The sequence below is a fragment of the Chenopodium album genome, chromosome 5 (assembly GCF_948465745.1).
Source record: "Chenopodium album chromosome 5, dcCheAlbu1.1, whole genome shotgun sequence".
NCBI classification, from domain to species: Eukaryota; Viridiplantae; Streptophyta; class Magnoliopsida; order Caryophyllales; family Amaranthaceae; genus Chenopodium; species Chenopodium album.
In genome coordinates, this window is record NC_137838.1 from 316251 (window position 1) to 388339 (window position 72089).

Here is a 72089-nt window from a genome sequence, read left to right on the forward strand (position 1 = left end):
TGACTAAGTAGTTAGTCAAGAGTAAACAGAGCACGGGATTATACACATATGTATGTATATGCTCAATCAACCAAAAAAAAAAAAATTCTTTTCACATGAATTTTTTCGGCCTCTTTTTTATTTTCCAACATAATTATAAATAAATTAATTATGTGTACAAATTTAAGACACATATTAAAAATTTGAAAAAAGAAAAAAAGTAAGAAGAAGAAGAAGAAGAAGCATACTGTTTCTTAGACTTGTCCTCTTCATGATGATCATGAGCATCGTCGGCAGTCTTACTCTGGTGTTGAGGCAGGTCATCGTTGACAGCATCCGACGACGACGAAGAGATGGAAAGAGAATTAGGGGTGGCGGGGGTATTGGCAGCCTCAGATGATTCCCCGGGTACGACCACTGTTGAACAACCGCTTAAACACGGATCTACTACTTGAGTCGTCTTCACAGCCAGCTGCGGCTGCTGCTGATGCTGCTGCACTATCACTTGAGGTGATGATTGTGCCGTTGTCGTTGCTGTTGATGGTAGTGTTGTAGCAATATTGGTGGGTGGGAGCAGATCGAATAAGGAAGTTGGGCCGCCGCCCAAATAATCTTGGAATCCAAGCATATCCATAAACCCCAAATAATTGTTGTTGTTGTTGTTATTATTACTACCTTTGTCAAAACTACTCATCATCAACATATCCAATGGGGTAGCGGCCGCAACGTCGAATAAGCTGTTGTTGTTGTATCCGAACATCATCTGATCGGAGAATATAGAGAGATTACTAGTACTAGTATTAGTACTACTAATACTATGACTAAGGTGGTTGTTGTTCGTACTACTGTTGTTGGTGATATCTATCATTTTCGGACCGCCTATTTCTTCAACACTAATTATCTTATGCTTATTATCATCCATCAAATTTTCAAAGAGAAACAATCCTCTCCTCCTTCATTTGAGGTTATAGAGGAGAGAGAAAATATGAAGAGAGAATGAAGGGGGGGAAGGGAGAAGGGACTGTTTGGTTTAAAAAATAGGAGAGAGAGAGAGAGAAAGAGAAATGAAGGGGAAATATAAGTGTGGGAAACAGGTACAAGTGATGGAGACCGGGAAATGCCGGTGAAAATGAGGAGAAGAGGGTTGGCTTGCAAAGTACGGGTCTAGTGAATAAATTGGACGGTTTTTTAATTTTCTGCCGCATTTAATGCATTTTGGACCGCCTTCTCATTGGCTCTATTTTATTATTGTTTTCATAAAATAAAATATATAATTTCATAGGGAGCTTATTGTCGACGTTTTCATACTGTACAAGATTGTATTATGTGGAGAACGGCTAAAGGAGTAGTACAAGTACAACTTACAAAAATAACGCGGGATTTTAACCGGATTCGTGTAAACGGGATCCTCATTCCTCATCTACACGTGGCTCGTCAAAAGGCAGATCCTTTTTATGCTATTTCCCACCCCCACTTTTTTTTTTTTTTTTTTTTTTTTTTTTTTTAGGATTAAAATTAATGGATTATAGATTAGTATTATTATTACTAAACTTTTCTGCAACTTTTTATTTTAATTATGTAACATAAGACTTCGTCAATTTAAGAAATTGATGATAAGGTCATTGGAAAATTACTGATAGGATAGTGATATTACTTGATTGAAGATTTGTGTGAGTAACTTAATCCATTTTATTAACGAGTAAAACTCTCGTACTTTTGAGTGTATTTTGAATATTGTGATTGTGTTACTTTGTGATAATTGAATTCTTTATGTCATAAAATGCTTAATTCAAGTTATATTGGATTTGAATGGTGACTTTCGTAGGCTTGATATTATTTCTAATTTTGAAGACGACAAAGCTATATATTACACTTGGTAAAACTTGTTCAATTGGATCATTTTTGCTTTGGGTTTTAATAAGAATGTATATTCATTATATTCTATATAATGTGAGTATTTGCTTTTTATTGACAGTAATTAATTTGAAAAAACTAATTAAAAAAAAAAATCTTTGTGTTACACGTTTGATGCGAAAATATATTACGGAGTAATATGTAATATGAGAAAATTATGACAAGTGATAATAAAAAATGAGAAAATTTAAGTCTATGAGAAATGCAAAGTTATTGCCTTTTGTCTTGAGAAGGAGGGCTACAAAATTGTAAATTAAAATAGTGAATGAGCTTTATAATAATTCCATTCTTCCTTCATTTTTATTTTTTCTTATTTTTATTTATAAGTTCGCTGCTGTTTTATACTTTTGCACTTTTGATAATTGATAAATACTTTTGAATCATTTATTTAAAAAAGGAGAATTTGATTCCATTATAGCTAAAAAAAATATGTTTTATTTATATATTCCTCCTAATAAGATACATGAAAAATGTTGTTAATTATTTCAAATTATAAACGGCCTCTCCAATCCCTATCATAATAATAATTTGCTTCTAACTTGTCAACTAAAAGAGCTAAAATGTTTTGTCTATTAGTCTATTACTAATGTAGCTGTGAATAAAGTTTTTAAATGAGTTGATTAGGTGTCAAACTTATTTTATTTAAAATAACGCATAATTAAACATATTAAAATTTAAACATATGCATAAAAAAATCAAAGGAAAAAAAACACAAATTTGACAAACTAAAAGGAATAGATAAGATGGTGTGTATTGCATGAATTTAAATTATATACAAAGTAAGTTATGTTTTTGCAAATGTAAAAATAAATTAAAATAAGAAAACTAAATTCATATATGTATAAATTATAATGTAAGTATGTGCTTCCTTCAAAAATAGGTGCCGACTAACATAAATTAATATGTAGTATAAAATTTAGTAATTCACCATTTACCCCAATTACCCTCTAATGTAAAAACAACAAGTTCATTCAAAAAACGTTCATTAGGCAAGATGTAGGTCGATAAAGACAAAATAGAAGCTTAACCTTTTTTGTCTTTTCACCTTTTCCTTTATCCTTATTCAAAAAAATAATAATAAATAAAACGTATAAAATTGTTTCATGGTAATATGTAAACTATCGAAACGTGGCGCTTTTGAGATAATATGCTAGATGCAACTTCCTCGTGGCTTAGTAAGATAGTATCGCATATTAAGTATCCCTCATAATTTCATTTCTTCGTAATTGAGATGACTTAATACGGATTATAATGTTAATGATGCTGATAGGCATATTTAACTGTTTGAATTATCTTTATTCTGCTTAAAATGTTAGAGTATTGTTATTATTTTATGTTTGTAAAGTTGAAACTAGGAGATTTTCTTATCTTCCTCCTTTACTATGAAAGGCGAAGTAGTACAATAGCTGGATTAACAGACGTATAAATGTATAATTGTACATATGTACTGCGTTACGATCCTAAAAAACGCGTGGGAAGAAATTGGGATCCGCCAGGACATCCGGCATAATTCTGATTTCTGACATAAAAATGGAGTCACCGTCATTTTTATTTTAGATCCAGCTTTATTTTATCTACAATCCATGTTCATTTTCCACTTACATTATTATTTTTTTTAGTCAATCTTAATCATAATTATATCCCTCTTATCAATTCAATTCACTGCCGTCGTAATCACATGTATCATAGAATTAGCTTTTTTTTTCATTTTAGAATTATATGGGTGGGTTAGCTCAATTGTGGGTCCATTTCATCTTTGCTTGATTGTGATATCTTGTACAAGTTTCATGCACCCAAATTATCAAATTATTAAAGTTTTGTGATGCGTACATAAATTATTCTAGCAATCAAAGTACAAAGTATTAGTCCACTATAACCTTTATGTTTATAATTCCTACTCTTATATCTCATGATCACGATGCTAATTGTTGCCAAACATTTCCCTATGATTCATTTAAATTCATTTTTTTTTATTAGGTTTCATAAATATGTTTCATAACATTTTAATCCTACCTAGTAAATACTATACAATCGTGGATATCTTTAATATTTAATTTGTAACAAATGGGTATTTTTATATAAAACATAAAATTATTTGTTGTAAATAAAAAGAAACAAAATTACATAATACTTATTTTTCATTATATATATTATCGTGCATGCTTGGTGATAAATAAAAAGGGGCGTTGACTAGCTGTGATTTGCTTCGTGAAGAAGTATGGGAGTAGAGGATAATCAGACAAAATGTTGTGTGTAATTTGGGAAGAGTAGGTGTTTATTCTCTTCACCCAAAGCTCTCTTTACCGCATCCTTTTACCAGTTCACACATTCTCCAATTAACCAAGACTCCAAGAGTACTTTTTTTTTTTTTATTATTAGTACCACTACTTTAATTTAATTTTTGAATAGTGTTACCTAATACTAAGTCAACATGTATAAATTATACTCTACTAATTTATGTGTACGTAGGTAGTCCTTTTGGATTGATAACTAAATTATCCGTCACATATTATATACTTGTACTAAGTGAGTACTTAATTGTTTTTATTATAGAGTTTATGTACTCTCTTTATTTTTATTTTTGTATTTATCTTGTATGTTCGTAATATAATATAACTTGAAGAAAGAGAAAAATTATGATTAAGATAGATTATTCATCATCATCGATGTATATATATCAAATGAGACAAACACTATTAAGACCAAAGTGAAGGGAGTATTATTATGCTTTTTTTAAATTCATCATCAAACAAGGTTTATGAAGATGTATATGTTCAACAGATTAGGTGGCTTCTCTAATCCTAAACATAATTCTCGATAATATAAACTGATTTGTTCTCATTTGATACCACAAGTAGTAGAGTTCAAGTTTTTGTTGAAAATTATTAAGCTTTATATAAATTAATGTGATAGTTTACAATACATCCATGACTTAAATTAGTCATACCTTAATCATATAAATTTTGACAATTGACAACATAAAATTTTTATACCAATTATCATATTTCATCTCTTTGTGATTAAATTTATGCATAAAATCTTAGATAATAGTTAAGATTATTCTTAATAGTTAATAGCATTTGAAAACTTTAATTATATGAGTTTTTTTTGTACTTAACATAAAAAAATTAAAAAAAAAAAAAAAAAAAAGAGGCTAAATTAGAGTTTTTCCTATATTTTTTTTCGAGTTTTCCATAATATTATAAAAAACTTAGTATTTTTTTATAAAATTCTAAAATCGGTGCAACGCGGTCCGGTCTGGGTTGTAGACCGATTATTTCGATCCGATTTTCGGTTCTTAAAATTTAAATTTTTTGTTTGATCCGATCTTGGACCGATATGATGAACAACTAACCCTAATCACTATATGGGGTTTGGGGGTGGTTGACAAGAGGTAGTGATTTATCCTTAGATTTAAGATTGCCTTTTAAAGGGCTTTCTTTATTTTTGAGCATCCACTTGCGAAAGGGCCTTTTTAAGGGCTAACTTTGGTAATTATATGGTCAATAAACATTGCTAAAAAATAAAAAGTTAGTCAATAACATTTTCTACTTTTGGTGGTTAGGAAAAGGGGGACCTTAGTCACATTTGAGGTGACAGTTTTAAACCAAAAAATTAATTGTAATTTTGGACTATTACATCCAAAATACTATCTAAGCCAACCACAAAAATTTTAATTTTTCATAAATACTATCAATTACGTCACTCTTTATACCGTAATAGATTAATAGATAGAAACTATGCCAAATAACATCATCAATAACGATCTTCAATATTTCAGGCTATAATTCATTTGAAGTAGTATTTCTTAAAATAAGATCTAGGACCAAATTAGCTTGTTTAATTATGATCTTAAAAATAATGATATTATAACTTTCTACTTTTAGGTGCCTCAAAATCATTACACCTTTTACAAATTACATCTATGTTCACACTATTTTTGTAATTCATAAAAATATGTGTAAGTTGAATTATGAAACTAATATAAGGTCCAAGGGAAAGACAAGATGTAGCATTATTATTAATTGGGTACCACATACTTTGTTGAAACCAGACAATTTGTGAACTGCCCTAATTTAGCCTGCCAGTTGACTGTAGTCGCATTCACATATAAACTGAGGCCAATAAAAACCCAAAAAATATAAAGATTGTCATTTTATAAAATTAGTAAGCGGCCTTATTATTTGATAAGGTAAGACTATCAAGGCAATAGTCAAACTTGTAATGTTGTCTGTTCAACAACATACAATTTAAGTAGATACTTGATAGTGAAGGCCAGTGAGATGCTTATAAATTGCCGCTTTGATTATGTTAGGGGTGGATCCAATGTGTCTCATGTTGATGCCTCCTACGTTGCACATATTTAGTACTATTTTAGGTATTTTGTCATTGTACAAATACCTCACCTTTAATTCCCTATTATTACGCTTTATTCACCTAGTTTTTACTTACTACATGAATTTATATCTTTACTCGTTCAATTTAGATTTATTTTAGTTGTAAATTAAACTTGAGTAACTCTAATATCAAGGCGCTTTTGATCTTTTTTGGTATATATCTTATTGACTTCACACATTTATCTATAACTTTGATTGTTAACCCCCTTTATTATTAGCTAGGTAAAAGTAATAATATAAAGTTGGCATTATAAAATATATGCATTGAAATAAATTTTATAAGTTTACATATAACTATGTTTTTTCAGATGTTCAAAATTATTAACGAAGATGTTCAAAATGGATTGGATATATTGAATAGTACAAATAGACTCCTTGTGATTTATCTCATCTTTGCACATACATATTTTCCTCACCCTACTTCAATTCCCTCTCTTCATGTACAATCTCTTTCCTTATTTTGCTAAGCCTAATGCTAATATAATTCCACGTAACATGTGGTGTGATATTTATTATGCATGAGGATTTTACCATTTTACCCTATTACTTTAGAATCATTAATATGACTAAAGTGGTTAGAAGATGAATCAAGCTCTCTCAAATAATCACATGCGAATAAATGAAATGATGCAATGTTGTGTCACCAATGTAGATTCTATTTTAATTTTAATTGGTCAAAGTTTATAAGGATGATAACTATGTATTAATTTTCCGTTCATAAACACTTTTAATACCCAAAAAAATACTCGTAAATATTGTGACGAATTATACCCTAGATTATTACACGTCCGGTGTCACCGAACGCTTGATAGTAATATACGTTTTACACCGTATATTATTAGATAACAACAATTGGCAAGTCCTCCATCTCATAAAATAATTGCATCTCCTCCAATCCGTTGACCCTTTCTCTACTTCTAGATGTTTGACCCCTTGTGAGAACATCATCCGATAATTGCGGCATCTAAAGATCTCTAATCTAAGTTTAAAATTGTATTTAAATTCGCCTTATTGATGCAAATAATTTAAATAAATAATACTAGTAGCCTTTTTTATATAAATTAAATTATACTTTTTCATTAATAAAAAAATAAAGAACCCATCTTGGATCGGATGGGAGCCCACTATTGGGCCGGTTTGGACCAAGGCCTAAAAATGCCTTGTGATAAGTCAAAGTCAAGACTCAAGAGCATAAATTTGTAAACTAAAAAATGAGAAAAAAAAAAAAAAAAAAAAAAAAAAAAAATGAAATAAAGAAATAAAGTTTTAACGCGTCAACACAGGAGCAGACAAATTTGGTTGCATAAAAGTAATAAATATACTCCCATTGAGGTGAAGACAAATCGGCCTAGATTTTCGTGCACGTCACCAATGAATATTGAGTATTACTCAATATTTGTACCAATGTTTTACTATTCCACGTAATTTATCAATATGGTACACTTTGGTAAATTATGCTGCATGATGAGGCAATGTCTTATTTACGAGTGCAATCGATTTGGCTAATTACCCTATTTAATTACACAATTGAGTAAATTTGAACTACTGCAGTTGATAAGGTTCACCATATAACTTTCAGATCATTTAGTTGAAGTCTAATTAATCAAGCATACCAAGTAATGGGGACAACCCAATTCAAAAGCTGTAGGATGAGCTCCCCCACCAAACTTAGCTTGCTTGATTGTTTTAATATTCTGTGCATGCATATCTAAATGCATTAGAATTGTATTATGTCTATATTTTGTTTACTTAACGCGGTATTTAATTTATTAATGTAATGGGGACAACCCAATTCAATGGAATTACTAATCTTTCATGATGTCAGATTCGATCAATGATACTAGCTACTACGGAGTACTATTTTATTGATTCATTGTTTAATTATTGTTTTAAGCCTGTAACATAATTAAATTTTAGCGCTGCTAAATTCATTGATTGTACTTGTATCCTTAAATTTGCAAACTTTAGCGTTAACTAATAAATTACTAGGGAATAATGCAGCTTTAAAAAACAAAGGAACTATTAATATTGCATCCAAGATAAGAGCTAATCCGGCCTTGAATACTCACTTGGACCATCTATGAATTATTATATTGTTGCCATTGCTTAAAGACTAATTATATGGAGCATATTAAACATCAATAACAAAACTGTTAGACCATATATATATATATTGACTAACGTTAGTTATTACTTCTAGCCATTAAAAAAAAAGGGATAAGAGCATTCCGTACAAGACAAATTTTAACAGAAAATCTTTGTGTTAAATAGAGAGACTATTATTGTTATTATTGGCAAAACTCAAAAGGGTCAAACAGTGAGGGGGCAGTTAGTTAGAAGTGGCATTCAATGCTTGGGTTCCACTTGGAGCTCAATTATAAGATTTAGACATGAAGAATGAATTTGACTATATAAATATTTCAACTCATACAATTTATTCTATTACTATGTCTTTTGGTCCATTATTTCATTTCATTGAATTAATACTCCTATAAGGTATGTAGCACCACAATTTAGTTCTTTCAATCAAAGAAAAGGCTGCAAATTAAATGGATTTTTAACCATGTATGTGTTTTTACTTGGTATTTTTGGGTAACGGTAAGAATTATTGAAAGTTCATTCTAGATATAACACTATATATTAAAAACCAAAAAAAAAAAACAAAAAAGAAGTAAGAATTACTTTATCAAGATATAACACTAATATACTTAAGCTACAATACATTGAGGTTAACAATAATAACAGTAAGGCCACTTCATGAAATTTACGTTAAGTAGTGCTCCCATTGGCTATTGCAGCATTAAATCTGACATAGCACCTATATCTCCATTTTTGCGACAAGATAAATAAAGGGATCTTTATGAGTCATATCAAGGTTTAAATCATTTTACTTCCACCGAATTCACGTTACTCTTTTTCTAAGTTAGGTTTTATACTCTTCATCTTATTTATTTTATGTAGTAAGATTTTCGAATCTACATCGTTATGTTTTTATTTGGTCTAGTATTAAATTTTCGATTCTATCTTTGCCATCTATCTTATCTTAAGTCAAAACATAATTAAAGATTTTTTTTTTTTTTTTTGACTAGAAACATAATTAAAGATTAAAGGTACCTAATATTATTAACTTTTATAATAATAATGAAAATACATCCAAGTAGAAAAAAGAAATCAAGAAAAAATAAAAACAAATTAATTAACATAATTTTATTTTATTTTATTTTTTTGAAAGACATCAATAAAATACTAGAGAGCGATTGTGGGAAAGCCACACCCTTATGTCCTCATCAAGAATTCTATGAGAGAGCTCCTTCTAAGACATTAATTCTAATAGGTAACTTACAACAATATTGTGCCTTGACTAAAATGTTCTTAACACATATTCATGATTAGACATTCATAGTTAATTGAAATCATTAATATTCAACTAAAAAGAGGAGCTTGATTCAATTCACCAAGTCCATGAAAGAATTGTGTAAGATCCTTGTTTTAGGATGAGTGAGAAAGAGGATTGAGATTTTGGATAGTAAAGTTAAAGAATAGTAAAGTTGGCACCCAAAATTATTATGTTTTGTTGAGGATTTTGGATTTATTACCTCGTGCAAGAATGGTGCAAACATATAACTATTAAAAAAAAAAAAAAAAAAAAAACCAAAAACACGAGTTTATTTGGTAAAATAATTTGCAACTAACATAAAATATATTTTTTTATAAACAATATATACATTATTTTAATTTTCACTAGTTATCAAAGAAGATTTAACATAATCCAGTACTGAAATAAATTATATAGATCGTTGAGATGACCTAGGTATGTCAATGTCTTTAACGTTGACAAGTTCTACCCCCTTAAAATTAGAGGCACAAAAATTGCAATAATGAAATGAAATCCAAGTTGCAACTGCTCCAAAGACACAAATCTTTTAGCATAAAAGATGAAATGAAATGATAGGAAAGGTTTAGTGCTAAAAAAAATAATATAAAAAAATAATAATAAAAAGGTGAAAACCCCACCTTCTCATCATGACATCTAAAGGCTCCTCCAAATAAAACTGCCAAATTAGGTCTATCACCTACGAGTAAGTATTATGGACAACTTAATTGAGCCACAAATCGTGTTGCAAGATTCACCAATCGCATCTCACACTTTCAAAACCTCTAGTATAGTCTACTACTTTATCATGCTAGTATTAGTCTACTCAATAAATTATGTTTTTTTTTTTTTTTCTATCTTTTAAGAAAATATTTGTAATCAAACGTTGTATCTAAATCTTTGCTATTCTTTTGCATAATACTTTTAGTTGTTTATGTGGGGCAATTTTTTTTATATAGGTAAAACCAATTATATATTCCGTAATAAACATAGTCCAACCAACAAATAAAGTATTGGCTCATTTGGTATATTTTTAACTTGTATCCTTTAGGTTTAACATTCAGATTCTACGAACCGAAGATGTTTGGAGTACTCGGGTAGGGAATGTAATATAAATTTTGGGCATAGAACAAGTTAAGGTCCAAGTAGGTGCTTTGTATCCGCCATTAATTGAATAATTAGATAATTTTATTTTAATATGTGAAATATTAAATAATGTATAGAAAAATCTTGGGAATCATGGTAATTAAAATTTTATTCAAAAAACCAATCTTTTTAGTGCTGACTCAAAAATAAAATTAAGGCAATCTTAGAAAACAAAGGAGTATGATTAAGGTTAGAAAGTAGAAACTAGATGCACAAAAATGGTTCCTTGCTGATTTTCAAAACCACATGATCTCTTGTGCTTTATGGAAAAAGGATGAGGCAAGCATAGACCACCGCAAAGAAACTTGCGACTTGAAAATGCGGGTATCTGTATCTCAGTCTAAAGTTGGAAACCCAAGAAATTACAGTAAAACACATTTTTATATGACTACATGTTTGACTTTTGAACACCTGATACTTACGTTATGCTCTTCAAAATTAATTATAAATATATTCATTTTTTAAAAATATATCAATAATAATAAATAAAAAAAATAAAAATAAAAGAAAGGTGTAGCACACAAAAACAGCAACTGCATGGATCACGAAGAAGTGTGGGGTGTCAGAAACTAAGAAGGAATAAGTTGGAAACCCAAGGAAAAACAGTCCTATGCTTTGACTTTAAACATTACACGATCACCTCTTTTTGATAAATATCGTTACAAACAATTAACAAATCTCAATAATATCATGTCAAAGATTAACAATTTTACATTAAGATTAAATTTTACAAATATGGTCAGATTAGCCTAACCCCACCAGTCACGGGTCAAAAAGAAACCAAGTGGGGTTAGCAAAATAGTTTAGTTACTTTGAGATAACAACAATTAAGTATAATTCTTGTCCAAAAAACAAAAAAGTAATTATAATAATTTATAATTAAGTTCAATAATTTAACTCATATTTCATTTATGTCGTTTTAGGCACCCCCTTGAGGTGACCCTAGTATGGACTGCTTCAATATAAGAAAATGATAGTAAACACTATAAAACAATGGTTTAGAATCATTTATCTTATTTAATGTCCAAATCTCTTCTTAATTTTAACAAATCAATAGAATACCTATGATTTTTTTTTTTTATTTATTTATTTAATATAAACTTCTAATAGGACAGATAAAGTGACACTTTTTGATAAATAAGATAAAAAGCCAAGTTAATGGGCTAGACACTTTGAAAGTGGATAATGGAGAATAAATCGTCGACCATAGAGTGGCTAGTGTCCTAGGTAAAGCGACTCATCTTGTGAGGTTGTGATCACGAGACATAAGATTTACGGAGTAACACAGAACTATTTTTAAGTTAAGGACTACAAACTGCTGACATCTATCTCACGCAATTGCTTGATCAATAATTAGACAACTTTAACTTTATGACCTAAAGATGTTAAATGTTTGAACAATGACATAATATGAGTCAATATGCTCCATAAAGAATACTGCATGACCGACCCAGTCAAAGCTTTGATAAACGATAACACAAAATTTCCCAATCAAAATTCCGGCCAAAACAAAGTTTTATGATCTTAATGTCAACACCTCAAACCAATCCCTGCCAATCGAAAACTAAGGAACAAAAAAGAAGATTTGACTATTCCACAACTCAACTACCAAAGAACCAAAATCTGGTGGGAAGAATATGAAACAAGACTATTATTCAAATTATAAGATTAATACATGATTTAATTCTAGAAGGAACATACAATACATGCACCAGCCTTCTTCATATTTTGAGGTCCAAGTGAGCTCTCAGCATGAAGAGGAAGAAAAGTCACCTCCTGATACGGATTGCTGGTGACTGTTTCATGAATCTTTGTCGGTACTAGATGAGGCAACAGTTTGGCGTCTACGTTGATGAACATCCCAATTGTAAACACGGGCAATTGTAACCTGAAAATTCATTAGTTAGTAAATTACAGTGGTTAAGGTTGTTGCCTTCCGCAATAAATCAACCACCACACTAGTTTCTATAAGCAATGATTTCAGGCTTATTCAACAGTTTCTATAGTAGCCTAACAACCCTTTCAAAATTTTGAATGACATCCCAATTGCCAATGATTCATGAGAAAACTTGTAGAAGTCTCCTGCAGTCCTGCCCTCTACCTTTCATTGCCAAAAGGAAGGGAGAGGAGGGGGCGGAAGAACCAAAAGCAAATATAACACATTTTAAGGATTCACTAGCATTTGATATGCATGGACTTATTACTTATACTTTGTGATGTGATTTAAAATTAAAAAAAAATGCCACACACAAACAGGAATTCAAATCATTCAATTAATGGCACAAACCTGCGTAATTGTCACTTGATCCCTTAAAAATTGTAGATCACCAACCAGCACCTCTAAACTGGCTTTAGCATTTTCCAGATTCTTTTGTAAAAGAGTGTTGGCCTGTAGAAGAGTTGCATAATATTTTGAGACTTGCATGGGTCAATATATATTTGGTAATAAAAGTATATTGAGGATAATGGGCCACCTCTTCGCATGTATACTCCAGCATTACATTTGCCCCAAGCCATAAGCACACTGAATCTGAATCCTCAATACAAGCTCGTGAAAATATGCCTTCAGAGACCTCAAAATCAGCTAGCAGTGGCTGCATATTATTAAAATGGTTATCGTTTCTGAAAAATACTTCGGTACCAGGTGCAAAACAGTAAATGCAATGACCAAAGCAATACATTGACTTTGGATCAAATTCTACACCACTGTGCAATTCAACTTAACTCTTGAAATCAGAAATGCATTGAGGAAAAAAAAAATAGTATACACAGCCATCTAGAAACTTGAAGTTAATATTATTGTAATCAAGTTCTATAATTTGGAACTAGTCAAGTAGTCAGACCCTTTACTTATGGCATGGCATATAATCTTATACTAGTCAGTCTTAGTTGATTTCAAAACTAAAATCCAGACAACAAAGATCTAGTCAGTTTCATAAAACTACAATAGCTCATACAATAATTGACTTTAGAAGGTAAATTTTCCTCAGAGGCTAATTGGAATGATATGGCCATCTCGTTCAATCCAGGTTGCCATAAATGGAAGGAAACAACTCCTAATAGCACGTTTACACAGAAGTCAGGTCTAAATACTACGTACATTACATAAGATTCTCGAAGGAATCAGTTCTAAACACAATGCTCTACTTCTGTGCAAGTGCCAAGACTGAAATTACTCCGTCTTTTCTACTCAGGAAGCACCAAGTTAAAAAGAGTAATGATACGCGTCTCTTTTGATCTCTACTAACAATACCACTATGAGAAAATTCAAAAGGGGACTGGAAAAAGGAGGGATTGCAATCTAATGTGGACCGTACAATATCCAGTTAGCTAATTGACCAAGCCATGTGCAGTTATCCCTAACAGCAACTATCATCATATAGCGTGGATCTCTTAAAGCACGATGTAATACCAGATAAAAGTCAATTCAAACCCTAATAATTGCATCATATTGACAAGTCTAAAAGATCCAAATTTGACAAATCAAGTCCCGGTCAAGATTGAAGTCAGAAGAATCACACCAATTAATAAGCTCATCTCTGTAGACTAAAGGCACCATACAGAAAATTCTAGTAGGAAAAACAAAATAATTAATTTACTAATGGAAATAAAATAAAATGAGGATTTAGCACCGATTGTGAAATTAAAAAACCTTCCACTAAAAAAGTATAATAGATGGGAAAGCCAACTAGGCATCTTGATAGCAAACTTGTTTGCAGAGGCAGCTCACTAGTAACACATACATATAAGGTCAATGGCTTGTATCCTTGTGCACTGGAAATTGATCTAGAGCAAATTCAGCAAACCAAGCAATGGACAATAGACAGCTAGTTGACAAGGCCAAATGACTACACATCTATTAAAGCTCCAGTGATAACTTTCGATATCTTGTGTTATTATTCATAGTTAGCTCGTACAAAAACCAGGGATGTAAAGAGAAACATAGTAGTCACAATTTTCTATAATGTAGATTTCTGATTCGGACAACCAGCTAGAAAACATCTTTAATCACTAATTGTATCAAATAAGGTTAACTATTTAGAAGATTACTTTCCAGAATGAAGACAGACAAGGTGATCCAACATTTCTGTTCCATAAATCCAAGAAAGTGGCTTTGTATGATGGTTTCAGATTTCTACCTAGATGTAGGAAGCTGCAGCCTAACAAACTAACATTGGAAGATAACCTCTTGTTGTTTGAAGAGGGAGTTCAATCAATCATTATATGTCAAACCAGGTAGGCAGGTAGCTATCCCAATCTGAGTAAAATCTGAGTAACATGCACACTCTGCAAAGAATCAGATTTTTCTAGGGAAGTACCTGAAAAGCGTAAATGTTGATCAATTGGGTTTCAAGGAAGCTTTGCTTATTAGATACCTCTTTCGGAGCAACATTTTTCCACCACAAAAAGATGCCATATTTAAAATTCAGTCAAATACAGCTTATCTCTTGAGCGAAATAACGTAGGAGATCCCTATGGACCTAGCAAGTTCACCCCTAATAGGAATATGTTAGTCCAGGTTTAACAGTGTTTCTGTTAGAACAAGGCTTCTCTATTGATGCATTAATATAAACTAGCTTTAAAAACTTGCTATTCTCAATAATCATCTTTGAAGAAAGTAAAACATATAGGCTCCTTTATAAGTAATTTATGGAGTTCTTCACAATGAATTCAAAAGGCAATCTCAAAGTCAACATTGCTTTTTAGGAGAGAAAGAACGAGGACCAACCACATTAATAGCAGTTGTTACAAGCTTTTCCTCTTTTTATCCTCCAGCTCCCAAAAAAAAATCCTAGTTGGTAAAGGACAAGGAAATACCCAAGCTTTTCAACAATATAAACCATATTTGACTTTTGCAATCAAACATAGTCAAATTTTACCACCCTTAACTCAATTTAAGTCAATGCAAACAACACATAGTACTACTCCCTCCGTTTTTAAGTACTTGCTCCACTTTCCTTTTCCGACCGTTTTTAAATACTTGCTCCATTTCCTAATTTAGAAAGTTTTTACAATATAAAATTAATTTCTCTCATCTAGTGGACCCACATATATTCTCTTTCCTCAAATTCTCTCCACTACTTTTAATTTATACAATTTTTTATTCTTCTACTCACCCCACTACCTCCATATTTTATTACTTTCTCCAATTTCTCCTAAAACTCCGCGCATGGAGAAATGGAGCAAGTATTTAAAAACGGAAGGAGTATTAAAGAGTGGATAATGATTGCACTTGTATTCAAAATTCAAAAGTACTACTTCCTCCGTTTCTTTTAACTACCTCCGTTAACAGTTATCTGCAACATTTACCCAAAAAGGGTGCTAACAATTATGTGCAACAAACTTATTTCTTTCTTATTTTAGTAACTTTTTTTTGTTAAATTGACCAAAATACCCTCACTTAAAAATTATTAACACATAATACTACACATAATTACAAAACATTATAACCTTAATCTAAATTAATTATCTAACCCTTCCCACTCTAATAATCAGATTAATCAGCTCCCATTATCTTTCTCTCTCCTCTTCATCTCTCAATTCATCTTCTTCATCTCTCATCTCTCTTCAAATTCCAATCCATCCTTCTAGTGGGTTTTAGATCTAGTAAGCTGTGGGTGGTTTGCTTGATTCGTGGTTGGAATTGGTGGCTTTTGGGTGGATTTGCAGATTTGTGGAGGTGGTTCGTGGTTGTGTATTGGTTTCGTGGGTGGGTAATTGATTCGTGGTGATTTTCGGTGGTTTTTGGTGGTCGGTTTCGGGGTTTCTTGGTGGTTGGTTTCGGGGTTTCTTGGTTGTTTTGTTTTTCTTAGATTCGTGGTGGTTTCTAGTGGTTTTGGTTCGTGGTGGTTTTGGGTTTTGGTTTGTGGTGGTTATTCGTGGTGGTGGTCCGTTGTGATTTGGTTTATGGTGATTTTGGCTAGGTTAGTGGTTGGGTTTTGGTTCGTGGTGATTTTTGCTGGGTTGGTGGTTGGGTTTCGGTGGATTTGGTGGTGGTTTTCGGTTCTGAGTTTTGTTGTTTTCGGTGGGTTTGGTTGTTTCCGGTGGTTTTGGTGGTGGTTCTGGGTTTAGTGGGTTTGGGTTTCGGTGGTTCTGATTTTTGTTTAATTGTTTTTTTTTTTCAGTTAGGATTATACTTAACCACATAGCCTTATTTTTCAATAATCATGATTTAAAAGTTTTGCCTAGGAGTCCGCGTATAGCCCCCTTTGTTGCAGATAACTGTTAACGGAGGAAGTAGTTGCTACACTTTCCTATTTTGGAAATTTTTAAAAGTGTAGCAACTAAAAAAACAAAGGAAGTACTTCGTTCTGTAAAAGAATTTTAAAATAACAGGCTATAATACTTTTTAAAGAGGTAGATGGACTTTTTAAGAGAGATAATAAGGAATGCGGAATAAGAAATGTTAATAAGAAAGAAAGATAATCAAAAATAACTTGTCCTGTTATATAGAGACACAGTAGTACAGTACTATGATAGACTTTGATTTTATTAAAAATATATATATATATATATATGTATATATATATATATATATATATATATATATATATATATATATATATATATATATATATATATATATATATATATATATATATATATATATATATATATATATATATATATATATTAGAGTAAAGCTTGAGCACAAACAAACAAACAAACAAACAAAAAAGCACCACCATCTAAAGTAAAATGCAAAATAAGAGGATCATGAATACTAGAGCAACGAACCTCACCGGAACCCCTCCTCGCTTGCAATGTGGCAACAATGTCCAAGCATTTCTCTATATCAGGAATTTTTGCCTGAAAAACATGTGCAAGGAACATTAATTCAGAACAATTGAATGTAAAACTAGATGCTTAAATTTAAGCTAAGCCAGCCTACATTTCTAAGCATTGCAAATTTTCATTGAAGATAAAAGAGTATCAACAATTTGGCTGGATTTGAAAGAGCAACTACAAACAATTCTACATACTGCGAAAAATTAATTATGCCTCTCTTTCCCTCTCTTGGGCCTCTTGGCCAAGGGAATGGATCTAGGGCCTCTACCTTGATTACAAAGGATTCCTAGCACAAACACAGCTGAAAAAAATTGATTGGATAGATAATTAAGTATATCTACCTCATGCTCTAGAACAAACTAGGAAAAGTATTACAAAATATCAAGGGATATTCCACAAGGTGGCCTCGTGATATTGAAAAATCCACATTTTTCTTAATTGACCTCATGGTATTGCATAATTCATTAAGGTGCACTAATTGTTTGTTTTAAGGCCAACTCATGCTTTGGTGTCTGATGTATTAACCTTAAATTCCCCTGCTCAACTCCACCAACTGGAGCCTGGTGGCAAGGAGGGAAAAGGTTCAAGAAGGATAGCAAATCTTAAACCAAAATTGAAAAGGACTTAAAGAGACATTTAAAGGTACAGTCCATGGTATTAATCATATAACAACTAAATCAGTCTGGTGCTAGGGTGGCACCAATAAGGGACATAACAAACTACATGAACTTCCATCAATTCACAGATTACAACAAAATTAAAGTTTTTAAAAATCATACTCTACATACTGAGAAGATAACAGAATTGCAATTAAAATGCCAACTTTCATAATGTCCATCACTAACATCAATAGCTAAAAAAAAAAAGGGAATAACCATCAACATGTGATATAATACTTGATAGATGTTACATTCTAACATAGAATACTCATTTATTTTGTGAAATAGGTGAAATATTTGATGACACTTTGAATCACTTTGCCATCCAACAATGACAACTATGAGCCAATCCTTCCAGATTCCAAGGTCCAATATCTCACATTCATCTATTCCATCAAGTTAACATGCCTTTGTTACTTCCTTCAACTTGGTTGTCTTTGTAGTTAGCCTGTATGTTAAATTGTATTTCACTATGGGTTCTTTGACTGTTAAGGTCTCACTGTTAAGAAATCATGGATTCAATGGATCAAGTGTCTTTCTACATGCAAGATTGGATTTTCTCAATGCTACTCTATGTGAGCATCTAGGAAAATTGCCATCCTCTACAGCAAGCCTTAGATTAATATCTTGGACGGCTGGACCATATTCTCAATCTCCCTCAGCTATGCCCAGTAATAGTTATTCTTGAGGATAAAGCTCAATCTTCAGAAGAGGAGAAAGGTAGTAAAGTAGTAATTATGTTCAATCTAATCATACATAACCATAAGCTAATGTATGATAATCAACTTTACACACGTGCGCGCACGCACGCAACATCACACAACATCCGCTTATTATTTTTTTAATGGAGTATCAACATGCATATTTCGATTACTATTTTACCTACCAAACATTCTTTAGGTACATGTTTTTAATGAAATTTCTGATTTTCTAAGTTTTTATCTCAAGTTAAACAACTTCACATAATTTTCAACATTTTTTTGCGCATATTCACCATCTGTCATAAGGGCTCTTTGTTGCCCAAATCCCGAAGGAAAGCCAAAAGATGAATGGCTACATCTTATTGTAGAAGATGATGGTATTTGGAACTGAAATTTTCGCAAAATTCCTGCTCGATAGTAAAGTTGATGCCATCGCTAAGCTCAAGGCCCAGAAACACCTAAAATTTGGGAGGATGTCCTTTGCTTCTAATGGTTTGATAATTTGTCTTTACCTTGATTACGAAAAACATTTCAACCTTTGCTTGTTGATCTCTTATATGAAACATTTCCTGTTGTTCTTTGTTATTTGTACTTTTTGCTTGTATTTTTGTTGAAAACCTATGCAAAGCATGGACTGATTTTTTTTTTTTCTTTCTTTTTTTTTATTCTGTTTGCTTTGGTTATATACTTATAATTTATGTTGCATTTGGGGATTGCCTATGTGGTGTTGTTCTTTGTATTCTCTTTGTGATGAATTTGTATACTAATCTTTGTCTAATTCTTCTAATTTGCTAAATTCAAACTAGAGATCATGCCACTTGATTAGCTTAGGTCACTTGAAATGTTGAGGACAATACAAACTTGCACGAACATTCTCCGTATATTTCTACTTTAGGTCATCCCATCAAGATCATATACCCCTTGTAACTAAGAATTCCAAATAAGATTACATTGGAATGTGGAGAAGCAAAAATTAAAAATTGAAGTAAACTGTCTCTGATAAATGTGGCCTATATACTTATAGAGACAAAGGAGTAGATGTATAATACAAACATTGCAATTTATCAGCAAAATACATGCCACATCCCAGATGACATACAATGACCCAGTCACTCAACTCCATAGTCAATCAACTCGCAAGAAAAATGGAATAAAAGTGGTACCTGAAGATCTCTCTGCTGCGCAAGAAGTTTCATCTCTACTAGCTTGTATTGCTGAAGCCTAACAAGAATTGCCACAGATGGGTCAAGCAGCAATTAAGGTACGGTATTATACTGGTAAATATTATTCTTCTACTTTTAATTATAACCTTTTCTACAATGAATTCAGTTAATTAGGGATAAGGATAACAGAAACAAACATGCTGTTTCACAACACAAACTGTATTAAGAAACCAATGTAGTTGCCAACACAAGGTCTAAGGATGCACAAAATATCCGATTAGCTGTGACAATTTCAAGACAATTAATTCGTCTTTGGCATACAAGGTCATCCATAAATGCAAACCATGAAACCATCCATAAACACCCAATGGTTTAATATATAGATGAAGCACCTATGTTCTTATTAACTTTTTGAACCATAACCAGGAAAAAAGAAATAATTTCAGCGCGAAAATCATTGTCCCTCAGACTCAGCAACGAGTGTCATAGACTCCTCTTACGTACAATATTTGGCTACTCATGATTTGGTACAATCACACCCTAAGTGTCCAAATTAAAGTGTTGATGACCAAACTCCTACTTTGACCAAGATCGACATTGCCACGAAAAATTACCAGTAACCTAATCAAACATCCAAACACGAATCTAAAAACGAGCTAGGAAAAATAATAAGGACAATAATGCCTGAATATATTAGTCTATAAAGTCCAAACTATCAATGACAAAGATGTCCTTTCTTCCACTGTGCAAGCTGAAATCCGGCCACTAAACAAGTAATAGAATTCATCAATAACTACTGATAATATTTGAACTGAAGTTCAACGACGCAGCAACTAATAATCAACTAATGAAATTCGGACCGAAACTTGAGCAACTACTATTAATGAAATTTGGACTCGTATATTGGCCACAAAAATGGAGATGACACATAAAATTGCAAATAAAATCCTAATTAATCCAACTAAGTTCACTAATCTCATTGCAAATAGTAACTTAATTAATCCAACTTAATTGACTCATATATTTTGTCAAAAGTTGTTCATATAAAAAAAAATCAGTGCATAAAAATTTAATTAATCCTTAAATACAGTGAAATGAGCTGAAAATTAAACCTCAAAATAGATTTGAATTAAAAAAAAAAAAGGAAAAAAGAAGTAGAGGAGAGAGAAAGAGACCGTTCTTGAAAGAAAGCGAGAGCAGAGTTAACATCGAGATCAGATTGATTAAGGTAAGTCTGGACATCTTCGACGAATGCTGCCGCCGGTATTCCTCTCCTTTCTACCACCGCCGTCGACGATGATGTCTCCGCCATTACAACCACCTTAGAGAGAGAAACTTTTCTTTAGAGAGAGAAAGTCAGGGTTTTCGGGAGGTTTTTTCTACTGTGTTTGGGAAGAGGAAGACATGGTCATGGTTGGAACTTGGAAGGTAAGACGACGTCGTTTTGAAATGAGTGGGCTTGGGCTCAATAGAACGTACAATCTGGGCTCTATTCCTCTTCTTTAAATTGGGCTGGAATCAAGAGGCATTGAAAAGGTTTTTTTTTTTTTTTTTTTTTTTTTTTTGGCGGAATTTTGTTGTGGTTGTTGTTTGAAAAAACACTACTCCGTAATGTTTAGTTTGGCTTTGGCATGTGGTAACATTACTAATATTGAGAGTGAGGGATACTCAAGTGGTTAGAGCTCCTCTCCCGGTTCCAATAGATCTTGGGATCGATTCTCATCACCCGCCCTTGTGGCTCTCTAAACACCAAAAAAAAACATTACTAATATTTTCATGTACATTTATAAGAAGAAATGGAAAATGCCATAGTATGGTCCATGGCAATTGGCAATTGGCAATGCCAGTTCACTCCAAAGTGGTATCTCTTATGCTTCATAAATTTTATTTGAGAATGTGGCCCATTAATACGACGTATGATAATTTCCTTTAAAGTTATATATAAATGTATTCTCATCACCATCATTTATTACTCTTTAGCAAACGTCTAATAAAAATATAGTATTGCAAAAATACAAAAAACTCATACTATTTTATATATCGTGCTTGTTGATGGTATTGTAAATGAATATCTATCAACAAGCACATTACAAAAACATACCTAGAAAGACAAGGTAAAATTCAAGTAATAAAGTACTCTCGAACATTAATCCAATTTAAACCATATGAGCATAGATAGAGAGGGAAAACCGAAAACATGGGCCTACTTATCAGTCCCAAAAAAAATGAGATTTGAATTTTCTGTAAGCACCAATATGAAATTTGGCACTAGGTATAGAAATTCAGCACTACGTACATAATAATAAGATATAATGCAGTACGATTTTGATAATTTTGAAAGAGATATCAAGCAACCTTCGTAAAAGGGTAACTATGTTATGATCCAATAATTATAGCATTTTGTTTATATATGTAAATAATTGAAAATCTATTTTATAAAATTTCTTGTAGTGATTAATTGGGTAAGATTTTGATGATAGAAGTAATGACATAAATAAATTGGACAAAAATTTGTCTGAAATGAAGATGACAATCAACCCAAAGCTAAAGTTGGCAGTTTCTTACTTCAATTATCAAGTGGTGAAGTAGTGAACCTTCAAATACATCCTTTTCTTTTATTATTGTGTCACAATTTGTTAGCTTTTTATTAGGCCCCTATACCATGACTCTTAATGTGGCCCTAGGTTTTTAGTAAATTTTTGGTCATATTGTGCCATGCATTTTGCACACTCCTTTGTTTTCCCTTTTTATTAATTAAATTATGACTATGACTTTTTGTATTTTTGCATACAAATAGAATTTGGTTGGGTAGTAGATGCATATAATCCCAATCACTAGCAAATGAGAAGTCTTTTTCAATTTCTTTATAAGATGGATGAATAATTGAGAAAGCTCAAGTCGAGTACTGCGTAATTCAATGAAGATCTATTTGTTTCGAGGAGTAATGTACTTCATTCGTAATGTATCATTAATTAGGAAATTATCTGGATTATTAGTAATCCATATTTCTGCAAGAACAAAGTCTAGATATGTAAGCACGTTTGAATATGTAAGCATGTTTGAAATGCTTGATGTTGATAACACTCTAATATACTATGAATTAATTAACAACTTGTTTTTAAACTTATGCTACTTTCACATGTTGTAACAATTTTAATACTACATCCGTTTTATACTATTTGTGAATTTAAAAAAATTATTTAATAAATATATAGTACCCAAAAATTATAACTAATACATAATAGAGGTAATACATTAATAAGCAATAGTTTTCATATACCTCTTACAAGTTTAGAGGAGGAGCTAGAATAAAGGTAATTGGTGAAAATAACACTTGGGTGAGATATTTGTTTCTCCTAAATATCTACCTCCTATTATTCTCTCCTGTGTCAATCACCAAGCCTAGTGTTGCCCCTTTCATGTGCCTAGCCCTTCATAACCACCCCACTTGCCTTCTCGTTCCTAACCACCGTCTCCCAGAATGGTAATTCATTCGAGTCTTTGCTTAGCTTAGCTCTTTCATGTTCTTCTTTGGTGTTGTCTCCCTCATCGAGGCCGTCTTTCTTCCCTTTCTATATTTCTAACGCCCTACCACAATAAGGTATCGATCAAAGAGGGAGATAAATTTTATTGATAACTTTTATTAGTCTCATCTAATGTTTGGTTCTACCAGCTAACTCGAACTACTAATAAAAATGATGATCGATATACAAACAGTTGATCAGACTAGTTAAGTGAAATAACATATAACTCCTTGCCAAGCAAGGAATTTATGTTTGTATCACTTCTAATAATCTAATTGCACACAAGGTTGAATATTTTACACTTAAAATGCAATAGAAATAAAGTTATACCTAGGGTGAGATAAAAGGGAGTGTTTCAATTAAACATCCACATCGATGCCAAAACTAGAGTCTCCCAATATTTTGTTCTCATATTCACAATATTTCAAGGCATAATAATACTACAATTTGTCCATTAACTTTAATTAAATTAAACAAAAGCTAGAATAATTTCATTTTTCTTACGAGATAAAATGGAGCCCACAAGAAGTGTATAGGCATAGTGATGTAACGTAGATGCAACATCCTTTAACCACTAAAGGCATGCCACATGGTAGGCACCAACAATTTTGATGCTTTGTGGGACCCACCCACACTTAAGCCCTCCATCTTTTTATTTATGCGCTTAATTAAATGAAATTATATAAAGATTAATGTATGGTTTTCAATGAATTAAGAAGTGGACCATTGGCCACTTTATTTAGTTGTCAATTTCAAAAGATTATTATAATAATAAATTAAGTGGCTACCTAATCAAAGGTTTAGTCGAAAATATGCAATGCCATGTGCATTGTCACTTTCTAAATTATCACCTACCTATTCATCCTTTGTCTTCCTCTACAATATATTTAAGCATGAGGGTTTCAATTATTAATTTTAAAGTCACCAATTTGAGGTGACTTAATCTAGGAATTTTATTTATTTATTTCTCTTACAAAAATTATTATTTGGAAGAAAAGGGTAAGCCGCAACCATACTTTCTTTAAGTGGAATAAAAGCATCCACTTAAGGAATGAATGTTGAGGCTTAAAATGTGGATTTGCATTTGAATTGTTGAAGTTAAATAGCTTTAATATTGATCGAGACAATATAAAAGAATGGACGGAGATAGTATGCATATACTCAAAACAAAATAATTAATGTATCAATATTGTGTACGTAATAAAATTATGCTCTGTATTATTTTAAAAATGAATAAAGTGCAATCAATTTTGTAAGAAATTTAGTTAAACTAACAAATGAGATTTATTTCTCAATAAATATTGATCTTTTATCGATCTCTACAATCTAAACCTTTTTTTTTTTTACTTGTAATATTTTTTATATAAATTAAGCAACATAACCTATATATTGATATGCTATAAGTCATTATTATCAACTATAGAGGAACCTATATATGTGATATGCATGATTATATAAAATGAAGAGAAAATATATAACAGCACAAGGGGTTATTCTAGTAATTGTACAAATTAAAGTACAATTACCAAATCATGATATTAATGCAAGTAAAACTTGGAACCGTAGAGATAGATATGGATGTTTGTCTTGAAAGTGATAATGAAAACTTGCAACCTTACTCAAACTCTAACTTAAGTTTCATCTTTCATGATCAACTATAAGATAATGACACATGCAATGTTAATTTAATTATTATATGATGTCAATGTCATTGTACTCTTGTGATTGTCTCCAAATTATATTTGTACTATAAAATTCAGACATTTCCCATTAATTAAACTGTAAATAGTAAGGTGAAAATGGTATGAACCACCATATAATTAACAAAACCACCAAAACTGCTATGGATCATATGAGGAGTAATACAGATTTTAATTTTATATCATAATTTGATAAACTCTTAATAGAGTAATTAATAATAAATCCGAATGAGGTTTTCATCTTAACCTTCTACAGTAATACTTCGTTTTGTTTTGGATAAACTCTATATAACAACGAGAAAATGCTAATTCTTCTTGCAGACTAAGGAAGAAAAGGAAATGAAACAAGAAACTGAAAGGAGTAGCATGAAGATATAAAAGAAAGTAAAATGAGATGCATGCATGGCTATTTTTAAGTAGATTATATCTTCAATTACGGAGTGTAATTTTATGAGTATGTAAGTAATGTAAAAAGTTCGTTCCTTATCTTCGACCTATTTATTTCAAGCTTTTCATGTTTATTTGTGATCACCATAATTTAAAATATATTCTCTTTATTACCTTATTTTTAATAATTATACTCAGTGGCGGACCTACACGTGTGCACACTGGGTCACGTGACTCAGCAGTGCCAAAAAAAAAATAAAAAAAAAACAAGAAAAAACAAAAAAACAAGAAAGAACGGCTGAACGACAAACCACAAAGTCCCAAAACGCGTGAAAGAAAGAACGGAAACCTCACAGCCCTAAATCCCTCTCTCGCAATCTCGCATTCGCCGCTACTAGTTCGCCGGAGCAGCCAACCACGCCGGAGCAGCCTACCTTCAGTCTTCACACGTTCATCCGTTCGTCCCCTTCGTCGTTCAAACAACATAACGGTGGAATCGTGGTTCGTCGTTCATCCCTAAGGCCCGACTCGGCCGACTGCCCGACTGGACGGCGCCCTCACCCCTCGGAATCTCAGATCTACGCCAGTAACACCGCCGAGCACGGCGAGCAGCCGTCTGTCTAGCACGGACCACCGAATCACCGATTGAAGGATTTGAACTTTGAAGGCAGGCGCCAGCAAGCAGTGAAGCAGCAAGGTATTTACTAATTTACACCTTTTAATTTGTTTTGTTAATTATAAATTTGTATAATTTTAGTCATTTGATTGATTAAATTGAACTGAATTGTTGATTTGTTGTTCATTTTTGTGTTAATTACTTAATTAATTATAATTTCAGATTTTCAGTCATTTATAAATTATAATTTCATAGTCTTGATCTCTTGAAAATTTGAAAATTGAAATTGTCAAAATGACAAGTTGTTGGCCTTGTTGCTTGTTGTAAATCTTGTAATGTTGTTCATTGTGGATTTGTGGTGTGGATTTGTGGTGTTGAAATGCAGAATTGTTGATTAGGTGGTCATTTGATTCAGATTTGATTGATATTTGAATGTATTATGTGTATTCAAATGAATTGAAATTGTGTAATGTGTATATATGATTGTATAAATGAATTGCTGATTTTTTTTTTGTGATTGCTTATTTGCTTAAATGATTTTCAGAATGAAGCGGAAACGTACTCCAAATAAAATGCAGAATATCGCTAGTTTCTTTGCTAAATGTAATCCTCATCCTCCTAGTCAACAAAATTCTTCTCCAAATGAACAAATTTCCACTCCACATCATACTAGTGAACAACATACCTCTCCCACACACAGTTCACCTCAAATTTCCCCTCAAAGATCACCTCATAATTCCACTCACAACTCCCCTCAAAATTCCACTCACAACTCCCCTCAAAATGAAGTGGAACACTCTAGTCCTCTTAATGCTTCGGGAGATGGTGTTAGATTAAGTGAAAATGATCTTGCCAATCTTCCTCACGACCCGGGATTGAGAAGAAAGATGAGTGATTTCCATCCTGATGATAGAGACTTAGTGAGGAGAACTTACATTCAAAAAGGGCCATGCCAACCTAAAAACCATGTATTTCCTCAAAGACTCACTGCCCCTAAAAAACGTCGATTTTGTGTGAAGTGGTTTGAAACTTGGGGTTCTTGGCTTGAATATAGTGTGGAAAAGGATGCTGCCTATTGTTTCATTTGTTACTTATTCAAGGATGAAAATGCATTTGGAGGTGATGCATTTGTTACTGATGGTTTTCGATCTTGGAATAGATTAGATCGACATACTAAAAGCTCATGTTGGTAAGCACATGAGTGCTCACAACAATGCCGTGTTAGCTATAGATCTGTTCAAGAAACAAAAGTCAAGCATCACCACTGCATTTTCAAAACAAAGCAAGGAGTCTATGAGTAACTATAGGAAGCGATTGGAAGCATCAATTATTTCTGTACAATGGCTTTTAGTTGGAGCATTGCCTTTTCGAGCTCACGATGAAAAAGAAACTTCTTCAAACAGAGGTAATTTTCTCAGACTTTTGACTCTTGTTTCAAAACTACATCCTGATTATTCAAAAGTTTGTTTGAAAAATGCTCCTGGTAATTGTCAACTTACTTCTCCGGTTGTTCAAAAAGACATCATAAATGCATGTGCAAAAGAAACTACTAAGGGCCTGTTCCGATTGACTGAACTCAGCTGAACTGAATAGAACTGAACTGAACTGAACCGAGCTGAACTGAACTGAACTGAACTGAACTGAACTGAACTGAACCGAGCTGAACTGAACTGAACTGAACTGAACTTATTAATTAGTGATTTTTAACTACGGATTAGTGATCTTTGATTATTTATTGATTATTTATTGATATTTATTACTATACATATGTGTATATACAAATGTACATATTAAAATATTTACGAAAAATATACTACATAATTATAATTATAAAATGTATGGAAAATATATTATAAAATGTATGGAAAATATATTAAAAACTTGAAACCTCTAATTTTCTCAATGAGATTAACATTAGAAATATGTTTCAAAAAAATAGAACCATTTGAACAATGAATTGTATCAATATTATCATTGTTATTATTATTATTATTAATTATTGATAATTATTATTATTATTTATTGATTATTATTATTAGTATTATTATAGTATTATTATTATTATTATTATTATTATTATTATTGTTATTATTATTATTATTATTATTTATTGATGATTATTATTATTTATTGATTATTATTGTTAGTATTATTATTATTATTTCAATTATTATTGTTATTATTATTATTATTGTTAATATTATTATTATTATTATTATTATTATTATTATTTTTATATACTATTTATTATTATTATTTTTGTTGTTGTTGTCGTTGTAATAAGATCTTAAAAGAATGAAATTTGGCTTTATATCATTAGCAATATCATTAGTCATAAATTAAGAGCTGAACTGAACTGAACTGAACTGAACTGAACTGAGCTGAACTGAACTAAACTGAATTGAACTGAACTGAACTGAACTGAACTGAATTTCAACGGAACAGAACAGGCCCTAAAGCAACACTTGAAGATCTTAATGGTGGTTTTTTTGCTATTCTTGCTGATGAGTCGGCTGATATTTATGATAAGGAACAAATGGCTCTTTGTTTGAGATATGTAAATAAAAAAGGAGAAGTGTGTGAACGTTTACTTGGTATTGTGCATGTTGGGGATACAACTTCTTTAACTCTTAAGGCTGCTATTGAATCATTATTAATTCAACATTCTTTGTCTTTCTCTCAAGTAAGGGGTTAGGGTTATGATGGGGCTAGTAATATGCAAGGTTCAATTAATGGCCTTAGAACCTTAATAGAGAAAGAATGTAAACAAGCATACTTTGTTCATTGCTTTGCTCACCAACTTCAGTTGACTCAAGTTGCACTTGCTAGAAAGAATCCTAATTGTGCTTGGCTCTTTAGTGACATGCTTGCTCCTCTCTTGAATTTTGTGGGTTGCTCACCAAAGAGGAAAGAATTTCTTTGTGAAAAACAAGCTCAAGCAGTTGTTGATGCATTATCCCTAGGTGAACTTGAAACAGGTTCGGGTTTAAATCAAGAACGGGGGTTAGGAAGACCTTGTGACACCCGTTGGGGTTCCCACTTTAAAACACTTGTAAATGTTCTTGATATATTTCCTTCAATCCTTGGCTCACTTGATGACATTGCTAAAGCTGCCGAAGCAAAATCTATGGCAGATGATTTTAACAAAGCACAAAGTATTATTGGTTGGTTAATGACTTTTGATTTTGTGTTTGTGGCTCACTTAATGGTTACTATATTTGCAATTACAAATGAGTTGAATGTGGCTTTACAAAAACATGATCAAGATATTGTTAATGCAATGGCCATGGTTAACGTAACCAAGACTAATTTGCAAGAGTTGAGAGATGAAGGATGGGATTCCTTTATGGAAAAGATCTTGTCTTTCACAACCAAATATGAGATTGAGGTTCCAGATATGAATGCAACATATGTTGTTCCCGGGAGAAGGATGTTTAGAGGTAAGCGTCCGGGAGTGTCAAATCTTCATCATTTTCGAGTTGAGGTGTTTATTATTGTCATTGATCTTCAGTTACAAGAGCTTGAAAATCGATTTCCCGAGATAAGTAAAGAACTTCTTGTGTGTATGTCTTGTTTTAGTCCAGTTAATCGGTTCTCTTCTTTTAACAAAGTTAAATTGACCAAGCTAGCAACATTCTATCCAAATGAATTTTCAAGCTCAGAATTGATTTACTTTGAACACACACTTCAAAATTACTTTGTGGCCGTTAGAGATGATGAAAGGTTTTGGAATTTGAAGAGTCTTAGTGAATTGTCAAAGAAACTCGTTGAGACGGGATTGTCCGAAACTCATAGTAGAGTATACTTGCTTTTGAAGTTGGTGTTGGTTCTCCCCGTTGCAACGGCAAGTGTTGAAAGAGTGTTTTCTGGTATGACGATCGTGAAAGATAAATTGCGTAATAGCATGGGAGATCAAATGTTGAATGATTGTTTGATTACTTTTCTAGAAAGTGATTTGTTTTCGAATGTTAAAATAGATCACATTATTGATCAATATCAAAATATGAAAACTCGCCGTGAACAATTGTAATAGTTTATTGTACTATGTGATTGTAATATATTATTTGTAGTACTTTTAGTTTGTAAGATGAATTATTTAGGTACTATTTGGTTGTAGTATGGATTATTTTTGTTTGATTGAATGATTGAAATGAAGGTGGTTGTCATATATATATTTTTGTTAGTATTTTTGGATTCGAATTTTTTTTTTTTCTTTTACAGGTGATCAATTATTCAAGGTGACTCACAAGGACGGAAATCCTGGATCCGCCACTGATTATACTTAGACGATATATAAATAATTTTTTAAAATTACATCATGGAGTATCATTATATATGCACCATTTAATTTAGGGATCGATCTTCCAAAATTTTAACTTGGAACATCACTATAAAACCTAGCTACATACTTGCAATAGATTTTTTTTTTTCTTTTCTACGTACTCTATATGATTGCCACGAATTGATGAGAGGACATAACCTTATAGTAATAAATTATGATCATGTTATTAGACAGTATGTTTATGTATCACACATTATTCACACAAACTCCCAAAAACTTTGAAAACAATGTCAAATAAAAGCATGCATGCATGGGCATGGACCCCCTATCCGTTCTAGATTTCTTGCTTGCTGCATCTCAGTTGTCAAATCTGTCTTTTTAGTTAACCTTGCTTTAATTAGCATAAGCACATGTTTTGTTGAAAATCTCCAACAAACTTTGAATTAGCTAGGGTTTAATTTATGCATGCATGTTAATTATATTTAATTTTGTTACTCACTATAAAATGACATATATAGTGATGTTAGTTAGGTAATCATGCGTATATATGGAGGATCTTAATGCTAAACGTCAACTATATCTGTTGTGAGTTTATTGCTTCATTAGTTGGTCAGCCAAAATTGGGTTAATTTTTTCGATTCAAACTTGCTCCTTGCTCAATTAATCTTAGGTCATGACCCGGCCCAATAATAACGAACTTATATGTGTGTACATTAAACAATCGATAAACATCACCTTTTCATAGTAACTAGCATAGATACTAATGTGTAAATACAAGGAGGGCCGATGTCATAATACTAGTCCTCAAAAAAATAAACATGATACCCCATTAGATTAGATATGATAAAACTATGTGATGATGAGCTTGGATCCATAAAAAAAAAAAAAAAAAAAAAAAAAAAAAAGTAAATGTTGTGATTACAAATAAATTAAAATTGCGTAATTGGAGCACCCCTCGTGAAGTGTAACATGGTCCCCTCTCTATAAAAATGAAACAAGACAGACATTCGGCCAATAATAATACAAGTAAGTAACTAAAATTAAATCTGGCCTGGGGTTTCCCTCCAAATAGTTACGTACGTTAACCAACTGGAACCCTGATGAATCTGATCTGTTTGCAAACTTGTGACTCACCAAATGTTCTTCCTCTTCATTGGATATTTTATATTTCAGATTACTGCTACTACTAACCTTTTTTCTTTTTTGTTTTAAGTTTTAACTCTTCCAAATTAATTACAGTACTTGTATATGTTACTCCAGATGCTGCCAATTGCTTATTGCATTTGATGTTCACAGGTGGCCTCTTAATTTAGACAGCTACCACGTGTCAGTTTTAGACTTCGCTCTTCTAAACAAGGGCCACTTTCTAGCTTACTTAGCTAATACGGAGTAGTAATACTACTTGTTGTTTGGTAAACGGTCATAAATTATAGGAGTATTGCATATACGAAGTTAAAAGTTTTGTTCCAATCACATAATTTTGATAAGTTATGTACTCGTAATATCATATCAGATCAAGTTGTTAGAGGTATATCAATATATCACGAGCCTATTTTGAAAGATTTTTTTAAAAAACACACACTTAATCACATAATTGAAATTCAAGTCATCCTTCCATACCATTATATGAGTTCCATTTTCCTTGTATTGTAAGGGCCTTAAGTTTGGGAATTGGTCAATTGGGTTAACTAACTTAGGGTAAGAATTTTTTATCGACCAAAAAAATCTCCCAACCTAAGTCAATCCTAACTTGTCTATTCTATTTTGTGTAAACCTGATTTAGGTATGTTTGTATTTTAGCAGTATTATATTATAAAGGATAGATCGAAGCTTTCAAATTTTAAAATAGTTTTGCAACTTTAATCCTCTTTTGGTCAAACAAGTATCAATGAATAGAATGAAAGTTAACTAATAGACATTGGTGTGATTACTACTGTCAACTGCCAAAGGTAGGTTTATCGTTTGAGTCAGATAGATTTAAAGTACATAATTTTTACATTAGTCTATCTATGGTACCATCACAATCATTAGAGGTTTCCTAAGCTAGGTATAATATTGAGAATTCTCCTTGTAATCTCTTCTATGATTTGCCTTACAATTAACACTGCCCATGCTAATTGTCACTTATTTATAACAATTGGTATCAAGTGGCCACGGCAAATCGGCAAGGGTTACGTTGATACACAATTTTTCACAACTGAAAAGTGAAACAAAGAGCTTAAAGTTAGCATATAATTCAAAATGTAGGATAACCTTTGGCATATTTTTGTTCATGCATTCTCAACCGTTGATTTAAAGAACAGACTATTTCGTAATTTTTTTCTTACATCTCAAATTTAAAGATAGATTTCTTATTTGTTTTTGTTGTACTACCTCCGATCCGTTATATATTGTTGCAACGATTTGACTAAAGTAGATAGGAAAAATGTCGTTGCAAATAATATAAAACGGAGGTACTTAGAGTCTGTTCTCATACGTTTATTTTCAGTTCAGTTCAGTTCAGCCCAGCTTCTAATTTCCTTCTCTTATAAAATATTCATTTCACTCCAATTAAATTCAGTGAATGAGAACAAGCCCTTAATAAATATCTTTTACAAGCTAAGTAATGCACGAGCATAATACCCTAATTTTTTTTATAAAAAAAATAAATAAAAATGGGTGTGATTAATTTTGACAACAAAGCAAAAAAAAGTAAATGGCAGAAACGAGTCCCTAGTCCCAAGAGAGGTGACAAAATCAGAGAGAAGTGAAAAAATTGGCATGTGCTTTTCGGCCTTTTTCCTTAAATTGGGTTTTGGAATCAGAAATTACAGGGATTCCCAATCTCAAATACTCCTCCACTGCATTCTTGCTTTTATGGTAAATCCCACATGCTATCTACCTGCTTCTTAGGAGCTCATCACTTAATTCTTTCTGCTACCATTTCTGCTTGCATTTACTCTCTAATTTTCTTTAAGTTCAACTAAATTTGATCTTATCTCCCAACTCACTTCACTACTACACACTCAAAACTCCCTGCTTGCCGACATAACCCTAATTTTCTATCTCTATTGATCTATTATCGTGCATATATAATTATATTTCTAATATACTAGTAGTATAAAGTTATAAACCAGCATTAGTTTCATTATCGATACCAAAAACCAATGATGACATAAAACTTTATACAAGTAACACAATGTACAACTATACTACTGAGTATATTACATTCATTTAATGTTAGGTATATTTTTTGTAATAATACATGATCAATTGCTAGTTGTTTTTCAATTTGCAATAATTTACTAAGAACAAAGGAAGTTTCCAATATGTTGCTTGCATTTTTCATGATTATTGCAAGTATAATAAGATATACTCCGTAACTCAACAATTATACTACGGAGTTTTTTTTTTTTTTTTTTAAACTACAATTATACTACGGAGTTTTATTTTGTATTAAATCAAGTAAGTAGGTCAAGCAAACCAATTGATAAATATCTACTTGGATCATCATTTTTATATCAAAATAATTTGGAATTGAATACCAATATTAATTTATGTAAACTTCTCTGTATATGGTATTCTAAACTGGCCTCATCACATGCCTTAGCTAAATGGTTTCTGAAAGCTATCCTACCCGAAAACTGGAAATGGAAGAGTAAAAAATCAATTACTTGCCTACATAAATGCACGCATTCTCACACTTCTCAGATCTTTTACCAATAATTAATTCCTTTAATCCAACCAACCACCACCTGAACTTGAGCAATAATACAAGTTACTGCTTAAAATTATAACTGTCCATTGCCTAGATACGTAGTATACTCACATCAGTCACATACATGAGATACATCACATGTAACCAAGGTAGCTTGGTAAAGCATCATAACTCCTACCAAAATTGTCTCATCTCCAACCCTGCTCAGTGCTCACCTTGCCGGATTTGGCCTATTTAGGCACTTAACTCGACTAGGTTGACCCGTGAAGGATTTCAATGCAAGTATATTCAATATATATGTACATTAATCTCAAATTTTACGTACCAACTCCCTCCATCAATTTACAAACTTTCCGCTTCTCACTTTGGCCACATTAGCTACGTAGCTAAATAAGGTAGACACATAGAGCGTTCCAGTACATACAATGAATATACTACGTACTTTCACATTCATCACAAATTTAACACATCGACTCTATCCATTTACAAACTTTCCAACTTTCTGCTATGCCAATTTAACTAACACGTGAAAGATTACGGTACATATAATGGATAATACTTGCACAAAATTCACACATCGACTCCATCCATTTTACCAACTTTCCACAATCCACATTGTCATCACTCATTCAACAAGGACATTACAACCGCAAGTAAAAATAACAGAATTTAATCACACCAAATGAAAAATCCACATTCCGAAAATGTGATGTTAGATTATTTACCACCAAATGTTTTCTTTCTACCTCCGAAATGGATAAATAAAAACAAACAGGATAATCTGTAATTACCATTTTTCTTGGTGAATAACAAAATTAAAAACATCACTACCCTATAAATCAAACAAAGATTTTTATACATAATAATAACAATAATAATAACAATAACAATAACGAAACTAAACCGAACCCGTTTCCGGCGCGACCGCGGGTTCGGAACTTGACCCTTCACCATCCCTATTACCGGTGCTAAGCCGAGACAGAATCTCTCTCATCGCACGAATCTGCATCTCAAGCGCCGGTATATAATCCGTCGCTTCTTCTAGAATCACCGGAAGTGGCTCTTTCTGGCAACCGGGAACCAACCTACCAAGAGTCTTCACCTTCCTTTGAACATCCGGTAACCGGTTACCTTTTCCCTTTAGCTTCAATATCTCTATCCTCGGCTTCCTCTGTGGCGGTGACCGGTTAACCCCGGTTGCCGCAACACGCTGCCGTTTGTGAAGCTTCTTGTGTAGGAAGCTAAGCCGAAATCGGCTCTTCAATATGGCTCGGCTCCAACGCGTTCGCCCACGCGCCGCCACTGCTAAGGCTTTGTCGGCGGCTTCTCGAACAATCCGGCTTGGTCGTGGCGTAGCCGCCGAAGACGGTGTTGATGACGCTGACGATGACGTTGACGGTGAGATTCGAACTTGACGGAGAGCTTGAAGAAGCTTAGTTGAGTATATTTGTTGAGTTTTTTCGGATTTCCAGGAAAATGTTTGAATGTCGCCATTGTTAGGGATTGTAGAAGAGAGAGATTGTGAAGATGATTGTTGTTGAGAAATTTTCATCTTCTTTTTCCGACGCCTTGATTCTCTTGCTCTGTTTGAGCTGCTTGCGACGGGATTTGCTACTACTGATGGTGATGATTCCATTATTATTTTTTTGGAGAACTTTTTCTCTCTCTTCGATCAACCAATAGAAATTCGAGGATGTTGCGGATGATCAAAAGTTTTTTCTGACGGTTAATTCAGCTTTGATGATCAAATCTGCAGAAAATAAAAAAGAGAGAGAATAACAGAGATGATTAGATTCACAAAAGGCTTATCTCAGGGATATTCTTTTAGGTGAGATTCTACTGATTTCTCTAGAATCAAATTTCTCGATTAAAAAAAAAAATTATGATAAATTAAACGCCTGATAAAGCGAAATTTACAGACAAATTCAGCTTAAAACGTTAAAGATGATGAACAAGTTGAAATAATCGTCGAAAATCATCAAAAATTCAGAAAACAGGGCATATAATGAATTTTTTCTACGAAAAGATATCGATAAAATGTGATTTTAACGAAAATTTGTCAACTGAAAGCGAAAATCACTCACGTATTCTGAAAATCGTCACAGAATAATCACAAATTATCATTTAAAAAAAAAAGGAAAAAAATCAATCGTCAAAAACTATTGTTAAACTGATGAAAAATCATCCAAAATTCGAAAATCATAGCAACAATAACTACTGCAAAATTTTAAAAAATTAAGAAATGAAGAGAATGAAATTACCTTAATGTTGATGAAGGAAGAGAGAGAGAGAAAATGGCGAACAAAAAATAAAACGACAAGTGAACAACCGTTTAGGAGTATGAAGAGGAAGAGAGAGAAAGTGAAGTTAGAGAGAGAGAGAGACAGAAAGAGAGAATTGCATGTGCGGGAGAAAGGAGAAGGCTAATAAAAGCGAAAGAGTGGGGGAAGAAGAAAAGGAAAAGGAGATAAATAAATTAAAATGTGGTGGAGTTGGAAAAGCACGCGTCGTTTCTTCTATTTCACAATCAAGCTTTACTGTTTTCGGTGTCGTTTTGATTTTTTTTTTTTAATTTTATTTTTCTCTATTTCTTGATTTTATAATACAGGAACCTATAAAGCTCTGTTCTCGTTGACTGAACTTAGGTGAACTGAATTGAACTAATTAAAACTGAGCTAAACTGAACTGAATTAAATTGAAATGAATATTATATAAGAGAAGGAAATTAAAAGGCTAGACTGAACTGAACTTATTAGAGCTGAACTGAACTAAACTAAAAATAATCATATTTTCCTTAAAAAAAAATAATCATATGAGAACAAACCCATAGTTTAATTTGATGTTATTTATGAATACCCTAATAAAAAATACTTTTAATTTAATGGAAAAATGTACTTAATTTGATGTTTTCTCCTAATATCATTTTGAATTATTCAAGTAATTAAGTTCACATAATTTCAAGCAAGTCAAAATTGAATATAGGTTGATTCGAATGAAAGCTATAATATGAGTTATCTGCAAAATACTCGGTAACTCGTTTTCAAATCTAAGGGCTCGTTTGGTTAAATGTAGGAATTGCAAATTCTTTGGAAAACTGATTTCCCATGAAATTGAACTTTCTAGGAAATTTTAAAAAGTGTTTGGTTAACTAAGGGAAGTGGAAATTCCCATGGAAAGTGGAAATTCATGGGAATTTCTACTTCTCATGAATTTGTCAACTAAACAACTTCAAAAAATTTCAATTCTTAGGATTTTCAACTTCCCATGTTTTTATTTGTCAACCAGACAACCCCTAAAATTGACATCGTTCTTCCACCATATCAACCCCTCACATAAAACAAACAATTTAACCAAATATGGAACATAGAACAGTGGACGTATGATTTAGCGAGAGTCACTAGTGAGTAGTGACCCTTTAAACACACACATGACACACCCCATTAACAAACTAACAACACTATCATCTCATCCTTTTCCCCACCCCTTTCACGTGGCCACATCATCGCCACCCCGACAACGCAAGCCCCGTCACACACACTCCCCTTTTCACCTCACCGTTGCCAGTTGCCTGCCCCCGTTACATCATTGCTTCCCCTAGCCATAACCATCCCTTACTCTGTGGCAAGCACCAAGATGGACCATATGCGCATGCATACGCATTCCGTGGGGTTGGGCATTCCGTGGGGTTGGGCTGTTTGTTTTGCGTCGGTCACTAACACGTAATACCATAACTTTTTTTTACAATGTCATTTAATGGGACACGATTAATTATTGGGAACAAACTAACGTATAAATGAGAGGGAGTAGATTCAAGCGTTCCTGAGTTCTTCCGATTTCAGGTGATAATGGGATCAATTCTCATCATCCGCCCTTATTGCTCTCTAAACACCAAAACAAATTTGGCCAATAAGGGCTATGTAATAGGAAGTATGAGGGAGAGACTTAGATGATTAAGTTTGTATTGCATCCTTAAGTACTATTCCACCATTGACATTTGACACAAATCACACGATTGTTCAGCCAAAGTACAAATATTCGTATTTATTTAATCGTATATTAAGGTTAAGATCGTTAATAAAAATTACAAGAAGATAGAATGTATGTCGCATATATCATCTTGTTGGCTTTGTTCTAGAAAACTTGTTGCTTACAGAAGCAAAACTATCCTCATTAAGCAAAATTCTATAATACTAATATCTTGGTGGATCTTTGGTGAAACCCATCAATTAAACAGTGTTACTAATTAAAATTCAATAATTTAATTATCTTCTTAACTTGGAAGGCATGTCTTGTTAAAATGACCAGATTAGAGAAAAGTTTGAAATGATGATGACAAGTGCTAAACCACCTTTATTTCATCTTCATTATCTTCAAACAAATCATAAATAATTGCTAATGCTAATTATAATCTTCAAATCAGGGGGCTATTGTGCATAAATACTCTTCATATGTGTGTGTATTTGATAAGAAAGGAAATTGATGCTATATTTCGTGTCAGTAGCTGATTCGCATGGTAACCATTTGGAAAAGACTCCTACATGTCACAGACTCACAGTTCACCTAAATAAAAGAAAGGACTCCTATGGTAATACGAAATACCATCTACTCTAGTAAATGGGAGATGAAAACAAGTTGTTTGGATTGTAATGATTTGATTGAAAATAGAATTAATGTATCCTAAAAATTTTGTTTTTACTATATGCCATAGTTTAATTTATAAGGAAATCCAAAATATTCTTCAATTGAATAAAAAAAGTATACTTCTCAAATAGGTTTCAAACTTTCAATTACATAAAGTCATAAAAAAATAAAAAATAAAAAAAAAACTTCCCACAATTTCATACTTTGAGTATTATTATGGTTTAAGGGTCTGTTCTAATTGACTGAACTCAGCTGAACTGAATATAAATAAATATTTTATAAGAGAAGGAAATTAGGAGCTGAACTGAACTGAATTGAATTAAGCTGAACTGAACTGAACTGAACTGAACTAAACTGAGCTGAACTGAACTGAACTGAATTTCAACGTAAGAGAACAGGCCCTAAGTTGCATATGTTTACCAAATTACCATACAAGTTAGATTGTGTAATCTTAATTTTCTTACACACCATTATCTAGTATGTGAACCCTAACCATAAATGATTTCATTGAGCCACCCCTTCTGAAGAATTAAGTCATAAATCTTAATCACAGAAGTCAAGCCTTCAATAATATCCTAGTTTTTAAAATGAAATATTCATTCATCAATACATTCATCCGACATCTATAAAGAACATCAAATTAAATTAACCCAAGTTCCTACAAAGTACTTGTATAGTTGTATTTAACAAAGATAAAATTTATGCTTTATTAATTTTACAATTAATTTTTAACACTTTTAAATATCCATAATTATTCTTTTCTCTTATAACATATGAGTAAATTTGTTTTTTTTCAAGGGAATCCGATAACGATCACTCTATTAAAATTTAAAAACAAAATTAGTCACTATTGATGAAGTTTATCTTAACGTTTAATTAAGCAAATCACCAATCATAATTAACACACAAATGCGGTCCAAACATTCTATTCAAAATTCAATTTCAATGTCGTATCTTTAAATCTCATGCAATGATTGTTGAGGTTTTTACAGTGGAGAAAAGGAATGATAAAACAAAAGGTTTTTCCATGTGACTTGTTTCCCTAGAAAAAACTTTTTCTTTAAAGATGTGCTCCAAATAATAACATTGTTTACATAATCACTAGCTAGGTATTATTCTCTTTTTTAAGTGGTGGTTTGTTCTAATTGTATGCACCATATCAAAGATTAGTTTTTTGTGGACTTAATTAATAATTGAATCAACACTCTGGAAAGTTTAATTATCTACATAAATCACGCCAGCTGCTCCTTCACTTATTGTTAAGTATTTAGGTTTTATTAATGGAAGGGCTAGCTAGTTGTTAGAACAATTTCATTTTTTGGGAGAAAACAAGCACTATCTTAAAAATTAGATGATGTATTACAATATTATTGAATTTTCAAGAATTATTCAACACTTTTAATTATATACCACGATTATTATATTTTCAAAAAAAAATATACTACGATTATTACAGGGTATGCTATTATACTATTTTAATAACTGGTGAAATTTTTAACTAACTCAATTTCAATTTATTCTTAACACATTCTAAAGATAGTACATTCATAAAAATTCATATTAATCTTACTATCAATGTTACAGGAGTTGAAATAGCTACCAACTAATTTAACTCTCAACAATTCAATCAACGTCAACTCTTGTATATTACAAACTTCGCTTGATCACCAAATTTTTTTTTTTTTTATATATCAACGTATAAGGAAAAATATACTTGAATATAGCCTTACATAGCATAATATGTATATATCTTGTCAATACACAACTTTAATCATAGATACTTTTAATCATCTAATTGTAAAAAGTAACAAAATTTACTTGGTATGAGAACAATTAGTTTAATAACTTATTATTATCAAAGATGGTAAATTATTGTGGTTGCATAGTGTGTGGGGAAGGGGGAGCAAAATTGTAGGCGCTTTACTGTTGAAACAAGTATCTATGGTCACCAAAAATCAACAATTAAGCAGTACTGTAAATAATGCAGGAGATTAATTATACTCTTGTGTGCAGTTCAATGGTCTAACACAGTTAAATATAAGTACAAATCAATTTCTAAAATTTATTCAATGATATTTTATTGTAAAACACCGCCTTTAAGGTATATAATAATTACTGTATTTTTTTTGTCATCATTTTTCCTTTAGGTTATAAAACTGTGAAAAATTATTAGTACTTCGTATTTTTTTTTAAAGTGAACATGTAAATAGGTGGTAAGTGGGTGGCTTGGTGTATTATGGTTTTTGGTAGATGGCGGAACTTATGATGCATAATAGAGTAGAGTATAGCACCAATACAATTTGGCATATAGCCACTACTACTAGTAGCCGTAAGTAGACAATTTGGAGCTCGATGCATGAGCCAAGTCGCAGCCATATATAACTCCAAGGGGTAATGGACAAATACATTTGACAACTTCCAACAGAGATACTTTTTAATTGATTAATTAATACTGGCAAGAATGATGATTAGGCTACAAATAGGAGATTGCAAACTTTATCTTAATCATGAACCTAATCCATAAATTTAGTATCATAAGATCAGTGGATGCCAGTACACCAGGAGATTAAAGCATGACAATTTATTAAACTTACAATTAAATAAAATTAAATCAAAGTAAAAAAAAAAAACAAACAAACGAACATAACCTTATACTCCGTATGCAACTAAGTTACCTACTTTCGTAAGGTCAAATATGTAATATTTTTTATATTCTCTTATTAATTATACACAGAATTCGAATGAATCGTCTTATTACTCTAATATTCTCTCAATGCTTATTAGTTCGATAAGTAATTAACTATTCTCTCATTAGTCATTACTTAATAACTCAATGACCCAACACCAAGATAAAAGATTACATATCCTATATAAAGACTACAACACCCTTAAAATTGTAACTAGAGTATATGGTCTAGTAATGGATAAATATGTAAATTTATACAAGTACCATGTTAGATTTTTTTTATTCTTTCAAATTTTAAATAAAAAACCTGACCAAAGAGAAATGAGAGATATTATGATTTATGAGGTAGGCAAAAATGATTGCCCCCCTTGTATGAGACACCTTTGGAGCACAATCACCAACGAAAATGAATGAAAAAGATTTGTGTGAACCATAAACCATCACCAACAAAAGGCATGGGATGCAGTCATAGCTGCATCAGTTATTGATAGCTAAACAGCCTTTACACCTTATGATTTTGCACCGTAACCAAAACATTAGAATAGTAACCCCTGCTTTTTACAGTTAAACGTAACTGCAGTATACGTATAAAGTTCTTACTTCTATATTCAGAATAATTTTGAGGTTATTGAGATCACATATTGGCTAAGTTCAACTCTGTATTATTGCAGTATTGAATAAGTTTTTTTTTTTTTTTTTTTTGAAACATTGCAGTATTGAATAAGTTAGTCAAGGACTCAAGGCTTAAGAGTAAAAAATAACCTGTTTTCAAAAAAAAAAAAAAAAAAAAAAAAAAAAAAAAAAAAAAAAAGAGTAAAAAAATAACCCGGTACACAGATATTACTCTGTAGTGTAGTAAAACAAATTGTTACCATACAATGCTCCTTATAGTGGTATGGAACTATGGATGATAAAAATTATTTTGGAGAAAAAAGTTAAATTGATATTTGAAGATATTAAGATTATCAACCACAACCATAGTTAATGACAGTAACAATCTCTATATAAATCACGAATAGATTTAATACATTTACTATTTTTGATTACCATCTATATCTGCTTTTTAATTATCTACCTTAATCCGGTAAAAAAGGGACAAGTATTATTAAAACTTGATTAAGCCACTGTTAAGCATTCAAGTGCTATTCATAATTATATGATTTTTTACTAGATCTAAACCAACAATTAATTGGATCATAAATCTTGGCTAATCTATACGTTGAAGAGAATTTCTCACGGCAAATTAAATTGCAGAGGCATCTATTATTGTCTTAAGCAATATATACTTTCTCATCCTAGACTTTAGGAAAAGACAATAGACTTAAACAAATAGTTTTCAAATCCAAGTATCATAGACTCATAGTGCATTAGAAAAATGATTGCTAAATAACATAATAATGTTTTTTCCATTAATTTTGAGGTGGGGGTTGCTCAGCCCTAGATGCTAAACAGAAACTGATGAAACGATATAAGAAAGATGCTTTCACAGGAGTAACAACAAATATAGTTTCAAATGAAAATGATTACGAATTTACGATAAACATCTACTTACAACAAATCATCTTGTAAAACACATCAAAAGTCATACTACTACTAGTACAAGGAAGTGGAAGGATGTAAACCTTCTATCTTAATAAACTAAAAGGTTGCACAATTAATCCTCGCCTAACAAATTCAGGTTGAAGCTAATAATTTCAGATAGAGTTTGCAGGTAACTCCAAGAACACAAGAGGTATCTAAGACCAAAGGTCAAATCTCGTCTACTTTATTTACCTAGATAAAACTAATCCTAACTTGAACTAATTCCAAAAAAACACACTACTACTAGTAGCTTAGTGAAGAAATGACATTTTCTCAGCTTATCTGTTGCATTTGAAGAAAGAAGCAACTTAACGCAACTACCATAGACTAGTTGAAAGAAGCACAATAGTGTGTTAATGCTAATATAGAACTTCACACACTTGAATATTCCTATAATAGCACGAAGCCAAATCAGCTAATTATATAATCTTAGTAATTTGACTTTTAAATCCTGTTTAGATTTGTTAATATATGCTAATTATGATTACACACAGTGAAAAGGTCTACCAGCCTACCACAGAGTAAAACTTGAGCATCAAGGTTTGTACAATGAAATTCAACAATAGCTTTTGACTAAGGAGCTTAATCATGTTAGCTCCACTATAATAGTATGTATTACTGTACCTAACATTGCTGCTAATTAATCAGCATATAATCTGCATCATATTTAGAGCTAGTGACATCACATTGATTGTCATATTTTCTCTATGTAGTTGATTATGTTATGGAAACAAAGAGAAGTAATTTGACTATTTGAGGAATGAAGTAACAACCTATGAGCCATAGTTCAACATAGATTAAGAAACTGCATCAGCTCGTAAGAGCCAGTGTAAAAGAAGAATTACCTCTAGACAAGATGACAACTTCGACGATCTTGTGTAAAAGGTGGTATTGCAGATTTAGTTACACTAATCCTCCAGGTAAATTTGCAGAGAAAGCACAGCTTGTTCATCTAACACTTCAAAAGCGAATGTGAAGCAAACCTGTCCCAACTCATTGTTCAAAAAAGTGGACCAAAAGTTGAATTTACTCCAGGATCTGCATCATATGACTTATAGTCAGTACTTAGTAGGCATTATTTTCATATTTGATACAACTTACAACTACAGCCTACCATGTATTTTGCACTAATTTTTGGTATCAAATTGCAATATCATTTTACCAGATGATCATCCATTGAACTACTTAAATCTTACGAAGTATGCTTTAGAACTCTGTTTTATTAGAATCATATTTATTAAAAGAAATTAATCAAACAACTATCACAATAACCAGCTTATTGTTCACCATTACAGTTCAACTTGTTGGTTATTCACAATAAACTTTTGTCAGGAGTAGATACACGATAGAAAAGGATAATATATGTTCACAAAGGGAGTATTCCCCTAGTTTGAGTTGGTACTAACTAGGTATCTTACACAAGGATTAAAATGGGAAACAGAAGATTAAATTGCTCAAAATATGAGGGGGGGGGGGGGGGGGGGCCTTATATAAATGAACCAATAAGTTAAAATTAAGAAAAATCAAACATCCATTTCAAATGATGAAACATAATTTAGATCATCTTTTAATAACTTAGGCGATAGCACTATGCATACTAGTGACCAGGTTGAAAGACTACTAATGTACTCCGTATATAGTTTAAATCTCAGTGATAATGCACTTCGGCACATAATTGCTCCAGCATACAGTAACAGATATAGCTTCATCAGGTTTATCATGTTTCCCAAATGGGGAAACTGTATGATTTGGTATTAATGTTGACAGATAAGACCATGCCACATAGCTCAAGACATGCTCATGAGAATCTCGGTGGATTACCTTATATTTAGAAACATCACAATCACCTTGTACATTTACCCAGCTCATGTAAATCACATAGTAAAAGGCAAAAGCATCCTCATCCTATACACCATCTATAATTAATCTGATATTCGGATGACAGTTGGAATATCGGCACCATAGTGGTAATATTGACTACCAATAAAGATTCATGTCAAACTAATGTTTTGCTTGTTTTCAGATTTTCCAAACTTCAGCTACATGTGCAAGAGTCAATACATAAATAGTCATCTAAGGTTTCAAAACCTCACGGATTTGACACTGAAATAGCATCTGTTGCCACAAAAGGCAGCAGAAAAGAGTGTAAGAGCAGTAATTACCAGAGCTAGGTGTACTGTGTTTTCTATGTGTGGCATTCACTAAGTAGAAATCTAGAATGTGATTTGATGAATAGATTAAGAGACTCCAACATTGATTACAGACAGGTACACAGACAGAGCATAATTTTCCAGTACTTCATGTGTAAGCCTCAGCACTAACTTTTGGGTTAATTTCTAACACAAATGGACCAGACATGTTCTTATATATACTGTTTAGGAAGCTCGTAAACAATGATGTCTCAAGAGACTGCTCCTGATTAACTAAAACAAAGGTTGTTGTGGACCAGATATGTTTATGAAAGTACCATTAGTGTTAAAAGTTAGACTTACAAGAATTTAGCAAGATTTACAGAGTTCAATATAGGAGGATTTTGATCGATTAGTCCACTGATCAAGTGACAGATATAAGGTTTAGATAACACATACATTTAGCTTATTCGTCCCTGACATTAAACATGTGTAGCAAATCTAGCAATCTTTAGCATAACTACATATATTTAGCTGGGTGGAATGTGGTTTCTCGAACATTTAGGGAAGTATTAAAATATACCATCCATTTAGCCTTTAGGTTGGGGATAACTGACTTCAAAAAAAATTGTACAGCAGTCATTTGCAATTGGACCATCAAAGAATAAGTCATTGATTAACAATACAGTGATACAGAAGCTCTTATAATGTGCAAGACCGCATACATCTGCTTCATGTAGAGCACATGGTACAATGGTTGCCACTTTAGCCTTAAGTTCCACTTTTCAAACAGGTATGATTTTACAGCAAAAATAACTTTCAAATCATATCTTGATGAATAGCTTAACGACATTGAACAGTTCACATAATGCATCATCTAAATGCAAGCAACAAATATATGGTTACACGGTTTCAAAATTGAGTTAATAACCAGCTTGCCACTAATTAACAAGCACCATAATAGTATATACTAAATAATATGTACTTCCATAACTCTTGCCTTGTAGCATATACTTCCAAACCTTACTATAACAACAATAATATACGACTGAAACATGTACCAGTATAAAATAAAGCACATATCACTAAAATTTAGAGTTACCTGCTCAGGTAGGTTGAGGATTGAAAGAAGAGGAGCTTCGAGTTCCGGAACAGCGAAAAAAGAACATAATAGCCACAGAGATCAACCAAACCATAAAACAAACCGCAACAATTCCAACTCGTTTAGATAGAACTGCACCAATTATGTCTCCTTCGTCAGGCAAAACACTCAAGTCTCTCACAGAGGCCTCAACCAATGCATCCAGAAGCTTCTTTGATGTATCGGAAACATCACTGGAGCTGGAAACTTGACTTCTAGCTTGCTTCAGAAGATTCACAACCAAATCCACCTCGACGGAACTGTTTGATCCAATTACATTGCTGCAATCAATTGAGGAATTGACTGATTCATCGTACACTGTTGAGATCTTCGAAACTGGCGTAAATGCTTCCTCTGATGTAATGATTGACTGATTTTCTGCTCCAATTGAACTCAGAAGGCTCTGTGAAGCGAAAAAACGAAAATAAACCGAAAATTTTCAGCGATTTTGCCGATTATTTAATCGATAATTTTCGTCGGGATTTTGAAAAGTTGAGAAACGAATTTTACCTCAGATTCTTCAATTAGATTCTCTTCGCACAAATTTTCAGAAATGACCGATAAATTGAGTGGTTCCGGCACTGATTCAGCCGAAAAATCTTCGGAGACTGAAGCGAATTCAGCATTCAAGCTCTTCTTTGTAATCTAATCGATTTTTCCAGAAAATGAATCAAAATGATGAACATGCAGAAGGAAAAATGAAAATTAGGGTTAGAAATTGTTACTTTTGGATGCTTCTTCGATTGATCGGAGATTGATTTGGAATAAGGAGATTCTTTCGGCCGGCGGTGGATGATGTCCTTGCTCCGAGGAGTTTGATTTTCCTTCATTTTTTTTCTCTACTTCAATGGCGGGAGAATTTGAATTAAATTTGTTAATTTGTTTGGGAAAATAGATGATCAGTTGATCTGAGTGTTTATATAAGTGGACTGAAGAAATAGTTGACGTCTGATTTGCTGGTGTATGGTAAATTTGATACACGGAGTCGAGCTTAGGAGTATTGGGCTTGGGTTTGGATTGGTTTGGGTTTTGAGTTAAAGACAATAAAGCCCAAATAAAAAGAAGTCCACTTACCATTCAGTAACTCACCACTGCAAAAACTGTAAAGTGCATAACCATGAATCATTGAATCCATGAGTAGTTTGGAGAAATTTGCAAGTACTTATAGAATCCATTTTTGGTTTATGAAATAGTGCAAACGAATATACTGTATACAAGTAGGACAAGACAATTTGTTAGTTGTTTCTTGTTAAATTTATCAAAAACCAACTTGACTAGATTTTTGCTCAAACTTAAGTCGAGTAAAATCTTAAGTCAAGTAAAATCTTATAGGCATCTTGTAGTCTTGTTAATAATAGATTCAATCTCCTATCTCAATAAGCACTGATAAGTTTTTGTACATTATTCTAAACTAAGAATTTTGGTCTACATATTATGAAATTCAATGCTATTGGGTTGCTTATACAACCTATTAGAGCATCTTCAATGGTAATTTTGTAACTTACCTAGATACATTAAATTTTTAAGCTAGAGTATTTTGTAGCTACAAAGTGCTTTAATAGTGAACAATTGCATATTGTAAGGGAAATATCAATCAATCAAAACCTTAATCCCATAAGTGGGGTCAGTTACATGAACTAAATTTGATTATTCCAAGTAATCATCGACAAAGATCCTCCTCCTCCATCCCTTACGATCCAAAGTTTTTCCTTATGTAAATCCATATACTTTATAACTCCTTCCAACCAAGTCATTTTCGGTCTCCCGTTAGTAGGTTTCAGCTTTGTCAGTGGGTTTCCCGCTGCCAGTCCCAAGCCTGGATAAAGGATGAGGTTTTCGGTAGGCTAGTGACAACCAGTGTAAAACTTTGTCACATCCCATGACATAAGTCAAGCTTGGAATGAATGAAGTTTTATTTTATAAACCAAAGCAGGGTTACTTAATCAAGCTACATCAATGCTTTCCCTCCAGTTGTAAGCTACACGCTTTCAATTTTATTTAATTTGCATGTCTTTTGTGTACTAATTGAGATTCTCTTAGTCGGTTCAAAAATAAATGTCTTAGCTAGTTTGAATGTGAGGAAATATTTGTTTTTGCTTGCGATTCTGAGTAGACTAGTTAGAAAGTAAGAAAATAAGCATTGTATTATCTAATACGAAGTACTAACTACACTACTCCGTACACTCGATATGAATGCGCTATTAGGTGAAGTGTCCATGTATCTTAGCAGCAAAAAAAAAATGCATATTGATTTATTTAACGATTAACCTATAAGATAAATTGCCAAATTGGCAATTAAGGCTATTGGGCATTGGCATTCAAATGCATAACGAATTTCAAAATTCAAACCCCCTAAAAAAACCACAACATGGAGTAATTTTTATTTCACTCTCTTAACCTCTAGGGCTCGTTTGGCGTTTGAAATATCAACTTCAGTAATCGAGTAGCAAACAAATTTGGAATTTGCCGCCAAATCTCTCTTCAACTCTTCCCCGTCTCTCTCCTCTTTCTCTCTCATCTCTCCAGTCTCCTGAGTCCTGAGCGTGACAATGGCGAGTGGATCAGGGTTTTCCATGGAAGAATTCGAGTCATTAATGGCGACATCAGATGTTGAGCTTTTAAAGAGAGCTTGGCGCAACGAGAAATCTGCTCCCGAAATTCTTCAATTCCAGTCTTCTTTGGTTCTCAGATCTCGCGAGCAAATTCAACTTATGGTATACAATTATCTCTTCATTACAAACCCTAATTTTCACTTTATAATTATATTATCAATTCAATTTTTAGAGTTAGTGTAAAATTTCTCCTATTTGTGAAATTTCTTTGTTTAAATCACTGAAAATATTGGTAGCTTAGATTTGACGGTTTTAGCTGAGAAATTATGGTATAATCTATACTTTTTGCTCCAGTTTATGCTTTAAGCTGATTTATTGTATGTGAAGTGAAAGAGAGGCAGTTACTAGTGCAAAATTTATTTAGTATGTAACCAATCTGTTGAAGTGTCGATTATCCTGAAGTGTAGCTCTATGGCATTGTTATTGTGAATTCTGAAATAGTTTGTATCATGTTTACGCAGTGTCGTAAACAACAGGGAAAATGATAAAAGTATAATGATTCATTTTCATTTGGTTTCTTCTCTTTTATAGGGTACACCAGTACACTATGATCTAAGTGTTATTAAAAACGGAGTGTTATCTTTCTTAGGTTAAGTAGCTAATTATACGATCTAATTCTAATGATATCTTATAATTACAGAGATCCAACTTTGTCTAGGGTACAGGAAGTAATGAAATTGCGGTCTGACTGTCAGTGAGATGAAATTTGTTTAGATATCAAAGGTTACGAATACTGTATGGCCTGAAACGAACAAATTCGTTGAAACGGTTTATTTTTGGCTTGATATTTAATATCCTACGAGTAGCTTATGATTTTTATGTGGTGTAAATCTTGGAGTTTACTTGTATATACTGTACTTACTCTATTCAAGTCTTTCATCCCTTTTGCTGTTACCTGACCTACCTCTCACAAATAATTCTATTGTGACTTATGAAATGTCAAGGAAAATTCAACCGTGGGATTTTTCCTTCCCTTTTTGTAATATGCTTTGTGCTCTAATTGCAACCTTCTACCTTGGTTACAATGGATGTTGTATTTTAATCTTCTATTTATGGTTGTTGATTAGTGGGCTGATGACCAATGCATCAAACTCACATCATAAAGATATGTGAGAAAATATGCACGAGCAGTTTAGCACCTAACGTGCTCTTAAATTTACCTGGTTTTTTAAATGCCCTATTTATCTGTTAATCATGTTCATAACATTTGGGAATATTCTAATTTTGGTCAAATGTTCAGGAGGAAACCATCGAGGAGTTTACAAAAAGTGGTTTCGATCCTCTGATAGTGTCTATATATCAAATGGATATGGATCGGGCTCAATATATGTTGAGATCATATCTTCGGACTCGTCTTCAAAAGGTTGCTCTGGGTTCTCCCTTTTTTTTAAAAAAAAACTTTATAGCAGATTATATTATTTGCAATTGATCCAACCAGCTTTAGCCTGTGAGTTATAGCATCTCCTTCTATTGTTCACTTAAAAACTGACAGCATTTTGCAGATAGAGAAGAATATGATTCATATCTCAAAAACAGACCTTTGGAACCGACTTTCAAAAGAGGAACAAAACTTCGCCAAAAGGCAAGTGTGGCAACCCCTTTTTTCATTTAATGCCTGGAATTCTTTAGTTAGTTTTGTAAGGTTCATTTTGTGGCTACAGGTGCTATGAAAATATGAAGAGTTATCTTGATGAGTCAGTTCTGTCAAAACTGCCAACTGGATACCAGTCTGATCTTAAGCAATCCAATGCTAGTGAAGAAAATGACATGGGTAGCTTCTTATACTCATCCTATGGTTATTTCCAAGCTTTCATTCATGCTTGTTTACATGTTAAGTGCAGGGTTTTTTTATTTTGTTTGTTTTCCCTTATTTATTTATTTATTTATTTTTTCCGTATGATGATGGCAAACCTTGTTTGGATGCCATTTTCCCCCCTAGATAAAAGAAAGGAAGAAAGGAACTTCAACTCTTTTGTGACATGGCTAATTGGGTAGTATGAACTATGAAGGGATGTCTAAAAGTGTTTCTTTCAAGAGTTTGAGGGGTTAAACTCTGAACCCTCCAGCCAAGAATGTACCGCTTGGTATGTGTATATACTGTGAGTATTTTTTTTCGTGGGTTAAATGGTAGGCTAGCAACAGCTAGTGCCTAGTATTCATGGAAATGAGTGAGGTTCTAGGCCTTAATTTTTAAAAAATCCCTCTGATGCAAATATACACGTCTTACACTATGTTTGGATAGAGAGATATAGAGGGAAAGGAAGAGAAGAGAAAAGTAGAGATGCATTATCCTTTGTGTTGGATATCTAATGCAAGGAGGGAAGGGGAGGGAATTGGAAGGATCTATTTTCCTTCCCCTTATAATAAACCAAATCTCTCCAATGTTGGAGAGATATGGAAGGAAAATGGAAGGTTACTTCTCCCTCCCCTCCCCTCCCTTTCCCTTCCCTCTTTTCTTTCTCTTTCCTTTCCCTTCACTATTCTTATCCAAACATAGTGTTAGTGCAGAAAAATAGCTTATGTGATCAGAATCCATCCTTTTGTTCTTCCTCTTTTCCTTAAAGTCTAATTGATTGATTAAAGTAGAAGAAACTTGAACCTGTCAATATAATTGCATTAATGATTTCGTTGGTGTAGATGATATGCTGTGAATTTATCTATCTGCACCCTTAAAAACTGTAGCACTTGACTTTTCCATGCATCTGCATGTGTCTTATGCCTCATAGCTTTATCTTAAGGACACTATTTTAAAGACGGTATTTTTTCAGAGTATGTGTGTGTGAGTTGTTTGTGTGGGTGTGGGGGCGGGGGCGGGGACTGAAGGATTTGATAGTGTAACTAGAGTTTTGAGTTGACTATCTTATAATAAGTGAAGTGAATAAGAGTAACGATACAGAAATCCATTGAGCTGAAAGTTAATCATGCGGTCATGCCTTTGAGTGATTCGGTTCTATATGTGACTCTTAAAGAGCGTTATGATTGTTGAATATGAATCTTCTCGAGGAAAATTTAAATGGATTCATTAGGAAATTATTAGCCGACCCGACTTATGGGATTAAGGCTTTGATTGATTGATTGATTGATTAGGACATTGTTGTTATCCTTGTATTAAAGGACTAGAAACATGCATTTGTTAGACAAGAAGCAAAGTGCTCTAATAGTATCCATTTTGAGAACATAGATTACCAAATTAACTGATTGGGTAAGTCACCAACCCCTAAAATTGTAGGGATCCTAATGGTGGAGTTTGAGAACATTGAAATAAAACATATTCCCTAAGAGATCTTAGCCTAGATTCATAACTCTTACTTTATAGCGGATGCAAGGGATTGTATTTGTTGTGGATCAAAGTGTTTGGTAATGACTCTTTTGGTTTGATAACAAAAGTTGGCCTTTATTATGTAAGAGCATACTTTGTGGGGGTGGGGAATCTATTCTGAATACAAAGGCTAAATGATACATGATGGTTGATCCTGGCAATGTTTGCCTACTATTGGTGTGAGAATTTCAGGGATATTTGCTTTGGTTCATGGATAATCGTGCATCTAAGCCCTTTGGATAGCGCGTTTTTCATTTATTTATTTATTTTTATAAATTGAACTTGTTGTAACATTTTTTTTTTAAGACTGATAAGGTGTGAGTAATATGCTTTTGTTTGGGTATATTAGGGATTCCAAGTCTACCCCTTAAACCTGGAATGTTCTTCAACAACTTGCATATGAAGTTTGTCAGGCAGCTAGCTAAGGGTGTGTTTGGTAAAAAGCTTTTTAAAGAGCTTTTAGCTTATTTTGTCCAATTAGATGTTTGACCAATTCAAAAAGCTAATTTGGGTGTTTGGTATATAGCTTATTAAAAGAGCTTTTTGGGCTCAAAAAACTCTTTTAGAAAAAACTCATTATAAGAGCTTTTTAAAATTAGCTTATTGTACAATTAGCTTTTTGTTTCTTAAATACACTAAAACAGCTAACAATTAACAGCTATTTACCAAACATTTTTATACAATCAGCTAATCATAACCAGCTAGTCAAACCAGCTACTATAACCAGCTAGTCAAACCAGCTAATACAATCAGCTACCAACTAATTACCAAACAGGGCCTAAGTTTCATACTTTCATTAATATGAAAAGGGATGTTGGCAGGCTTTAAGTTTAATTTGAGCATGGGGTCTGAAGGCTAGGTGTCACGGTTCGGGAGTTTGGACCCCGAAACATGCGGCGCGCTCTAGCCTTTTGGCGGCAAGAACGCTAGCCTTGAGCGGAAGAGGGGCTTGCGAGCACAAAGCTACACAAGCGGGCAATTGAATCAAAGAGCACTCACGTCTATTTGGGCGACGGAGTGCGGGTGGTCGGGGCTTGTGACGGCCGATAATTCAAGGCGGGCACAAGCGGGTCCGAACCACGAGTTCTTAGTGCATCAAGTTGGTTTGGAGGGGAGCAATTATGCAAGTAAGACACAATATCTATAAAGGTCTAACAACAAACAAGCATAAGAGCAAAGCAACACTTGGTAGAAGGCTTAAGATTTCATTAATCATTCACCCTCTAAAGAGCTTTAAATGACATACAAGGAGAATCCACACTGATCTCACAGTAACACAATAATGGGACCTTAAGCTAAGAAAGCATAAACCAAACTCTAGGAAAGCACTTAAAGGGGATCTAATACATCAAAAGGAGTTGGATTTTAACACTAGGACTTCTGCCATATTTGTGATTCAGCTTGTTAGGTGGACATTCAGCTTTATCAAGCTCCAATATATGGCAGAATTACCAGAATTGGGAGCCATCAAGTCAAAAGATGTAATTTAGATCTTGCAGGTATTGCGGGAAAATTTTAAGAAGTTATCTTTCAAAGGGTTAGTGGCTGGAAGTAAATCCCTTAGGCTCTTTCATAGAAATCTTGAAGAGAATTAAACATAAGAATTAAAACTTTAAAGCTAAAGATTATAGCTCAAGTCTTTGTTTTGGTTTATCTGGGTGTATGTCCTCAAATTTTTTAAGGAACATGTTCATTTGTGTAAGGTTCAAGGATATACGTCATCTCTTGGCCTGTTAAGAAATTTGGGAGTCCAAACCACAGGGTCTCAACCCAATGCCATATCCATGTCATGGGGGTCTTAATCATTGAGATTTCAGTGGCCTTTTTTTTATGTTTTATTTTATTTTATTTTATTTTATTTTTATCTTGTGGTTCATATGTAAGGTTAAGCGCAGAAGTAGAACTAGGGAATTTTTGCTTCTCCTTAATCTGTGAGCTCCAACCATCATCTTCAACCAAAGACCGGTGAGATATATATGATACAAAGAACTTTATTTATTAAAACATATTTAGATATTCAATACAAAGATAAGTTGTGGAAAGTTAACACCAAGGACTCCAGATTTGTGGTGCTAGATGCCAAGTTTGAGGAGCAATGGATTTGATTTTTGAGTGTCCTTAGCATAAAGGGTACATGTTGTTGGGAATTTCATCCCAAGTCCCACATGGAAAAAATAACAAGGGAAAGAGCTATTTATAAAGTGGTGCTCAATACACTAGTACAAGGCCTTTTGGGAAGGAGCCCAAAAACAAAACCGTGCGGGCTTGTCCCAAAGCGGACAATATTGTACTAGTGTGTGCATGAGCATGTTCCGGTGGCCTAACAAATGGTATCAGAGTCGGGCTGGTTCGGTCCGGGGCGGGTGGCTGCCGTGGAGTATGTGGGGGTGTTCCTCGTGTGTCCTCGAAGTTAGGTGATCTGTGCCCTTTGTGTCGAAAGTCCTCTTGATGGTGTTCAAGCTGGTGGGACCAAGGGATGTCCTGTAACCGGTGGGGTTGCCCTGTAACTCGTGGTTGGAGCGAGTGGGCATGGTCCGGTGGGCATGGTATGATGGTTTGCGGTGAGCCTGTAACCGGTGGGGTTGCCCTGTAACTTGTGGTTGGAGCAAGTGGGCATGGTCCGGTGGTTTGCGAGCCATGGTTAGCTAATGGTGTAATCAGGCGGCAGGTTCCGATAGTGCATCGGCGGTACTGAAAGGGGGTGAGTAACAGATCAAGTTTATCAATCGAGGGAAGGCCATGAGTGATGATGTGGTCCTTGGTCTGAGGGAAGGATTGTTGGGAATTTCATCCCAAGTCCCACATGGAAAAAATAGCAAGGGAAGGAACTATTTATAAAGTGGTGCTCAATACACTAGTACAAGGCCTTTTGGGAAGGAGCCCAAAAACAAAACCGTGCGGGCTTGGCCCAAAGCGGACAATATTGTACTAGTGATTGCATGAGCATGTTCCGGCGGCCTAACACATGTATATAGCTGTGCATACTTTTCCCTCTGGTGAGATATAAAGGGTAAATGTGAGTGTCCTTCCCTCTGCTTGGGCTAAGAAAAGAAAAAAGAAACTTTAGAGGAAGAGGGGAAAAACATACTTTTCTTTGGAAAATTGCTACTTCTCTCTCTCTCTCTCCCTCTCTAGAAAAGCCAAAGGGGCAATTTTCCTAATGTCTCCTATCTAGTCCTTTGGTGCTGCTGACATGAGCTATACTGTACCTTCATATTAAACATTGAATTCAATTGTTTCTGAATTTTGAAAATTTTAGTAGTAAACTTGCTTGATTTGCAAGAGAAGGGGGTTGTCTGACAGTTAAGCAGATATCAAGGATATGCGTGGTTTAGAGAGCAGGAGGAGAAATCAACAAACTGGTTTTAGTTTTATGTGAGCATATTACTTAATGTTTTTTAGTGCTGTAGTGGTGATGAATTGATTGTTTTTCTTGCTGGAATATTGGAAATTTGAATTATGGGGTAGAACGAATTCCATACTTTGGCTTCCAGTTGTCTAGCAAACATGAAAAATGGAATAGTTAATGGATGTCAAAACTCAATAGGATCTGTTACTTGCAAAGCAGTAATTCTGGAGAAGAAGATACGCCGGGCATATAGATGAAATTGACAAAAATACAGAGAAGATAAAGGGTATCCCTGCGTTGTATGTCAGTTAATCAGGGCAAGTTTTGCTTTGCTTGAAGAAGAAGGGTTCCACTGGGATCTTCAATTTATGAAGTACATCGGCAGTCAGAGAAAACATTTTAAAACTATGTTACTTTAAAACTGATGTTCAATATCATAACAGAAGAGCATTCATGCTTCTGATCACAAGTGTGACACGTGTTCATGGAGTACCGCCCTCTCCGCTGTCTACAGTTCTCTTAATTCCTTTTGGGCCCTTGCTACTTGATCATCTGCACCCTCTTAGATCAGTTAAAGTTGAAGATGGTTTTCTTTTCCTCATTTTTTGAGGAAAGCTATTAGCAAGACATGAGAAGGTGAAGAAGTTTCTTTATATTCTTGTTTATACTAGAAGTTCGGAGAATTACATTGAAGTTATGGCGATTGAGGCATCAAACAAGAATGAAAAATCTTGGGGCAGGATAACTGCTCTTATTGTTTTAGATTCCAAACCACAATATTAATGTTTTTAACAACTTTTTACTGCTCTACACATGCTGAAATACTACCTTCTCTTCACCAGTTCCGGAGCCAAATTTGGATACATTTGTGTTTTGCAAGAGTGATAGTTCTATTGGAGCCATTCCACTTGATGACAGGTAAGGATCTTGTTTTGCTAACAAATGTAATGTCAAATATTCGTAATCTTGTCTATCAGTGCATGACAAGTCTGAATTTTGATGGTCTTACAGTGCGGATGAGATTGTGGACCTTGTTGCTGGTGATTTATATGTTCTTCGTTACAAGTCAATTAAGCCCTTTGTGGAGAATGGGCAGGTTGATCTTGTTTGAGGGATCTCTTTATCATTCCTGAACATTTACAACTTCAACCTCTTCTCCTGGGCCCTCAGTGAAACTGGAGGTCGTACTACAGCTAGCTTAATCTATAGAGAATATGAAAATGTAGCTTGTCTGAGCGTCCTTGATCATTTCACTCAGCTGATGACCGATTGTGCTAATAGCGTTTTGCTAGCTTGGAATTTCTACATTATGGTCTGATATCAGGGAGAAAGAATACCTTGAATTGGGGACAAGTAGTTTGGGTCTGGTATATGTTCATTTTTATGAACATGTTTGAGGCTGGTTGTCCAGAATAGATTAAGGTTCCTCTGGCAAATGTTATGTAATGAGATGTTAAATGTATTATCGAAAATTTGAAACTACTCAATATTTAACTGTACTATTTGTTTTGAATTTTCCTTTAGTGGAAGTTCTCGCTCAATTCGTCAATTGCTTCATAGCTATTTGTTTGTCCAGTTTTTGTACTTCAGTTTTTCTTTTTCTTTTTCTAAATGCGCTAATTATACACTAAATACACTATTTGATAAGAATAGAAAACGTAAAGTAACAATCAAATTTGGATGGTGATGAGCTGATGACTTGATAAAAACTTTGTGGGTGAACTGTTGTGAAATTCGTCTAGAAAAATCGATATTGGATCACGGGCCTAAAAAGAAAAATCAAAAGTGCACGTGGCTTTTGCAGGACTCCCGAGCTTGCAATGTTTGCAATTAAATGTGGTTACAATTCTTTCACATAGTATACACAATAGTTTGGCCGACCAAATGAATTTCAGAATCACATAATGACTTTTATCTTTTTCCACCTATCACATTCATAATTTGCCTTAATGGTTGGAAAATAAAACCTCAAATATATTTATCTCAGCCTCAAAATAAAAATTAAAATAAAAACTTTTTTACATAGTAGAGGTGGAGATTGCACTGAGGAAGATGAAACCTAAGAAGGCGGTTGGCCCTGATGGGGTACCGATAGAGGTGTGGAGGTGTTTGGGTAAGATTGGTATTGATTGGTTAACAAACCTTTTCAACAAGATATGGACGGCTACAAGGATCCCACAAGATTGGAGGAAGAGCACCTTGGTCCCGGTTTATAAAAACAAAGGAGACGCTCAAGATTGTTCTAACTATCGAGGAATTAAGCTTATGAGCCATACTATGAAGTTGTGGGAAAGGGTGATTGAACAAAGGTTGAGGGCATGCACAAGCATTTCAGATAACCAATTTGGTTTTATGCCTGGGAGATCTACTATGGAGGCAATCCATTTGATAAGACAAATGATGGAGTTTTATAGGGTAAAGAAGAAAGATCTTCATATGGTCTTTATTGATTTAGAGAAGGCATATGACAAGGTGCCAAGAGAGATACTTTGGTGGGCAATGTTGAAGAAAGGTATCCCACGAAGGTATGTAGACCTAGTTAAGGATATGTATCGGGATGTGTCAACAAATGTGAGGACATGCGGAGGGTTGACAAAAGATTTCCCTATTACAATCGGATTGCATCAAGGGTCTGCATTAAGCCCTTTTCTTTTTGCAACGGTTCTAGATGAATTAACTAGACCAATTCAAGATGAGGTTCCATGGTGTATGCTGTTCGCAGATGATATCGTTTTGGTGGATGAGACTAAGGATGGGGTTAATGCCAAGTTGGAGCAATGGAGGCAAAGGTTGGAATCTAGAGGGTTTAAGCTAAGTCGGAGTAAGACTGAATATTTGGTATGTCGTTTTGGCACTCAGAGGGGGACAAGCAATGAAGTGGTGAGTTTGGATGGAAAGGATTTGACCATGAGTGAATGTTTTAAGTACCTAGGGTCGATCATCCAGAAGAATGGTGACATTGATCAAGACGTGACCCACAGGATTAAGTCAGGGTGGCTTAAATGGAGAGCGGCCACGGGAGTGTTATGCGACCGCAGCATTCCCTTAAAGTTGAAGGGAAAATTCTACAGGACTGCCATAAGACCAGTGTTGCTCTATGGTACAGAATGTTGGGCTTCTAAGAAAGAGCATATTAAAAAGATGGAGGTTACGGAAATGCGCATGTTAAGGTGGATGTGTGGAAACACTTTAAGAGATAGAATCAGAAATGAGGTTATTCGCAAGAAAGTAGGTGTGGCGGGCATTGTAGATAAATTAAGGGAAAATCGTCTGCGTTGGTTTGGACATGTAAGACGGAGACCCGAGGGTGCACCGGTGCGAAGAGTGGAAGAGTGGGACCATGGAGGGATTAAACGAGGAAGAGGGAGACCAAAGATGACTTGGTTGGAAGGAGTGAGGAAGGATATGAAGTGCATGGATTTACGTGAGGATGAAGTTTTGGATCGTAAGGGATGGAGGAGAAAGATTTATGTTGATGACTACACGGAATAATCAAATTTGGTTCATGTTAGCCGACCCCACTTTTGGGATTAAGGCTTTGATTGATTGATTGATTGATATAATCTTCCTATTATTTTTTGACTTTTGTAACATCTCAATAGATTATTAAAAACTAATTATATTTTTTCCTCAATAAAAATCTATTTATATTTAAATGTATAATAAAAGATATCAATGGTTGAAATTATGTATAGAGACATGTTGAATATAAAATAATTATAAATTAAAACGAAGGAAGTATGTACCAATGGTCAAAAGGGGCAATGTCATTAGATTATTGAACGCAAGTTATTGGTTTTTTTGTTTTTGTTTTGGCACCTAACAAATTATAATCTAATTGCGGTCTTTGCATGAGCTCCTGTATAATATAAAAACAAGGGATTTCAATAAAGACCTTATTAATTGGTTTGTCACATACTTTAATTTTTAGTTGCAATAAATGAATGTTTTATATCTCATAAAAAATAGGAAAAATTAGAAATAATAATCCCAACTTTCATCAATTTTGCTACAATAATCCCAACTTTGATTTATTCTGGAATAATCCGAACTTTGGGAGTTCCTCTTTTTCTTCAGTCCCAAAAACCGGTGACCGGTTGAATGGGTTATTTTTTTTAAAAGTGACACGTGTCACAATTGAATTGGCTAAAACAATTTATAAAAAATTAAAAAAAAAAAAAAAAAAAAAAAAAAACCAATCAAACCCCAGCCACCAGCAACCCCAAAAACCACCGCCCAACCCCAACAATCACTAGTCTAACCCCGAACGGCGGCGCTAATTCCCCTCCCCCTTCCCCGGCGACGGTTTCCCACTTGCCGCTTTCCCCTTCCTCTCCCCCTGAGGCGGTTTCCCACTCTGCCATGTTTAGCACAAGGCCACCTCCAACCATTCCTCCACCTCGCTCACCGCCTTCTCTCCCAAACACCCTTCACTCTCTCTCTCCTTACCACCCCTTTAAACGCCGCAAATCTCCGCCGTCAATCCGACAACCTCAACATCATCGAACTCCCCTTCACCAGCACCGACCACGGTCTCCCTCCTAAACCCGAAAACCCCCAAAAACTCCTCCCTTGAATTTCCGATTTAGGGTATCGGTTGCTGCGAATTTGGGATTTTGGTGGCTGCGAAAACCACTACCACTCGAAACTCTTTTTCCACCCCTCCCTAACTCTCAAAAAACCCCCCCAAACACCCCTCCCCCACCATCGTAAACCCTAGCCGCTAGGGTTTTGAGGTGGGGGAAGGGCGGTTAGGGGTTTTTGGGAGTGAGGGAGGGGTTTACTTCGTGGTTGTTTAAGGGAATAGCAGGGGGTTTAGGGGAGGGGAGAAGTCGGCGCTGGAAAGAGGCGGCTGGCCGGCAATGCATAGGCGGCGGTCTGGGCACGGGCTGGTGGTGTTTAGATGGGCTGGTGGAGAAGGAGAGGCTAGCTGGTGTGTTTGCAATTTTTGAGTTTTTTTTGTTTTTTATTTTTTTAAATTTTTTTGGACCAATCAAGACTTGACATGTGTCAAGTTACCTGATATAATAGGTCATTGACTTCTGTTGACCGGTAAGAGATTGAAGAAAATTAACACCCCCAAAAGTTCGGATTATTCTGGTATAAATCAAAGTTGGGATTATTGTAGCAAAATTGATGAAAGTTGAGATTATTATTTCTAATTTTTCCTAAAAAATAAAGACCTTATTAACTGACATGTTTTTAAAAAAAATAAGGATTCAAAAACAAATTGTTACATTGATAATTATAAAAATTCTAAAAATAAAAATTGATAGAGCATAGAGGTTGCAAAAGGCTATACTTTGTATTTCTTCATCACACGATATTGTCAAAAAATAATATTAGAGTGATTTTTGCGCTTTTAATTTTTATTTATTCATTTGTTTATTTCAATACTCACCCTGGTTAGATGATATAATTCACCTATTTCTTATGTTTGTCACTATTTTGATAATATCTTATTAATTGTTTTCCTGTAAATAGTAAAGGAGTTGCATTGCTCATTAGTAAGCTAGTTGCTAGTCGTTACATGTGGAAAAGTATGGTTTTCTAATTTTGTTTTTTTTGTGTTGCTTAACGGTGATTTTATGACTAATGAAAGCTAAATGTCCGTAGGACTTTCCTCATACAACACAAATTGTGTAGTTACGGGGAAAAATAATACCAGTAACATCCAATTAGTCAGTTACCAATCTTACCATTATTTCACTCAAATAACTCTTATCATCATGCGTTGTGCACACATCTATTGGTTCACTTTTCGCCTATTTTCATCACACGATGATGTTGTTGAAATAGAATGTATGAGTGTTTTTCTATCTCGTGCTAGCTGATACAAAACTCCTATATCTCGTTTAGAGATGTTTGCCATAGTGTATATCAATAGATTGCATAGAAATGGTAAAAGAGTTGCATTGCTCACAAGGTTAGGCCATTTGCGTGGGAGAGCATAGTTTACTAGTTTTAGTTTGGCTTTGACATTTAATTTTCTTTTGATTAATGGATGACTTTACAACTAATGAATGCTAGTTGCCCGTGGGAAAAATATTGAAACTACCACATCTTCCTTGGAAAGTGTGGCCACAAAATAATTCAACCACCAATTGCCCAATCACCCTACTTTGACTCACTAAACTTTGAGAACTCTTCAACTTCCACTAATTACATTACACTATCAATTTTTATTTGTATAATTTTAATTTATACGAGTATGTTTATTTTGAGAGATAAGCAAAAGAGTAAAAGAAAATTGTACTCAACAAACATGGAAACATAACTTAAATTCATTCATTTATCAATAATTAATTAATTACCATATCATAATCAAATCAACAAGCAATTTTTCCTCACATTACTTCTCAAACCCAAAATTCAATCCCACATTAAGTGAAATTACTTACAAAAAATTTCACATACCTATTCAAATTTTTCTTTAAAAAAAAGCTTTAAAAAAAAAAAAAAAACTTACTAATTAATTTTATAAAGATCCAAAAATGTTGACAAACCCATCAAAAGAAACACCATTAGTACCATCACCACCATGACCACAACCCATTTTAATCATAGCCTTAATCTCGTCATCACCAACCTCTAATCCAGCCAATTTCAAATAATCCTTCAAATCATTAACCCCTAATATTCCATCACCATCTTTATCCATTACTTTGAACATCTCTTCCATCACCCCGCCGTCACCGTAGCTTTTCTCCACCTTCTTCTCTTTCTCTCTCCTCTCCTTCAAAATCTTCTCAAACTCGTCGTATTGTACGTACCCGTCTTTATTTGCGTCGGCTACTGAAATCATTGCTTTAATCATTTCTTCGTCGTCGCCGCTGCCGGAGAATGAGGAGTAAAATGATCGGAGGTCTTCGCCGGAGATTTTACCGTCGTGGTCGAAGTCTAGGACGTCGAATGCTCGCCGGAATCCTGACGTGGGTTCGTCGGAAAAACTCGCCGGAGTTAGGGTAGTTCCGGTAGGACACATTGTTTTTGTGTTATAAATAGGGAGGGTTTTTCAAAAGTTAGTTTTTTTGCCAGAGAAAATTGAGAGGAGTGTAAGGACTAAGGAGTTTAGCGGTATTTATAGAGGTTTTTAGCCTCTCTCCTTGATTTAAGACTTTTTCTTTTTTTTTTAAAAAAAAAAACATTATTTAAGAGTATTAAAACAATACTAGTACTTCATTTGTCCTTAGAATGATCACATGATCCTCCAGTCTTTTAATTTGTCTCATTAGCAGACGTGTGAAAAAAAAAAAAAAAAAATTTAAAGGATATGATGAAGTAGAGTATCTCTTATGGTCTAATGGAGTATCAAAGTAGTGTAGTGGTCCGCCCGACCTTGTTTAATTACCTATTATTTCAAATAGTAATAATAAAAATTTTATGAAATGGACCTGGACAACTCATACAAAAAATAAAGTTTAGTCCACTTACAAACCTAAAATTGTAGGAGTAACTTTTATGTTTTTCTACTATACAGAGTAAAATTTATCGTGTCTCTCTTTTTTATTAATGTACAATGGGGTTTCATCATAAATTAACCTTTCACATTACCTATTCATTGGTACAAAGGGGTGATACAACATACAAAACACTCCATATCATAACGTAATCACCATTATTGTCACTATTGTTGCTCCTAGTTTGTTTCCATTTTACTACCCCGTAATAATAATGCTTAATCAAAGCTTACCAAACATGCATGTATAATATTTTTCATATTCCATATAACTTTGGCTTACTTTATACATTTAATCTAATTATTACAACATACGGAGTATCTTTTATATGATTTTATCATAAATTCTCTTATTAGTATCCCCATTAAAATTAAATTTTGTCAACTAAATTCATACTTTCCTAATAGTATGCATATATTTGACTCGAATGTTTTGAATACTTGGGAAACGGTTTTTCATTTAGAATTATAAGTGAGAAAACGTATGTCGTGATGTCATGTGATGAGTCGAGTCAAATTATGGACGAAAATGAATTTAGGCGTAGCCTTGAAACGTGTTGAATTGTTTGTCTTTACTAGTTTTTGGGAGTTGTACTTTGGCTGTTTCTAAAGATTGTTGTGGTTCATACTTCATTTTTTTTTTTAAAAAAAAAGCGTGGAATGGCAGTCTTATATCGGAATTATTCGATTGTGCAACGGCACCAAAAAGTTGTGGAGCTGGAATTTTCAAATGAATTATGCTTATAATAATTGATTCCCCACCTTCTTTTCATTTTTGCTTCTTATGTCATTTGTGGTTAGATTTGTAAAGCAAGCAATTGTCCAAATAGTTATTTTGACTTTTTTGTAACCCAACAAGAAACGTTTTGGAATACTTAAAATTAGAGGAATATGAATATGAAGACACTAACATGTTATTAGAAACGTTTTGATTGTCCAAAACTACTTGTCACTTTTTAATTACGAGTATATATAAGTCCTCTTATTGTAACTCATTGTATGTTTAGTAGTAATTACTTTATTGTATGTTTGAAGATTTTAATAATGCATAATTTGTCTGTGTTAACTTGTTGTAACATCTTAAAAGGTGATATGGTTGTTAACATATTAGTATATAACTTTGATCGCCAATGTCCCTAATCGTCTAATTTAGAGTATTTGAAAAGATGGTGATATTTAACAAAAAGATTCACTCCTCTCACCTCTCCTTTCTCTAAAAACCTTAGCCTCCATTGTTGAGTCTCGGAGGGGTTTTCATCGGTGGAAAGCTCCGATCTTTTTTTTTTTTTGGCGTGTGTGTCTTTTTACTTTATTTTTGTTTGTTTTAGGTTTAAAATAACTCTTTCTCTTCTTGGAGGAACGTTTCTCACTCGAAAGAAATGGCTTTTCTTCTTCTTTAAGAGGATTTTACTCCTTCGAAAGAAAAGGTTTTGCTTTTTTGTTTGATAGATTGTTGTAGAGTTGTTTCATGGCTATAGATTTGTATTAAAAAAAAAAAGGATGGTGATATTTTAACAAACAGCTAAACGGAAATAATGTGAGATAAGAAACTGGAACAGTTAACTAGTTCTTTAACTTTCATGCGTGTGTAAGGTATGGGGTCAGTTCTCACCAAACTCATTCTAGCTAAGAGGGATGTCAGCTTTAAAACCAACATTTTAAACTCTCGTGATATGGGGTTTATAAATCAAGAGGAGGTAAGTGGCTCATACCATTCTTCAAAAATCAAACAAAAGAAAATAATTCATTTTTGAACAAAACCAAACACATAGTTTTAAGTATCAAGTTTCATCTACTTTGCTACTTATCGCCTATATCTAATTCCTAATTTCAAATTCATTCCATTATACTATCAAGTGCCCGCCAAAATTGATATAAAAATGTCATATAATGAATTTTTAATGATGGTTTTTCTATCCCACACAAAAGTGGAAAAACCACCAAATTTATCCGTGATTCTTAGGGCCTTTTCTCATCGACTGAAATGAGCTGAATTGAATTGAACTTATTATATCTGAACTGAACTGAACTGAACTGAATTGAAATGAATATTTTATGAGAGAAGGAATTATGAGCTGAACTGAATTGAAAATAATCTAATGAGAACAGGGCATTAATTTAGGTTCGACTGTAAGAGTCGAATTACCGAATTAGGTCAATTAACTTTTCTAAAAAAAAAACCTTCAAAATCACTGATCACTCCTTTAAGTTTTAAGGCTACACTCAAAGTTTGAGGCAACCCCAATCTAAGAGGCAAGTAGGCAACACAACACAATCCAGCTTGTTTTCAATCCATTGACTCATAAAAAATGAAATGGGCCTCATAAAACATTAGGTTGACATAACATGGGCTTGTATTATTTTAGCAAAACCCTAATTTTTTCAATATATATTCATCAACTCACAATCATCTTCCATATCGTCAACTTCTCCTGCTCTCTTTCTTCGCTTTTCTGGGTTTATTAATCTTCTTCACTCCTAAATTCATCTTCAAATCAATGTTGCCTCTTTCTGGAGGAACCCTAGTATCCAATTTTCATCGATACTTGGGAAATATCCCCAGTTTTTCTTCAATTATTGAAGAAATTAAAATGAAGGGGCAGAGATTTTCATAGCAGGAGTTGAGTCATTGTGCCTTAAATTTAATGAGGTCCAATGAATTATACCTTGCCATATTCTCTCTCCTTTAATTATTTATTTTCTTAAAAAAATCTAATTTTAATATTTGGGGTTTTATTTATATAATTTTAGTTGGAGGGTCCAGTGATGGTAAATAATCTTTGAGACCTGAGATTTGTCTTTCCTTGATGACAAACTTTCAAGCATGTTTTCTGAGGATTCTCTTGATTTTTTTTTTTAAATTTTTAAATAAATTTTTTAATTAATTTAAGAATTGAGAGGATGAATGTGCACTGGGCTCTGAAATTTCTGATGCATAATTGCAAGCCCTAGAAAAGCTTCTTCTGATCTTTTTCAATTCATTTTTATTGATTTTAATACTAGATTATTAATCTATTGATATTCATCCGAGGGTTTATGGGTCCAAGGATGTTCTAAATACGAATCATCAGAGCTGAATTTTAATTTGATGAAATATATTTACAAACATTTAGCTGAGGATCCTAGAAATTAGAATTAATATTAATTTGTTGATTTAATAGTTATGAAATAATTAAAAGATAGTGATTTCTCGATGATGATTACAACAGATGACGAGTCTGATTAATCCATTCTTTTAAATCGTGAGGACAAAACGAGGCATTTGTCTGAGAGAAATCCCTTCTTTTAAGTTTATTTTCATTAAATTTAGTTAATAGCTTCAATTAATAAGCTGCAATGTGTAAATTGTTTGGACATGATGTCCTGAAGGATTAACACAGTAATGAAGATTTATATGAGTGTTAATAAAAATGAGTTATAATCGGTAATTTGACAACAAAAAGAAAAGTGAAGGATTTCTCGATGATGATTACAACAGATGACGAGTCTGATCAATCCATTCTTTAAATCGTGAGGACAAAACGAGGCATTTGTCTGAGAGAAATACCATTTATCACTAATTTTTGTATAATTCTCACAAATAAATGAATATGGCTACAAGTAACGTTTTCTATATGATAAAAATTGCACAACTTGGTAAATGATTTTATTATGCATTTCTAAATTTAAGAATGTATGGTAAAATTATGGGTTGATTGATGTAATTGATATACAGTAATGTCAATGACATTGTTATGGGCATATTTAGCATGACTCAAAGTAGTGTCTTACTTCAAATAAGTCTAAGATTCTATTAAGGACTCATATGATTTTAAGTGATCATATTATTTTATTGATATAACCACTTATTGAACATAACAAGCTATTGCAAAAAGTATTTCTGTTATGACCAGCATTATGACCAACCATACAATAGGCGCACTAGATTGCCAGACGACGCTAAGGAGATGCAGAGAGAGTCAAGGTTGCTTTTAGAGCTTCCTAAGACAAGAAGATAATATTTCATAGAAAGAATGAGTCAAAAAGGTAATTTAAATGAATGTATATCCTAAATCATTCTACATTCAACCCCTCTTTTTAGATTTAAGGTCCGCTTTGCGGACCGATTTAGGCAGAGGACATTGTTAGGTGGGGAGTTTGGCTAAGGCGGCAAATATGTTAAAAGATAACGTAGGTGTCCTAAGATGAGCTCAGCGAGAACAGAAATCTCGTGTGAAATAGAAGGGTAAAAGCTCGTTTGATTCTAATTTTCAGTACGAATATGAACCTCGAAAGCGTGGCCTAACGATCCTTTAGTCCTTTTGAATTTAAAGCTAGAGGTGTTAGAAAAGTTACCGCAGGGATAACTGACTTATGGTAGCCAAGCGTTCGTAGCGATGTTGCTTTTTTATCCTTCGATGTCGGCTCTTCCTATTATTTTGAAGCATAATTCACCAAGTGTTGGATTGTTCACCCACCAATAGGGAACATGAGTTGGGTTTAGACCGTCGTGAGACAGGCTAGTTTTACCTTACTGATGACAATGTTGCAATGGTAATTCAAACTAGTACGAAAGGAACCATTTGATTCACACAATTAATCATCGCACTTAGTTGAAAAGCCACTGGCGCAAAGCTACCATGTGCTGGATTATGACTAAATGTCTCTAAGTCAAAATCCGAGCTAGAAGCGACGCAGGCGCCCGTCGCCCGATTGTCGTCTTACATTAGGGGCTTTGACCCCCAAGGGCACGTGTTGTAGGCTAAGCTTTCTTGGTGGAATCACCGCGAGAGCCGTCTTGAAATAAAATTCCTACCGAGTGACGGGTTGAATCCTTTGCAGACGACTTAAATACAGAGTGGCGTTCTTGCCACGATCCATTAAGATTCATCCATATGTCGCTTCGATTCGTCTGACCCTCCTTCAACCATATTCTTTTGGAATACGAGGTTAGCCATGTATGTTATATGTCAAAAAATGCTATGTATGGGATGGAGGCAAGTCACAAAGCCTAAGTGTTGGGGTGTTGGATGGTGCAAGGGGCTTGTGGCATGTGCACCCAAGGCATAGGCATACAAACAGTCATTTGTGGGTTTGTCGTCTCTGCCTTAAGACATGATGATTAAGGGTGTGAGATGGTTCCGAGCAATATTCATGCCTCCCAAGGCCCTTTAGGAACCCATGGAAGGATTAGATGCATAATCTCGTCGGGTGAAAAAATGATGTACGGAAACCAAATTTGAAGGCTATAATACATGAAACCGGAGGAATTTAGAAGGTGTCGGGATCCGGTGTCAGAAATTCACGAAATTCTACGGGATGCATCCCGGGGTCATATAATGTTGTTTGGACCCATATACGACCATTAGTTAGCTACATAAAGCCTTGTGAAAGCGTATAGCCAATACAAGAGGCGTGTACGAAAACGGCTCAATTGGATGCTTAAAGGCAAATTGGATGGTTCCACCCACCCAATTGGACTCCTGGAGGGTATTAGGGTCTATAGGAAGCTTCTCGGACATTTTTGTTTTCGGGTAAAAATATGTTAAAAAATTATCAAAATGGAAGGCTATATTCATGCTTTTTAGGCAATTTTAGAGATTTTTGGGACCAGATGTCGCAAAGTCTTGAGATACTAGAAGATACATCCCGGGGTCATATAATGTTATTTTGAACCATATATGATCATTATATGGTGTCATAAATATCCGTGGCGGCCTTGAGTTAATAAATTGGTGCAAGTTGTAAAAAGGTAAATTGACCGATCAAAGGCATATTGGATGGTTTTACCCACCCAAATGGACTCCTGTGGTGTATTAGTGTACGTGGAAAGCATCTCGGTAAATTATCTTTCCGGATTAAAAAAAGTGGAAAATTGTCCAAAATTAAAGGCTATACACGATTTCAGGTCAATTTTTGACATTTTTTCAAAAAATGAACTTAACGTGTGGGGTAACTCTTGTTGTCATATAAAGTGGTTTGAAACTTTAAGACACCTATAAAGATGTCTATAAATACCAATAATGAGTTTTGTTTCCATTTTGATGATGGGGAAATTTTGAAATATAATGATGTCATGTATAGTGATGTGATGTCATAATATAATGTGATTACAGTACAATGATGGCATATAATTGATGTCATATGACCATAATAGTGATGTGACTTGACAATAGTGATGGAAAAAAATGTAACTATGTGTAATCACACTACTATTACCATCATTCCCGATCAAAAACAACCAAACCTCGAAAAAAGTGCAATAAGGGTAATATGTTATGTACCAAAGTGTCAAAAACACACCCCCCATCATTCCCAACCTTATCCCCATCTCTTGAGAGTGGGTAATTTTCCCCAATTTTTCAATTACCGCCCTTTTCTCGTTTTTTTTTCCATTTTTTGGGCCCACTTTTATTTTTTTTTTAAAAATTAAAAGTGTTAAAATGTAGATTAATACCCATTATTTGGATTCTACCAATAAAAAAAAGGGGGTGTTTATTATCACATTTTTACAAGTTTTGAGCTATTTTTGACTTTTTTTCACCCGGAAATTAAATAAAAATTGCAGAAATGTTTACCATGGTCCCTAATACCCTCCCAGTCCAATTTGCCTTTAAACAACGAATTTACCAATTTACAACTTGTACCGATTTCATTAACTCAAGCGTACCACGAACATTTATGACAACATACAATGATCTTTTACGGTCCCAAACGGCATAATATGACCCCAAGATGTAACCCCTAAAATCTCATTTATTTTCGACACCGTGCCCCGAAATCTTCGAAATTAATTTCTAAAAAAGCATAAAGATTAGCATTCAACTTTGTAATTTTTTGACTTTTTTTCGAACGGAAATAAAAATTTCCAAAATTTTTACCATGGTACCTAATACCCCCCGGAAGTCCAATTGGGTGGGAGGAACCATCCAATATGCCTTTAAACAACCAATTTACCAATTTACATTTTACATCGACTTCATCAACTCAAGCCTACCACGAACATTTATGACAACAAAAAATGGTTATACATAGTTCCAAATGACATTATATGACCCCGAGATGTATTCACTAGAATTTCAAAACTTTTAGACACCGGGCCCCGAAGACTAAAAATTTCTCAAAAATCGAGAATATTCGCCTTCAATTTTTGAATTTTTTTAAATTTTTTTCGCCCAGGAAATAAAAATTGCCGAAATATTTACCATGTTCCATAATACCCTCCCGGAGTTCAATTGGGTAGGTGGAACCATCCAATTTACCTTTAAACGACCAATTTACCGATTTACAACTTGCAGCGATTTCATTAATTAAAGCCTACCACGAACATTTATGACAACATATAATGATCATATATGATTCCAAACTGCATTATATGACCCCGAGATGTATCCCCTTTAATCTTAAGGCTTATCGACAACGAGCACCGAAACCCCCAAAATTTTTCAAAAAACGTGGATATTAGGCTTCAATTTTGGAAATTTGTTACTTATTTTCGTCCTGAAATAAAAATTGACGAAATATTTACTATGGTCGCTAATACCCTCCGAGAGTCCCATTAGGTGGGTGGAACCATCCAATTTGCCTTTAAACGACAAATTTACCGATTTATAACTTGCACCGATATCATTAACTCAAGCATACCACGAACATTTATGACAACATATAATAATCATATATGGTTTCCAAACGACATTATATGACACCAAGATGTATTCACTGTTCAAGACTTTTCGAGACCGAATTCTGAAACCTTCAAAATTTCGAAAAATGCGTGGATATTAGTCTTCAATTTGGGAAATTTTTTGACTTTTTGAGCTCAGAAAAAAAATTGGCAAAATGTTTACCATGGCTTCTAATACCCTCCGGGAGTCTAATTGGTTGGATAGAACCATTCGATTTGACTTTAAACGGCCAATTTACCGGTTTACAACTTTCACCGATTTCATTAACTCAAGCCTACCTTGAACATTTATGACAACATATAATTATCATATATGGATCCAAACGGCTTTATATGACCCCGATATGCAACCCCTAAAATCTCAAGGATTTTCGATATCGGGTCTCGAAACCTCCAAAATTTCTCAAAAAGCGTGGATATTAGCCTTAAATTTTGGAAATTATTTGAATTTTTTTTCACTTGTTAATAAAAATTGCCAAAATGTTTACCATGGTCCCTAATACGATCCAGGAGTCTAATTAGATATGTGGAACCATCCAATTTTCCTTTAATTGGCGAATTTACCGTTTACAACTTGCACATATTTCATTAACTTAAGCCTACCACAAACATTTATGACAACACATAATGATCATTTATGGTTTAAAACAGTTTATATGAGCCCGAGATTTATCCCCTAAAATCTCAAAGCTTTTCAACACCAGGCTCCGAAACCTAAAAAAATTCTCAAAACGCGTGGATATTAGCCTTCAATTTTGGAATTTTTTTCACCAAAAATAAAAATTGCTGAAATGTTTACCATGGTCCCTAATATCCTCCGCTAGTCAAATTGGGTAGGTGGAACCACCAATTTGCCTCTAAACGGCCAATTTATCGGTTTACAACTTGCACCGATTTTATTTAGGTAAGCCTACCACGAACATTTATGACAACAAATAATGATAATAAATGGTTCCAAACGACATTATATGACCTCGAGATATATTCCCTAAAATCTCAAGTCTTTTCTACACCGGGTTTCGAAACCTCCAAAATTTCTCAAAAAAAGTGGATATTAGGCTTCAATTTTAGAATTTTTTTCTTTTTTTCTCCCGTAAATAAAAATTTTCCTTTAAACGGCGAATTTACCGGTTTACAACTTGCACCGATTTCTTTAACTCCAGCCTACCACGAATATTTATG

At 33.5% G+C, this 72089-nt stretch overlaps 4 protein-coding genes, 4 non-coding genes and 2 pseudogenes across 10 annotated transcripts in view; 6 read left to right on the top strand and 4 right to left on the bottom strand.

Moving 5' to 3' along the window:
- The window catches only part of LOC145629925 (uncharacterized), a 2536-nt gene extending 1332 nt beyond the window's left edge, over positions 1–1204 (bottom strand). The window contains exon 1 of the mRNA XM_081682165.1: positions 228–1204. Within this exon, the coding sequence (XP_081538291.1) occupies positions 228–901 (674 nt within the window). The 5' untranslated portion in view covers positions 902–1204. The remainder of the gene's footprint in view (positions 1–227) is intronic.
- An 11170-nt stretch (positions 1205–12374) lies between these two features.
- LOC145629926 (prefoldin subunit 3-like) lies at positions 12375–21522 on the bottom strand. Its single transcript, XM_081682166.1, has 6 exons — positions 21297–21522; positions 20122–20179; positions 17548–17619; positions 13284–13403; positions 13097–13198; positions 12375–12697 (listed from the first exon to the last, which is right to left on the bottom strand). Exons 1-6 carry the CDS (start codon positions 21431–21433, stop codon positions 12611–12613), a joined length of 576 nt encoding a protein of 191 aa, XP_081538292.1. The 5' UTR covers positions 21434–21522; the 3' UTR covers positions 12375–12610.
- A 6023-nt stretch (positions 21523–27545) lies between these two features.
- On the top strand, positions 27546–30378 carry LOC145631266 (uncharacterized). The gene is made up of 2 exons (XM_081683353.1): positions 27546–27854; positions 29155–30378. Exons 1-2 carry the CDS (start codon positions 27546–27548, stop codon positions 30376–30378), a joined length of 1533 nt encoding a protein of 510 aa, XP_081539479.1.
- A 4645-nt stretch (positions 30379–35023) lies between these two features.
- On the bottom strand, positions 35024–36773 carry LOC145629927 (transcription factor bHLH147 pseudogene; annotated as a pseudogene). Of its 2 annotated transcripts, none has more exons than XR_014111987.1 (2): positions 36589–36773; positions 35024–36077 (listed from the first exon to the last, which is right to left on the bottom strand). The product of XR_014111987.1 is annotated as a transcription factor bHLH147 pseudogene, transcript variant X1 (transcript). The 2 variants fall into 2 exon arrangements; XR_014111988.1 differs by lacking the exon at positions 36589–36773 and adding an exon at positions 36412–36560.
- Positions 36774–48898: 12125 nt separating this feature from the next.
- LOC145629928 (DNA replication complex GINS protein SLD5-like) lies at positions 48899–57274 on the top strand. The gene is made up of 6 exons (XM_081682167.1): positions 48899–49219; positions 50358–50480; positions 50620–50699; positions 50779–50888; positions 56628–56703; positions 56797–57274. The coding sequence occupies exons 1-6, from the start codon at positions 49055–49057 to the stop codon at positions 56894–56896; spliced, it is 654 nt and encodes a 217-aa protein (XP_081538293.1). The 5' UTR covers positions 48899–49054; the 3' UTR covers positions 56897–57274.
- Positions 57275–62051: 4777 nt separating this feature from the next.
- LOC145629929 (calcium-binding protein CP1 pseudogene) lies at positions 62052–62843 on the bottom strand (annotated as a pseudogene).
- Positions 62844–66003: 3160 nt separating this feature from the next.
- On the top strand, positions 66004–66083 carry LOC145633585 (small nucleolar RNA R66). Its single transcript, XR_014112895.1, has one exon. It is a non-coding gene; the product is annotated as a small nucleolar RNA R66 (small nucleolar RNA).
- A 55-nt stretch (positions 66084–66138) lies between these two features.
- LOC145633604 (small nucleolar RNA snoR118) lies at positions 66139–66214 on the top strand. The gene has a single exon (XR_014112913.1). It is a non-coding gene; the product is annotated as a small nucleolar RNA snoR118 (small nucleolar RNA).
- Positions 66215–66432: 218 nt separating this feature from the next.
- Positions 66433–66519, top strand: LOC145633608 (small nucleolar RNA SNOR75). Its single transcript, XR_014112916.1, has one exon. It is a non-coding gene; the product is annotated as a small nucleolar RNA SNOR75 (small nucleolar RNA).
- A 182-nt stretch (positions 66520–66701) lies between these two features.
- On the top strand, positions 66702–66787 carry LOC145633609 (small nucleolar RNA SNOR75). The gene has a single exon (XR_014112917.1). It is a non-coding gene; the product is annotated as a small nucleolar RNA SNOR75 (small nucleolar RNA).
- The last annotated feature ends 5302 nt before the right edge of the window (positions 66788–72089 follow it).

Coding starts and splice junctions, on each gene's coding strand:
- LOC145629926 (XM_081682166.1), bottom strand. CDS start 21,433: ATGGCGGAGACATCATCGTCGACGGCGGTGGTAGAAAGGAGAGGAATA. Junction 17,620..20,121: donor CGCAGCAGAGAGATCTTCAG/GTACCACTTTTA, acceptor CATGTTTTTCAG/GCAAAAATTCCTGATATAGA. Junction 12,698..13,096: donor ATCAAGTGACAATTACGCAG/GTTTGTGCCATT, acceptor ATGAATTTTCAG/GTTACAATTGCCCGTGTTTA.
- LOC145629928 (XM_081682167.1), top strand. CDS start 49,055: ATGGCGAGTGGATCAGGGTTTTCCATGGAAGAATTCGAGTCATTAATG. Junction 50,889..56,627: donor TAGTGAAGAAAATGACATGG/GTAGCTTCTTAT, acceptor TCTCTTCACCAG/TTCCGGAGCCAAATTTGGAT. Junction 56,704..56,796: donor GCCATTCCACTTGATGACAG/GTAAGGATCTTG, acceptor ATGGTCTTACAG/TGCGGATGAGATTGTGGACC.
- LOC145631266 (XM_081683353.1), top strand. CDS start 27,546: ATGAGTGCTCACAACAATGCCGTGTTAGCTATAGATCTGTTCAAGAAA. Junction 27,855..29,154: donor ATTGTCAACTTACTTCTCCG/GTTGTTCAAAAA, acceptor CACCAACTTCAG/TTGACTCAAGTTGCACTTGC.